The 69,153-nt window shown below is 37.6% G+C and overlaps 9 protein-coding genes across 11 annotated transcripts; 3 read left to right on the top strand and 6 right to left on the bottom strand.

Moving 5' to 3' along the window:
- Window positions 1-1,811: 1,811 nt before the first annotated feature.
- Window positions 1,812-3,230, bottom strand: LOC116198671 (FCS-Like Zinc finger 6-like). The gene is made up of 2 exons (XM_031528883.1): window positions 2,695-3,230; window positions 1,812-2,429 (listed from the first exon to the last, which is right to left on the bottom strand). Exons 1-2 carry the CDS (start codon window positions 3,072-3,074, stop codon window positions 2,324-2,326), a joined length of 486 nt encoding a protein of 161 aa, XP_031384743.1. The 5' UTR covers window positions 3,075-3,230; the 3' UTR covers window positions 1,812-2,323.
- Window positions 3,231-12,339: 9,109 nt separating this feature from the next.
- Window positions 12,340-15,623, bottom strand: LOC116201930 (3-hydroxyacyl-[acyl-carrier-protein] dehydratase FabZ-like). The gene is made up of 4 exons (XM_031533394.1): window positions 15,307-15,623; window positions 14,647-14,707; window positions 14,419-14,563; window positions 12,340-12,757 (listed from the first exon to the last, which is right to left on the bottom strand). The coding sequence occupies exons 1-4, from the start codon at window positions 15,500-15,502 to the stop codon at window positions 12,506-12,508; spliced, it is 654 nt and encodes a 217-aa protein (XP_031389254.1). The 5' UTR covers window positions 15,503-15,623; the 3' UTR covers window positions 12,340-12,505.
- A 9,720-nt stretch (window positions 15,624-25,343) lies between these two features.
- LOC116199232 (protein UPSTREAM OF FLC) lies at window positions 25,344-29,157 on the top strand. Its single transcript, XM_031529527.1, has 7 exons — window positions 25,344-25,793; window positions 25,935-26,004; window positions 26,128-26,240; window positions 26,357-26,477; window positions 26,587-26,892; window positions 26,977-27,300; window positions 28,740-29,157. Exons 1-7 carry the CDS (start codon window positions 25,550-25,552, stop codon window positions 28,864-28,866), a joined length of 1,305 nt encoding a protein of 434 aa, XP_031385387.1. The 5' UTR covers window positions 25,344-25,549; the 3' UTR covers window positions 28,867-29,157.
- A 4,209-nt stretch (window positions 29,158-33,366) lies between these two features.
- Window positions 33,367-34,505, top strand: LOC116201381 (protein DOWNSTREAM OF FLC-like). The gene is made up of 2 exons (XM_031532601.1): window positions 33,367-33,573; window positions 33,876-34,505. The coding sequence occupies exons 1-2, from the start codon at window positions 33,432-33,434 to the stop codon at window positions 34,202-34,204; spliced, it is 471 nt and encodes a 156-aa protein (XP_031388461.1). The 5' UTR covers window positions 33,367-33,431; the 3' UTR covers window positions 34,205-34,505.
- A 169-nt stretch (window positions 34,506-34,674) lies between these two features.
- LOC116201380 (acyl-coenzyme A oxidase 2, peroxisomal) lies at window positions 34,675-38,657 on the bottom strand. Its single transcript, XM_031532600.1, has 7 exons — window positions 38,074-38,657; window positions 37,070-37,185; window positions 36,018-36,898; window positions 35,730-35,909; window positions 35,495-35,661; window positions 35,266-35,389; window positions 34,675-35,183 (listed from the first exon to the last, which is right to left on the bottom strand). Exons 1-7 carry the CDS (start codon window positions 38,640-38,642, stop codon window positions 35,028-35,030), a joined length of 2,193 nt encoding a protein of 730 aa, XP_031388460.1. The 5' UTR covers window positions 38,643-38,657; the 3' UTR covers window positions 34,675-35,027.
- A 3,150-nt stretch (window positions 38,658-41,807) lies between these two features.
- LOC116200674 lies at window positions 41,808-44,218 on the top strand. 2 transcript variants are annotated; one of them, XM_031531516.1, is made up of 4 exons: window positions 41,808-43,029; window positions 43,146-43,199; window positions 43,481-43,723; window positions 43,821-44,218. In XM_031531516.1, exons 1-4 carry the CDS (start codon window positions 42,336-42,338, stop codon window positions 43,886-43,888), a joined length of 1,059 nt encoding a protein of 352 aa, XP_031387376.1. In that variant the 5' UTR covers window positions 41,808-42,335; the 3' UTR covers window positions 43,889-44,218. The 2 variants fall into 2 exon arrangements, with proteins under 2 accessions (XP_031387376.1, XP_031387377.1); XM_031531517.1 differs by having other exon boundaries at window positions 41,810-43,029; window positions 43,481-43,665.
- Window positions 44,219-44,236: 18 nt separating this feature from the next.
- Window positions 44,237-48,213, bottom strand: LOC116200673 (inactive TPR repeat-containing thioredoxin TTL3-like). The gene is made up of 7 exons (XM_031531515.1): window positions 46,634-48,213; window positions 46,346-46,541; window positions 46,072-46,244; window positions 45,442-45,775; window positions 45,091-45,298; window positions 44,893-44,993; window positions 44,237-44,794 (listed from the first exon to the last, which is right to left on the bottom strand). Exons 1-7 carry the CDS (start codon window positions 47,620-47,622, stop codon window positions 44,642-44,644), a joined length of 2,154 nt encoding a protein of 717 aa, XP_031387375.1. The 5' UTR covers window positions 47,623-48,213; the 3' UTR covers window positions 44,237-44,641.
- A 175-nt stretch (window positions 48,214-48,388) lies between these two features.
- Window positions 48,389-51,481, bottom strand: LOC116200675 (protein SCO1 homolog 2, mitochondrial). Of its 2 annotated transcripts, XM_031531519.1 has the most exons (8): window positions 51,323-51,481; window positions 51,093-51,225; window positions 50,081-50,213; window positions 49,869-49,947; window positions 49,582-49,782; window positions 49,410-49,499; window positions 49,105-49,237; window positions 48,389-48,708 (listed from the first exon to the last, which is right to left on the bottom strand). In XM_031531519.1, exons 2-8 carry the CDS (start codon window positions 51,161-51,163, stop codon window positions 48,597-48,599), a joined length of 819 nt encoding a protein of 272 aa, XP_031387379.1. In that variant the 5' UTR covers window positions 51,164-51,225; window positions 51,323-51,481; the 3' UTR covers window positions 48,389-48,596. The 2 variants fall into 2 exon arrangements, with proteins under 2 accessions (XP_031387379.1, XP_031387378.1); XM_031531518.1 differs by having other exon boundaries at window positions 51,093-51,459.
- Window positions 51,482-52,393: 912 nt separating this feature from the next.
- LOC116199028 (succinate dehydrogenase [ubiquinone] iron-sulfur subunit 3, mitochondrial) lies at window positions 52,394-54,048 on the bottom strand. The gene is made up of 4 exons (XM_031529316.1): window positions 53,697-54,048; window positions 53,367-53,605; window positions 52,919-53,128; window positions 52,394-52,820 (listed from the first exon to the last, which is right to left on the bottom strand). Exons 1-4 carry the CDS (start codon window positions 53,964-53,966, stop codon window positions 52,628-52,630), a joined length of 912 nt encoding a protein of 303 aa, XP_031385176.1. The 5' UTR covers window positions 53,967-54,048; the 3' UTR covers window positions 52,394-52,627.
- Between the last annotated feature and the right edge of the window lie 15,105 nt (window positions 54,049-69,153).

Below are 69,153 nucleotides of genomic sequence, written 5' to 3'. Positions count from 1 at the left end.
AATTAGCGTTTCCCCTTAAAACACAAGCTGGGGTTTCATTATAGAATTTGCCACAATCCGAAGTTTAATAGAACTTTTGCCATTTGTTTTGTAGGAAAAATTTTGCCAATTATGACAAAAAAAAAAGAAGAAAAGGAAACATATGATGTAAGGATATTTGTTATACATCCTATTACAACAATTGATTGTCTGAAAGTGAGAGGAAACCCTAATTTCACCGCAAGGATTCTGGCTCATCCTTTTCCTCACTGGTGGTTTAAATGCAGTCCAGTTTCTTTTTCTTTTTCTTTTTTTCTTTTTTAAGAAATACAGTCTTGTTTGAAAAGCTATTGAAACATGTAGTGGAAATTAATTTCATTCAATATTCCTGTTTTTAAAATAAAATAAAAAAAGTGCCTAATCTTTTTTCAAGTAATTCAAACGGGGAATCTGGACCTAGCACACTGGAGGAATCATTTTCTTCTACATTTCTCCCTATCTTTCAATGATTTTGCTTTATCACGTAGCATGAAAAAACGCTAACGATCAGGTTGAAGCAAATGGATAAATGAGTGTTAATTTCAATTCCCAAGAATATTAGACCTCGAGATGATTCGAAAAGGAAGAAACTCCCTCACATTAGATGAACTATTTTTATTGGTATAATCCTCTAAGCATGTGGTTTTGCTGGCAGTGATTTTGCCAATATTAAACTTAGGAATCTAATTTGTTATTCTCATTTACAAATTACTAGGAGAAAGGATCACCTTAAATGTATATTTTTTTAATATAAATATAATTTACAAATTTTACTACTTTCTGTTTATAATTATTATTAATTTTAAATGATTCACGGGATTGAATTTCCCTATAATTATGCTTCTTTCCGCGGAAGAAAGCTCAATAGTATAATTCATGGTGTCTCTGAGACGACATGAGCAATTAAAACAATACATAGGCACATAAATTTATCTACTTCTCGAGATTCAGATATAACTCGATACCCAAAAAAATTTCCGTACATAGTACTGTATACAAACATACAAGCGGGAGCAGGACTATATTATTTGCGCCCGGCCGGGTGCGCTCCCATCACAAATGTTCCAAAAGCCTCTCCTTAATTGGTAAAAGAAGACATATAATTGGATTCTCAAGGAGAAGTAAGCCAAGGCCAAAAACACACAGAATCTATGGTGAATTAATTATTAGGGTTAGTGGGGATTCAATGGCGTCAAGGTGTGAGGGATGTAAACTACGAATTGAGTGGAGGGACCACTGCGTTTTGGGACTTGCAAATGTCGTTTTCCAAAGTCTTGGAAGAAATAGAAAATTAAAAGCAGTGGTGATGACGGAGTTCTCCAAAATCACTAGAAATAATAATTGTTTTTCCACAGTAATGCTACTAATTACGTGGATTGATGGAAATATCTGCATCACTTTTTTCCAATTTATATATATATATATATACACATACTTTTTTATATGTAGGCTTTCACATTGATTTCTTAAATGGAGTAATTTAATTTAATTAGAAATTAATTGTTAAATGAATGTAATTATCGAACATGATGTCGGACATGGAGCAATCAAAATAAACAATTTGATCAACTAGATATTTGATGATTGATTCAAAGTCATCTATGGGAAAAAAAAAATCTTTTATTATATATGTCATTGATCTACGGAATTGACGTACTTGAACATACTCTGTCTTGAAGCACAAGTTAAAAATATGTGAAGCACGAATTTTTTTTTTTATTAGACGAAACTGATTTGAAAATTCTTTTGCCACGAAACTTAGAGGATATATAATATATATTGAAGATAAATAAAACCATCAAAAAACTTTTGGGTAATAATTCATTAATTTTTAGGAGACTGGAGTCTGGTTAATTCCATCTCCTACTAATAATTGTACACAAGCAGTAGCTTAGCTAGGCACATTCCTATTCAGAGAGTTCAAGATATGTACAATAATTGCCAGCTTCTTACAGAGCCATAGCCCCTCTTATGGCTTTCTAATTACCAATTTGATTTCATACATTAATTATAACTCCATCCGGACTTGCCGTACCACTTCGACACATCGGTCCCTACAGAAGTGTCTGACTGATACATTTGTATTACCTTCCATAAACAAATGCCCGAGCAGGAATGGAACAGGGACACTCTCTATTTGTCCCGAGAAGTCCGTAGTCGTCTGAAATAGGACCCCAATAATGACAGGGGGAATTATTGATCCCCAGATTAATCAATAACCTAAATCGCCCTTAAGTCGGTGAAATAATTCCAGCCATCTAGACATGCCTCGGTCTCGAATTTCATAAGCTCCTAAGATATGTTGTCATTTGGAAACTGAAGCAACTGTGCTGGAAGTGCGCTTTTCTTTTCTCTCGTCTTGCTTCATTCGCTGCTCCCTGCACTCTAGACTACAAAATGCTGTGTCTCCCCTGCACAATTAAATTTAAGTTCATTCATATATATTAATTATTGACCAAGTAATAATATCACAAACGCAAACAATATAAATTAACTAACTACAATGTAATTATGTGATGAAAATGAAAAATTACACATCTAACTCGACATCCGGACGACATGTCACTACTATTCATATTGGTCCGACCATAAGATGTACGAGCTTCCTAGCAAGTATTCAGTCGCGTGGCATGAAACGCTCGATTATTAGTGCTTTACTGGTATGCATATGTGTACCTGTACATATATATGTCCCGGCCCGGAACCAACTGGCGCTGGCAGAGCCCGCAAATCCGCAAGAACTGAGCTGTCTCCATGTACTCCGTCGTTGTCCCGTAGGGGTTTCTCCTAGGCGAGACCATGGCAGGGGCAGCCAAATGGTTTTGGTCGTAGTCGTACCAACGGTTCCCAGTAGTACTGTTACCCGCAGTCGTAATGGCTGGGATGAAGTTGCGATGATCGTGAGTCGACGCTGCAACGTGTTCCCCCGGATTAGATGCCCCGGAGACGTGGAGAAGGCCGTCCTCAGACGATTCTTGGGGGCCGATATCCACGGTGATCCCTGTCATGCTCGCCGTTCTCCTCATCGGAGGGCGAGGGCGCTTCCCGAGCAACATGGCTGATGGTTTGATTATATATGTGATTGTTGGGTCTCAGTTTCTTACTTCTACTTAATGAAGATTTAGACACAAAATCAGACTTTGGGACTTTTGGGGGGAGGGGGAGGGGAGAGAAGGGAAGTGAAGTGATGATAAATGGTGGAAGAGAGCGAATCTGGGCCGTTGCTTGCGGCACCACATTTATACTGCTGATCCAATAATTATTTTTAAAATTTTTTTTTTCCATACGTGCTGATCTTATTCTACTGAGGTGAATCAAGTGGAATATGGAAAGAAAAAAAAAAAAAAGGGACGTACACCGAGTTCTATGAAAGATTGTAGGTCTCAGTCTCAGTAGGATCTTTCTTCGTCGTTGTTTCTTTTTCTTTTTCTCTTTGCTTTTTCTTTTTTCTCAAAAATAATTAAGTTTATAAGTTATGTACACATCGATGCCCTTTAGATAATTTTCTTTTTCCAGTTCCCACTTTCTGTAAACAAGCAATCGACCCCTCACGTAATTCTTCTGAATCTTGATTAGTGTTTAAGATCCTCTGCATTCGATTATCTAATAATTAAATCACTTAACAGAGGCAGATTATCTTTCGATGCATTTCAAAACATCCATTATGGAACTCCTTTTTTTTAACTTATAAAACAAAAATCCATAATCCCCTCCGGAACCAAACATGGATCTTTCGATTCATTCGGCTATCACGCTCAATTACTTCAATCATTCTTTTTCATTTTTTTAATGTAATGAGCCTATCCACTCTTTTATATGTTTATATTCAAAGAAAAAACCATCAAAACCTATCTCTATTAATATTTTCTTCTCTCAATATTATAAAAAAATGTCACTGATAGAGATGGACTTACAATAAGCAGACTAACAATTGCTCAATCACAACCAAGCAATTAAGTCAGTGACTCTACTGACTCCCGATTTAATTAGCACGCCAATCAGAAAAGTTATTTGATTCCCCGGGAGATTGCTGGTACCGATCGAAGTCGATCAAAGTGAACAGAGCAAAGCTCAATGTCTGTGAAGAGGCACCGAATTTTAATGGCAAAGCAAATTACCTATTCTTCCTTGGGAGAATTATTCCTGGGGAGAATTGTTCTTATTTAGTAAAATGGGTTTCATTGTAATTATTCTTCTCTCTTAGATTAAGTGAACGGAGGCTTTTGGTTCATAACACGTGATAAACAACAGTTAAAACTCGGATATTAACAAAAACTAGATGAAAACTTGCACGTTACATGGTCAATAATTGTAATTTGTTCTTAATAATAAGTAATATAAAAAAGTTATAAAGTAATATAGAAAGTTGTCCACTAAAATTGGAAATAATTATACTATAATATTGATAGTGATCGTTATTCATGTCGATATAATTCAGTTTGTGCTTGTGGATATTGCACGTTGGACCTGATTTCGTCGATTTCTTATCATATACCTTAGGAGCTTAAATATTCAAATTCGTATATCATTAACATTATATATATTTAAAATCTCAAATTCTTAACATATATATGTCTAGGATATCACCACTATTATATATACGCTACCAAAATAAAAATTTCCAAAGCAATACAATATGCAGGAAAACCTATATTAGTGAAATAATCATCAGCTTAATGCATTCAACATCTATATCTTTCAGTATTTCATATCATATCACATTATAAATGAGGAAATTATTTGTGAAATAGTTTATGTATCCTTTGAATACTCAATATCAAAGAATTTAATAATGCACCAACGGGAGTTGGTTCAAGCAGTTCGGCGCTTGTTCCACTTAAGTAAGGTCTCGAGTTCGAGTTCTTGTGAATGCAGAAAATTTATACTGTGAGAGCTTTACCACTTAATAGACCGATCCGACTTGACTGGATTAGTTGGGACTCAATTGGGCTTCTGGATACCAAAGTTCACACAAAAGAAAAAGAAATTAATAATGCAAAAATACTACCCAACGGTAATTATTTTCTACAAAATATAAAAGAATATATCTCTTCATCTTAATAAAATAATTGATATCGTATTAAATGTCGAAATATCTATAAAATATTTTAAAATTTGAAAGTTTTAATAACACAAGAGGAAAATATATAAAATCAAGAAATTGTCTTTTCTGTTATAATCCTTCTTATGAAAATTGAATGTAAATTAATAATGAGTCCTACAGACATAATATTGGTATAGCAAATTAAAAATTAGAAAACAGAACAATAATGAGTTCTATGAATTCTTGAGATTTGTGATTCATATAACTCACAACATATCATTGCGTCGGAAATACTAAAATAAGAAAAAAAAATCTTCTACCAGAAGAAAGTTATAAGATAAAGAAAAACATAATTAAAATTTTCATAACCACATAAGTCTCAAAGCATTATGAGATGATGTAAAATTTTATAGCTAGGAGTATTCCTCTTCATATTTGATAAACAAAAATAGATTGGATGCCACAGTAGTTGTGATGAAATTAAAAGAAGAAACACAAATATATAGTATACCAAAGAAAAGATTCTAAATTTAATAAAACAAAATATAATATTTAGAATTCTATAATAATACATATAATTGGAATAAGAATATGTTGATACAGTACTATATATTTTTATTAGAATTTTTAAGCATTTATGTAGAATTTAAAATACTTAAAAATTATATACCAAATATAATAATTCCCTATAATGTAAGATTAAAATAATTAAAAAAAATATCAAATGTAAAAATTTACCATGATTAAGTTTTACTAAGAAATTTGATATATTTTCCTTAATATAATATCTGCATAATTAATATGATAATATGGTTTGTGAGAGGCCCCGTAAAATGATAACGTAGCTTCGTGCAATGTTTCAATTTAGTGAGGTAGCAGCGCAAGAGATTAGCGAAAGAGTCTGTTATTATATGTATAGCTTATGATAACATCGTCCTCTAAATCGCAAACAGTGAAACAACACAATCTCGAGCATTATTATCAATATATGATATGTTACATAAGCTCTAAGAGCAAGCATTGAAAGGAAATGTGTACAACTTATTATCCTAGGCCATTGGCCCACACGTTGTTGCTGTTCGATCTTTAGACTTTTTTTTTTTTCCGGTAGAACGATCATTAGAGATTTGATCAAATTCAAAAAGGACAAATTTCACTTACACTTTTTACAATTTAGTAAAGTGACGTATACATCCCCTGTTTTTTTAAAAATATGACAATAACCCCTTAATTTTTATGAAATGGCAACTTACGTGTACATGGCAACTTATATGGAGATATGGCTTTTATATTATTTTTAAAATATAAATAACTAAATAAATAAAACCTAGAAAAGGAAACCATCGGAAGAGAGGAAGGGCCGACGATGGCTCGCCAGAGCTGACCGTCCTCCTAAGCAGATTTTTTTCTAGATACTTTGTCCGGTTACATGCTCCTTTGTTGGGTCAAAATTAAAAATACTAGACAAAAGGGATAAATTGAAAAAATGCTGAAATTAAAGAGAAAATTAAAAACTTGAGACTGAGAAAATATTTCCCAACTCGCAATCTATTTTTATATGAAATTTTTTCTAACTTTTCTAGATGAAAATCAGGAACAAAAATTCTAAAAATAATTTGTCCGACCATAATAATCATATCATTTGATTTAACGGGTTAATCAAATTAGTAATTACCTTATCTAGGTAGGTGGGGTTTAAAAGCATTGGAAAAATGTGAAATTTAAAAATAAAAATAGGAAAATTTTGAAATTCACAAAAGGAAAAAAAAATGGGAAAGAAAAAACACTGGCGAGTGGGCAAGGGTCCTCACTTGCCCGCTGGTCTCGCTATCCAGCTTCCATATCTTGTTTGACGTGATGAATTACCCTTCAACATGGAGCTTCTTATCAACAACTTTTTTTTTCCCCAATAAAGCGAAGAAAACTTCATGTGGATTCGAGTTACCTGAGAAATGCTCACGACATCTGATCTATTTTGAGATTCTCGTCTCCACTTTTGACGCAAAAAGATAAAAGCGTACAATTCGAATTCTATGAATCTTGCATTGCATGGCAAATAAGATTCAACAGTCTAGGGTGCGTTTGGAAATAGAGTTTGATTTTGATTTTGATTTTGATTCTGGAAAAAGACAAATGAGATTATATTATAAATTTGACTTGGAAAACGTGTGTTTTTGTTGTGTAGTGGGTAGAGTTAAAATCAAAATCACGATTCTAAAATTAAATTCTGTTCCTAAACGAAGCCCTAATCTCTCGTGAATTGAAATCTAATGGCATTTTTTTTGTCGAATTTCGAGGATTTTTCTTTAGTGCATGATTGCTAGGCATGGATAGAAATTAATGGAATGGAATCGATCGTATAAAATGCGATTGTTTCCTACCATAAATTTATTTAGGAGAGCAAATTAAGCAAACGGAGACATGGAAGAATCGGATGAATCTATAGAGAAACACAGTACAAGGAAAGGTAAATTTGTGAGTGGGAAATGCGAGGGAACCACCAACGTCATTTCACTTTTCCTCGGTGTTTCGTCCTTTTCATTAAAATAAAATTGCTTTTTTCCCAATTCTCAGGGCATTAATTAGCCCTGCTGACACCAATTTAATTTTTGTTTCCCAAAATGTTAAGTAAATTCCATTAAATGTCCACAAATAAAACCGAATACCAAAGAAATCGTCTAATCGGATATTACAAGAGCGAAATAAAACGGATCATTCTTGGGCAAACGACAAAGAGAAATAGTGAAAAAACACATCAATGAAGATACGTTCAATTGTCATATGCGATCTTGAAACCGTAAAATCGGCTCACGACCTGCTAACTTCATTTCATCATGGACCTCAGTCGATACTGGGAATCGAAAACAAAGGTTGCTCCTTGTCCTGAATCCGGGATAAAATTCCACTCTGTTGTAAGACAGAGTATAGTAGCATAGTGTCTCGGGTCGATATCCGTGTGGAAGATCCCACCACAAATTGCAGCCACTAGTTCAAACTGACATTTAATTTAAATTACTAATTATATATCATCATGGGTAAATAATTCACGCATTTTTAGGTGTGCGTGCTAATTATTTTTTCTCACCAAAAGGTAAATCGAATCTGACTCTTCCTGCGCTATTATTGTCACACTTTTTTCTGTAAGTATTTGCCATCACATATTAAACTACGAAAAAGATCTTAACTTTCTCCAACCGATTCACCCATCATATTGTCTATTACTTTTTGTTGGCATGAATCCCAAAGTCTGTAATTTCGCCTAGTTATTACTATTAAAATCAATGCAAGAGATATCTGACTCATAAAATTATTACTTGGGACAAATTAATATTATTTTGAATGACAATAGGAATATACTGTCTCAGCACAAAATCGATAATCCTCGGACACCAATCGTATGGTACCGTTTGCTCCACGTACACCTTATTGAGTCTCGAGCTTCCTCGAATAGCAACAATGACTCGGTCGAGATCGAGGTCGACGGATAGAGCCTGTTGTATGCATGAGATGAGTTGTTCTCGATGTAAGCTTTGTGTCGATTTCCGGGGCCCGAATTAGTGTGTCTTACATCAATTGTTTCTTAGTGGGCAAAAAAATAATGTCAAGCAACAAACATGTAATTTTCTTTTAACTATTGGTCTTATTAAGAGGGTCCTAAAATAATATGATATAATATATAGTAAATTATACTGGTGATTCAAAAAGTTTTAATAATGTATCATGTTGATCTAAATGTTTCAAAGTTGTAATATGATAGTACAAACCGTCATCTCGCCATTGACGCCATCAAGCCGACGCTGATGGTGCAAAACCGATTTTTGTGGAACGTTACATGATGGTGCAAAATGTTTTGAAGTTGTAACTTAATAGTACAAAATGTTTTACGTAAGTTACATGATAATGTAAAATTTATAATCTTATAAAGGACGGCTTGACGGCGTCAATGGCAAGATGACGGTTTGTACTATTATATTACAATTTTAAAACATTTTATACTATCAAGTAGCAAAAAAAACTTTTTAAATCAACCTGATACATTATTAAAATTTTTTGGATCATTAGTGTAATTAATCCTATAATATAATAACCAATCAAAGTAGGCAATTGCGTCACTAACAATTCGAGCAAAAAAAAGAAATTGCGTCACTAACAGGGGGGCCACCCTCAACATCATGGCATACTTCTCATTTCCAGGTGGTAACCCCTTCCCCACTCCCAGTCCCTTTCACCATTTGTTCTTTATTTTAAAAAAAATTCTTTTCTTTTATTTTATTTACAATTTCTTTTCAATTAATTTTTGTAATGATTCTTAATTGGAGCTTGGTGTTTCAATCTTATGACTTGGTATTCGTAGATCCTTACCAATGCATAAATGAAAATAAGCATCATCATAACACTCCAACCTATATGCAATGGGTGATATTATCACGATTGGCTGGAAAAATAATCACTGTGAATTTTTTTTTTTAACTATTAGATCAGATTATGTAAGATCTAAACTCTACGCATGTCCAAATTCTTTCTACTTAAATATCCACTTCTCAATTTTTAACTTTCGATATTTTTTACAATGCATCTTCTCGACGACGCACAATTGCGCCTGTGGACGAGTCAAATCTGGTTCAACATTAAATCGAACCCAATTGACCAGTTCAATACATCAAATAACAAGTTTATATTTTTCAGGAAAAAAAAAGAAGCTATTTAGCTCCATCGTCCTCTTATTGAACTTTCGCCTTCAAAAAACACAGAACACCCTGCAAAATTGCAAATCAAATAAGAAAAATTCAACATTCAATCGATTCCGCTTGGGATTGCCTCCGCCTTTAATGGATTCAACATTCAACATTCAATTGATTCAAGCCGCTGCCAACCCGCGCCTGTCCTCCCTGCGGCCACGCCTCCCATCTCCGGCTCTCCGATGCCTTCCCATCAAGCTGTCACCGACCCGCCTCTCTCCTTCCGCTGCCACTCCTCCCATCAACTAAAAATTAAAAATCTAGCCTTAAATAAAATCCTAAAAAGCCTTTCGGCCACCGATTCAATTCAGCCTCCTAATTGATTAATCAATTAAAACCCCCGAACACAATCTGAAGTCAACTCAACCAATTTAGCCTTTTAGCCATTCAATTGCAACTTCAATTCCATTCGGCTAAACTAACAGAGTCTAATACCCCGATTGGGGTCGTCGGCGCCCTCTGTTGCCTCGATTCCGTTCAAATTAACGGAAACTTTGATAACGTGCTAGAATTGTTATCAAATCTAAAGTTTGTGCATTTTTAGGTTAAGAAAAAAAATTCGTGCAAGAAATATTAAAATGTGAATATTTTTTTTTTGGTTATTAACCCTAGAGAAAAAGATAAAGGGCTCAAACTTTATTTAGCTGTCAAGTCCCCCAAATTAGGAATATTTATAAAAATGTCCACCCCACCTTTTGAGGATTGAATATCTTAGCACCCCACAAGTCCTCACAAATTCGAAACACAACGTATGCAAAAGGTACTAGCAAAGGAAAAAGACGAACGACCCCACAGTTATATTGAATTCGCATCATATTTTTCTTCTCATTTGGGAGGAAATGGAATGTGATTTCATGGTGGATGATCCTTTGAAGATGCAAAAGTTTTGTCTAAAGTGTGTCGAAGCTCATCAAAAAGTTGATTTAACTCAATAGCGGGAAGTGGCACGGGAGGTTCGGTGAGGAAGATGGTGCCTGCATCACATCCGGTCTCCTGAGGCCGCAAATCCAATTTATGTCCCGTCACTGCGGTCCGTAGGGAGCACGATAGTCTCTTTTAGGGTCTCCAGAAGCATATCTAGAGATCCCCATCTTTTGCTGCTATTTCCATTCAAGCGATGATCTGCAATATTTCATTGTACCATTCGCGTGTTACGGCGTTCAAGGAACTTCTTCCAGAGGCCCTAAACATAAATCGACCCCGAGATTATTACTTGTGTATATACCTCGAATTCGAATCCTTCAAAATACTAATTTTTATAAACAAACCAACCAAACATCTCAAACCTATGTCTTTTAAGAGCATAGTGAAACCCCACATATCACGCTCTGCTGTCAAAGGAAAATGAAATGCCATGCCCAGCAGAGTCACGAATCAACACACCGGGCAAGACCCGAAACACTATGTGAGAGAGACTGGCAAGCCAGATAAGCAGATAGCAATCGATTTTAACCGTACAATCAAGAATCGGAAAGAAAAAAGATGGCACCAAAGGCAACGTGTATGGTTGTAGGCAAAGAGATGCCCATTTATATAATCCCTTCTTCCTTTATTGATATTGTGTGTGTGTGTGTGTGTGTGTGTGTATAATAATTGATGTCCCCTACCAACTTATAAGACCAATATGGACAAAAGGCTCTATGATGGGTTCATAAAGAGGCAGGGGCCTCCCCCTCACTCACTGCTATTTGATTCCATTCTCCACTCCTCATTGACAAGAAGAAAGATGGGCAGATATTAAAAGTGTAGATGTCCACTCACCGGATCTTTCATTGGCCTGCGATTAGAGCAAACAGATACAATCGCGAACCACCAATCGTCTTCCTCCACGTACCACTCCCGAGATTCCGAATCCCATACTGTGTGCGGTAATTCTTGCCCGGACTGTATATTCACCTCAAATTGATATCAGCCGTTCAATGGTGCGGGTCCCACGGCATTTACCAAAACGGCTGTGATAGCGTGGTAGAAAGCCAAAATGATGCGTGTATGTGCATCGGAGGAGGGCCCACGATGATGTCGACAAGGCACGCGCGGTACTTTAAATATGAAGGATGAACCATAATCCAAGGCTTTTGCAAAGCACTGCTTTGACAAGGGTTAGAGCATTGCGCAATTTGTGCAGTTTATAGGTCAGCACAACAGCTTGGGCATAGCAATTCTGCTTTTTCGAGGTTCGATTTCATCTCTATTATTGCTCCTATGAATAAACAACTGTCATGCTATATAAAGAAATGGATGGAGTCAGTAAAACTTAAAAAGGATATGTTTAAAACAATAATGGCTGACGAATTATAAGGATTCCTGAAACTCTCCTGTCATCGAGAAAATTTATTCTTCCTAAGACCCCGTTACAGCCCCTAACTTGGAAACCGACTCCAACACAGCCCCCCAAGTCTGTCATCATTGGCTAGCCTTATGCTCTTTCCGCCTAATTCATATTTCGCTTGATCACCTCAAATGTTTATCCTTCGTATGTTTCAGCAATTTATGACGGAAGAAAAGATGAAACGAGACCAAGGATAGGCGCATTATGCGTATGTGAGAACAAACCATGTTGATGTTAGAACAGCTATTATTTCCGGTCATTTGAGAAAAAATCCATCCCCTCAGTCACATAATCACCATACAAACAAGCCTAGGTTCCCTCTGAACTAAGCAATCAAAACTGAAGTCTGTGGATAAACAAGAATGTACCTGCAAATCAATCACTTCCCATGGCCATCAAGAACTCACCTTCACAAACTACTTCTCCACCAACATACGCCTTCCCTTCCATCTTAGCGATTCCGAAACGCTTCTGAAGCTTCACAAGCGTCATCCTCATGACCAAGGTATCTCCAGCAATCACGGGCTTCCTGAACCTGACCTTGTCGATTCCTGCAAAGAAGAAGTTCTCCCGAGAACCTCCCACTTCAGGCTGCAGCATGACTATTCCACCTACCTGAGCCATTGCCTGGAATAAAAAAAACTTCCCTAGTTAGTGCCAGCTAAATAAGTTCAAAACTTCAGACAGAAGTCTCAGAAAGGAAGGAAAAAAAATGGAAGAATGTAAACAATCTTCCTATTTAACAATTATGATCCTAAGCAAGGAGATGCGCATGAATCTTCATTGAAACTTATTTCTCCTCAAACTTCAGACCCCTCAAACTTCAGGTCTGCAACATGTGCTCCAGTATCAAGAGCGTGATAAACATGCTCAGGGCAGATTTTATGCTACAGTATTTAGCACGCGGTCAGAGGAAGGGCCCAAACCATCCCGTAAGGGTCTCTGTCGGTATACCCAGAACATCAAGCCCTTTAATCATGATACAATAACTCATAGTGCAAATTCTTAACCCGGGAATTAAGTGAGGGATCAGTCAAAATCTTCAGGATTATTTATTATACAAGCAATCTTAGGAGATGGTTATACTTTTAAAATGTTGGATTTTACTTCAAATTTACGATACTCCCGTCTTGCCAATATGGTAACATTCAGTTTTGTTTCATAACTCGTATTATTTCCTAGTCATTGCCTCCTTCAGATTTATAAAGAAGTCAATTCTTGAAAATAGCTTTTCTCGTGGAGAGATGACCCTTCCACTTAGTACCATCAAATCAATAAGGTCTTGTGCTCAAGGTTCCTTCCACCTTTCCATCAGGGACCTGTCTCCTAGCCTGAGGAATGATTTGGAGGCCTTAACCTTCGGGAGCCTACCCATGGAAAATCTTAATGGATGAATAAACACCCATCGTAATTTGATTTTCTTTATCGGCTTTCAACTTCTCCACTTCCTTTCTAGGTTTAAATTGTGAGAAAGATTATTCTAGTAGCACTCAAACATCTTATATGCCCCTCTCACTCATATTTTGGTGAAAAGAGTACTTTCAACCCATTCATAATTTCTTGTCTACTCCTCCTTCTCTCCTCTATTTACAGGGTTACTTTGAATTTGCACCAACCATTAATGTCATACTTAGAAACAGGCCATTAACATCAATCTCGCGGAAACTTCTCCCTGATAGGCTTTAAAAGTATCAACATACTGGAAATCTACTCCTTAAAACTGCCTAAATGTCAGTTATTCATGTTTGACTTGCTGCAGAGACTAAATCAAGGAAACTCTGAGTCTTGCATAAGCCAAGATGAGCTTAGATTCATTAGAAGCATCTGATCATCAGAAGTTCATCATTGATCCTGGCCAGAACATGCATTGATGTTTATGCTTATCTATTCTTTTATTTAACAAGGTTATTTAGCCGTACCTATTGACAAAACAGGAAGTGGCCTCAGGACGCACATAGTTGTATACTTACATTCTCACATCTCACAATGAATATAACATGGGAAATTAGCTAAGTCATTCAACTTAATTTTCATAACATGTCATGGAAGAACAGATCCAAATTGATCGCTGCAGACCATGAAATTGGAGATGCTGCCCCTATGGCTGCTGTAATTCAATACATCAGAAGAATGGGAAAAGCTAACAAAAGTTAAAGTGGCAAATGCCCTATGCAATCTTAACTTTGATTCAAGGACTATAGAAACTCCTAGAAAGAAAATCCATCTATCGAATAACAAGTCAAGGGCAGTAATCACGGATCAAAAGTTATCTTCACAAGCATCCTTACCTCAACCATGAGAACACCAGGCATTATGGGCCTCTCAGGAAAATGCCCAGGAAAGAAGTTGTCATTAATAGTGACATTCTTTATTGCAACCGCAGAGACACCAGGTTTGTACTCGATTACTCTATCAACTAGGAGAAACGGAAACCTAGAAAAACACAATCCAAAAATAATCACAACCCATCAAACAAAAGAATGGATTGATGTGCCTTTAGCATTCAAATCACGCACCTATGAGGCAAAATCTCGCGTATCTGATTGATATCCATCACTGTGGGGAATGCCGGATATTCTGCAAGAAATGATTCAGATGAATGCTTCATTTTTTTTTATTTACCCACTCATCACGATAAAACAAGGTATTCCACTATCAGGAATGCAGAGTAGCAAGCAATAAAGTGATTGCACGATACATACGATTACTTAGGAAGACAAATGATATTAACCAGTGTTACTTATCATAAGTATTGTTACTAAATGTTCCTGCAATCATCAATCGACTGTCGCCGCCGGAAGTTCCAATAAAATTCCTCTATAATTCCCTCAAGTTTTCCCGCAATTCATCTCTTTCCACTACTCAATACTCATCATTTTGACTTCCTCATCTACTCATCATTCTAAACTCATCACCCAATCATTCCATTTTCCGGTCGAACAACCAGAAAAGCACAAAGCAGGAAGTGTGCCAACAGGCAAAACGAACTCGATTAATATGCCACTAAAAGATAACATAGGTAATGCAAAATATAGGCAATGCCCGACAAATTTCCTGCCTTTCCTATGCGCATAGGGCCGGCCGAACGAGCATTTTCAAGACAACCTATGAACCCCATTAACGAATACCAATCACATTCTGACAAGTGGGTAATTCAGAAAGAGAGCTCAGCTTACTCTTCTCAATCGGGATGTCGGAGCTGTCTCCGTCGCCACTGGAGGAGCATCTGATCCTGAGATTTGAAGGGCGGTGTGATTTCAACGAGAGGGGATGAGATCGCGAGAGGGGGAGAGAGAGGGGAGAGAGATGAGGCCCCTTTGACTGGCTGATAGGCTGAGGGAAGAAGATGGAGCTCGGAGCAGAGGCTGCCATGGCTGAGCTGACACTGATCCACACTCACTCGCCACTTTCCAGTTCGCAGAAGAAGAAGAAAAAGCGAGCTTGCGGAGAATTCAAAGACGCCAATTCGCCGTTCCCTTCCCCCCCTCCCATTCTTTCCCAGGGGGGTGAAAGTGAAACAGTAAATGGCCCAATGTATTTGGGCCTTGGCCCAGACAAAAACTGGAGTTGGGCTTTCAAGCCCAAGAGATGCAACCATTCCCTTCCCTTCTCCCACTGTTGCAAAGAGGAGTGCTAGAGAAGAAAGACTCATCGAGCTTGAGCCTTTTAAAAATAGGAAGATCGTCGAAGAGACAGGAGCTGGGATTTCCATGGAGCACGATGAAAGGCACACGAGCACAAAACTAGGACTATTGCAACTTAATTAAATAAGTCGTGGTTTGTTTACAACTTAATTAAATAAGTGTTTAAAAGTTAATTATAATTTAATTACATGGGAAAATGAATAAGAGAGAAAGAGAAAGATGACCGATAATGATATTATCTACTTAATGATGAAGTCAAAATCCACTTAACGAGTCAGTAAAAAATTTTGACTCAATAAAATAAGTCATTTTTCACTTGTTGATACTCTCTATCCCTCACAAAAATTTTCTCGCCCTTATCATTCATACTCTCTTCCTATACATTTTTTTCTTTAACTAATTAAGTACTTAAATTTTAAGTATTTAATTTATCAAACACCACCTTAAAAAATTGGGATTTTGAAATGGAAGAGTGAGAAGCAGGAATTTTCCTGCTTGAACTTTCCAATTTTTTTTTTCAAATTTTGAATGTATCCCAACACAAATACTTCAATGGAAGAGAAAAAAGAGATTTTTACCTCATATATTTTATGGTTTCACCTTATTTTCAAATCTATCATATACTTTTAAAATTATCAAAAATATCTCATGGTTTACATTTTTTTTTTCCAAATCTATCACGGCGTTATATTTCCGTTAATAAAACATAAGTAAATTTCAAATCAATCCCATGATTTTAATTTTTTTTCTCAAATATATTCCGAGTAAAGGGTCACAGTGACAAGACCGTTAAATGTTGACGGAAAATATAATGGCGGAATAAATTTAGAAAGAAAAAAATATAAACCATGGGATAATTTTAAAAGCTAGCATATGATAAATTTGAAAAAAAAAAAGTGAAATCATAGGATATATAATGTAATTTGTCCAAAAAAAAGGGGTCTTTCCTGACACACTATATTGGGTCGCAAAAGACAACTTTTGTTAACTTATGGCAATGCATTTTGATGTGTCAGCAAATACAATCTTTGACAATAAAATATGTGTCGGCACATGCTAAGTATGAGAAGTTATTGAGTGATCCTATCTCGCCATATACCGTGAGGAAGTACCAATTAAATTACATGAAACTATGTCATAATTATTCTTCATTAAAAAATCACATTTTTTCTCACCACGTTATTTAAAATAAGACCATCTAAAATATTCTCGCTAAATGTTGGCTGACACCATTATTTTGTATTGTCTAAGCTAATTTTCACAGACCAATTTTTCCCGATACAATGTTGATGCAATCGGCATATAAGGCAAACTTTCCCCACCAAGGGCGGAGCCACAGTGTCCCCCCCGCCACACAACACCACCCGCCCCCCCCGGGGGGAAATTTGTGGCTTCCCCAATATTTTGCTCATAAATTATATTATCTTTTTTAAGTTTTGCCCCATAAATTATGATTTTTTTAGGATTTTGTCCCTACTGTAAAAACATATATGCATTATAGATGTCTTTTATTCTCATTGAAAGAAAATCACGACTTCGCCCATGTTCGCCATGCATATTTTTCTGTATCGGGGCAAATCATAACCTCGACATGGATTGCTAGAATTACCACTACCAGTGAGATTGGTATGGCATGCTCGGTGGATGGTCACTTGTCCCCTCGATCCCACAGACAGACGTAAATCACTTTAGTCCGCACATCCTCACTCGAGATTGGAATTTTTAATAACAAATTGGTTACGCATACTAAACGTTACTCCTTTTACAAAAATGTTGCACTTTGGCTTGGTTTGGCAGTGTTAGAGCTGATGAGGAAGTACGGACGCATAACTGCGCGCTAAAGAAGAAAATGCGGAACCTCATAAGCAGTAGAACTGTTTGTGGAAGATCATAAAATACTATTGCAGGTTAACTTGCGAAATACCTCTTATACAAACACGTGAACTCTCACCAATATTTCAATTATTAAAACTCAACTTAAACACAAAGTCGAAAGAAATTAATTATTTAACCAATAGATATTAATTTGTTAAGTTCATAATTCTTGTTTCCACTTCCAAGCATTTTTCGATAAATTACTAATATAATTTATACTTACTGAATCTTTTTAAAAAATATAATAGTTAAAAATAGCACTGTTAAAATAAATTATTAAAAGTATTAGCTATATGGAAGAAATTTTTCATTTCTTTAAGCATTGATTAATTAGTTATTCATATATTTATTTTCTTGGAAGTTATTAAGATTTTTTCTAAGAACAATGAGGGACGCTCTTGATGTTTTATTCAAAAGCTTGCCTCTCTCTTTAATAATGTACGTATATGCACCCGTGCTATGCCCGGAGTTGTATAGATTATCTTTTTCTCTCTCTGTTTTCTTTCTTGTACTTTTAGAAATTTAATGTGTTATTTTTATGTTATAAGTTTAACCACTTCCAATGTTTCATTAGATCTTGTTAAGATATTTTCATACATAGGAAAACCAAATGGACGTAATTGATTAATTAGATTGTGTCTTAAGGAAAGGAAAGAGGAATACGCGAGACAGATAAGAATGAGAGAGCGAGGAGAAGAAAAATGAAAATTGTGGGACGAGAGGTGGCACTTGGCAGTGGGTGATTATTACTCCACGTACTTTGGGTATTATATTTTCCTTTTAATTTTATTAATAAATTAAAAATTTTGCAGTGGTATATTTGTATTTGGTTTCTTAAAATAATCTGAAAGGTATTCTTTTTTTTTGGATGAATCTGAAAGGTATTCTTATAGATTCATATTAGAGGAGTTTCCCTTTATTATACAGATAGATAGATATATAGAAGATATATGATTTGAAATTTAACAGCTCAGTCCCGAGTATCATTTGTTTTGGCATCAAAATTTTTTTCCTTCTTTCATAGTGAGCAAGAAAAACTATCTATATCTAATTTAAAATATGGGTCAGTTAACTTATGGAGAAGTTTCATAAAACTAAAAAAATCATGCTAAAAAATATAAAATTGCTAAAAACATGTTTACCTAATAAAAAATTGGATGAATTTTCTTCAAATTTTCTTCACCAATTCCAATCTAAACATTACTTAGAAAAATTACTATTTTTTAGTTGTCCTACTTCTCCCCTATTCAAGGGAAGAGTAACAAAAACAGATTTTCCTTTTTAAGTTAACCTTGCGTTTATAATTATCCAGGAAAAAGTAATAATAATTGTTTTGGATAAGTAAAAGTAAAAATTATAAGTAATTTTGGGAAAAATGCAAAGGAAAATAGTAGAGTAAGAATAAGGAAATAGATAGCATTTATATAATTAAGAAAAAAACTATGACTATATTTATTATTTATTAAGTTTTTTATCAATTTATTTTTTTGAATTAATAATAGATGTTATTACAATTAAAAAATCTATTTGATATTTTCTCAACTCTCATGAAAAATTGTCAACTTGAAACTTGTAAACACCTATTGGATTACTATTTCGGAGAAGCAAATTTCGGGAAGAAGAAGAGGAGAAAAATCATTAGGTCTTGATTTTTTTGCCAAAAAAGTAGGCCCTGATTTTATGTTTTCTTCAGATTAATTTTACGCGCTTTGATACTATTTCCGCATGCCTGCTTCTATGAGAACGTCAATGAACGCGTTTTACCTTGGTCATGAACGTATATATGTATGTATATACATATATACGTACATGTACGAGTTGATCTGCCACTGCCATGGAGGGGGTGGGTAAGTTCGTGCTGGAGCAACGGCCCACACTGCAGGGCAGAGGGAAAGGGAAGTTGCACTATTTTGTTTTGTTAATATGTGGAGATGACGTCACGGCTTTCTGCCGCTGCAGGACCGGCAAATCTGACGTGGGTCGCCCGGCGAATCTGACGTTGGTCGCCCGTCCCGTTGGATGCAGACATAGATTATTTACCTACACATCAGACAAAAAACTACGGCGTCCCAACCCATATGCCTGTGGACCCCGCGTCCCACGTAGGGTCTTAATAATCTCATCTCCTCTTTGAATTTTTCTAATTCACTACATCATTCATACGATGAAAAAGGGTACGTATAATAGTATCATATAGCAACTAGTGCTCTTATCCGCACATTGTACGGACCTTTTTTTTTCATATATTTTAATTAATATTTCGGTAAATATACTTTAGACATATAATAACATGACGACTTGTAGTATTCGTAATTGATATTTGATAAATTACATTTACGAATTGAATACTAATGATGATGAGCATCGAGCATGGAATATATCAAAACATTTACATTCTTTTATTTTAAATAAAATAACTATAATATATTTTTATATAACTAAAAGGTATTGAGCCTTTGGCCTACCAACCATGTCCATGGCCCATTGTATCCCTCCACTGCTCAATGTCTCACTTAAAATCTCGCACTCTCGGAGCTTTGTTACCTGAATTAAATGGAAAATAATAACAAATAATTAAATTGACATTTAAATACAATTTTTATTTTTACTAAAATTATAGATACTTCTTGGCTCAAAATGCCAGGGATTCGGGTACGCAATCGCTGATGACGACGTTAGGGTCACTTGCCTCTACGTGATCGTCTCCATCGTCTCTTGCCACTCGAAATCTCACACTCTCGGAGCTCTAATACCTGAAATAAATGGAAAATAAGAACTAATAATTAAATTAAACACTTAAATACAATTTTATTTTTGACTAAAAATTATAGAAACTTCTCAATTCAAAATGACAGGAAACTCGATATGTCCTTGCCGACATCCACTGCCGGCAAGGTTAACAGAGGAATTGAATATGGCAAACTGTTTTGATCAAACAGAGAGTTAGTACCTCTAGAGACTTCACTAAAAGATTCCCGAGTGGAAGAGTCTGCGGCAGCCTGAGGCTCTAGCACTAGTGAGTAGGTTGCATGTTGAACCATATTCGTCCCATTTCCACCATCAGCGACCTCGAGTCCATGAGCTCCTCCTCCTCATCATTTCCATCACTACAGCCACCTTAGATAGCTAGGCAATTACCATCGTCATTCTCCTCAGCTATACCACTTGTTTATCTGCGAAAACCTCGTGCATATTGCCTTTGGCTGCGACTATCATCACTCCTCTAACTTCCACAACTTTCTCCTACCGTTCAGGATTGTAATATACCTAGGAAGAAGAAAACATAGACTCACTTTCCCCCACAGATTGCCTTCAGGAATATACATTGGAAGAAGAAAATAGAGACACATTATATTCTTGCTCATCAATGGAATTGACGTTGCCCGTTATTCAACTTCGGTCCCCATAATTTTGATCTTCTTCTCGTCCTTTGAAAACAAATGGAAATGATATAAATGAGAACGAATATTGTAGACTAAATATTTTGATTACACATTGTAGACAAATTTATTAGGGAAATATTAATTAGTTTAAGAAAAGTATAAATGTAGAGTAATTAATTTCCATATGGAAAATAGAGAGAAAACAAATCAATCTTTATTGCAATAGAAATATTTTCATATAGGTGCGTTTGAAAGAACATGCGATGAGGAGTCAAGAAATGAGACAAAAAACTGACATGACAAACTATTATTGAGTGAATGTAGGTCTCTCATCGCTCTAGTCCGATGAGTCAACTTTAATATAATAAAAATAGGGGAAAATATTGTTTTGGTCATGTACATTAAATCACTTTTCTGTTTTAATCATATTTCTATTTTTTTATATTTTAGTCATTTACCTTTTACTACTTTTCTATTGTCATCATTTCGTTACTTAAGCTGTTAATATTGTTAACATAGAATACGACTGCATGCCCCACGTTAGACATCCTAACAGGGGGATTTCTATATTCAATTTAAAGCGAAAATCTTGAAAGAAAATTAATTAAAATGAAAGAAAGAAAAAAATCAAAATAAATAAATAAGCCAACTGAAGCCATCACCCCCTCTACCAATCTTCTTCAGCAGCTCGACCAAAAAATATATATTTCAACAACAGACCTCCGTAGAGGAGCACAAGTCAACAACAATTGACGACCCAAATCAGGCTTCGAATTGTCATCTTGGTCACAAAGGGTTAATTTAATTTCTTGAAACTTGTTTGATCAATCGTGTATTCTTCACGAGTTTGATGAAATTAGGGTTTGAGTTTGTTTCATTGCCTGAAATCCTTTCATAGTGAGCTTCAAATTCACGAGTTTGATAAATTAGGGTTTGAGTTGTTTACTCGCTTGAAAGTCCTTTGATAGTGAGCTTCAATTCAGAAGGACTTGATGAATGACCGAAAGAAAAGCCAATCAGGGAACAAATGAAAGGCCCAGTTATTCCAGCAACCAAAAGCAATATCATGATCATGGTGTTCGCTGCACCCAACCTCATGAGAAAATGACGGCCATGCCGCTAGAGTTATTTTCAACTTGGCTTACATTTTATGTTTTTTTATATTTTTTTTCCTGATTTTCTTTTTATTTAATGAGGATGAGACATTCATGTGTGGCAATGTTTGATGTAGGCATCCAATCGTGTTCCATGTCAGCAATATTAACTGCGTAAGTAACAGAAGGATGACAATAGAAAAGTAGATAAAAGTAAAGGATGAAAATAAAAAAAAATAAAAAAGAGAGACTAAAATAGAAAAGTGATATAAGGGAGAGAATCAAAACAATACTTTTCCTTATAAGTAGCTTAAGAAAGGTATAAATATAGAGTAATTAATTTCCATATGAAAAGTAGAGAAAAAATAACTTGATCTTTATTGCAATAGAGATATTTCCATATAGATGCATATAAAGGGATATGTGAATGAGCAGCCAAGAAATGAGAGAAAAAGCTAGTGTGACAAGCTATTATCGAGCTAATGGAGACCTATCATCGCTCGAGCTCGAAGAGCTAACTTTAATATAATATAAATAGATTAGCATATCATTCAATTAATAATAGGTTAAACATTGTAAATGTTTTCGATGGGGAAAAGTGTCTGTCGTTTTAATTTCGTGTCAAATCTATCACACTGTTAATATTTCATTCAAATTAGATTAATTCCATCCAAATTAGACAACACCAATGACAAGGCGTGTAATTCCACTATTAAAAATTATAAAACTAATCAATTTTTTTTTCCTTTAACAAACTTGCATAGTCTCTTCTCTCTCTCTCTCTAGCTCTAGGATAATTCGCCAGGCCGAATTGGTGAGGTTTGTTCTTTTTGCTCATACCTCCAATTAACGAGCTCCTAGTGTTTACAAAAATTCAAGTAACGGGTGTCAGGAAAGGAAAAAAAAAAGATTCAAAACACGTAAGGCAGGAGAAAGAGGTGTATTATAGTATCGCATATCATCGACAGTAAATAAAGGCAGGATAGATTCTAATGGACATGTACCCTTTAATTAGTTATTAGCATTATGATTTTTACTTATTTTCAAAATTACCTTTCTCCTCTCATCTCACCCCTTCACACGTCCAACCAATTTCAGCAGGCACCTTGTCGATGAGGTAGTGACCAACGGTGAGGCCCTACTGCCCCATATCCTATTCCTTGCATTCTTTTTTCTTTTTGTTACTAATTTTTAATTTTTAAATAATTTTTATTTAAAATATTATTTTTTTACCGAAAATTAATGTTTTTTTTATTTATTTATGAAAACTTAACTATACAGCTAAAACTGACACTATTATAGATGGCCGAGGACAAGTTCAAGTGGAAAAAAAAAACAAAAGAAGAAGGTTTAAGACGAACATTAAAACGCTCTAAATATAGATGCACTAAAAATATTTTTTCCCAAATTGAAGTTTCTATTTTTGTCATCTTTTTAATTATGAGAAATGGTTTGGTGCAATGACATTAGCTTTGATCCGGATGCAAGGGTTCCCGAAGAATGAACTCTACGCACCCATACATATATTCCTCAGCCCCCATCTATCACCTTCTCATTAGTCATTAATGGCTCTCATATTCTGTAGTCAAGAAAAAGAACAAAAAAAAAAGAGTATGAGAAATTAAATAAAATAAAAAATCATATATAAAAGCAAAATTATGAAGTTTTCATTTGGTTTGAAAATATAATTATTACTCCACTTTACTTTACTAGACGATGACAAAATAGTTAAAAAAAATTATATAATTATAATAATTATTAAGAAAAAATATGTGCGAAAAATTTATTACAAAATTAAAGAAAAAGATAAATAATAAATAATTGAGAGAATTTTGTATTATAAAAATAGTTATAATAATGTTAAGAAAACGTAAGTGAGAAAAATTATTATTAAATTAAAAAAAAGATAAAAAGTAGTGATTATATTATTGAATTGAGAATTATTATATATGTATATATATATTGATGTGAAAATGAATAGCTAATTTATTATTAAAAAATTAATTAAAAAATTAGAAAAAAATTAGAAAAATTATTATTCAGTGAAGAAAAAGGTAGAAAGTAGAAACAATAATAATTGTAGTGGTGAATTTTGTGTATATGGTCTGGAGAGTGGAAAACCCTTCTTCACGTGGACGGGGAATGGGTAAGGGATGCGATAAAGTTGGGCAGTGTCTTTACTTCAAAAGGACAGAGAGGAAGAAAGGAAAGACCTTTGGGTGAAAAGAGCTGGAAGGAGAGAGAGAGAGAGAGAGAGAGAGAGAGAGGGAGCTTTCAGTAGTCACGTCCATGCCCGACAGAATGAGACAGCTCTCAATCCAATCTTAATTGCGTCTGCAGGGCCCCTTTTGCCTATCACTGCTAAATAACTGTTCAAACCCTATAAACTGCCACTCACAGTCTGCTGCCCTCTCGCTCCTCTCGATGTACTTTACAATGGCTTCTCATGCTATACGTATAGGCTCCCAGCTTTTTCTAGAAAATGCACGGACATGGGCTATACCTAGTAACAGTTATTACTGTATGCTCGATTATTACTCGTTGTTAATGAGAAAATATTATGTAAGCATTATATAATCACGTGAATGTGTACTAAATTTCTCTCAATTAATGATACATATAAAATATGCAGTTATGATTCATAAATTTTCTCAATGCACTTTTAAATGCGTCAGTTGTTGATCGTTTCTAATTAATATAATTATATATGAGAGAGAGAGAATTTTGGTACAATAATACTCGTTTTCGACCTGAACATATAAAATATAGGTTTTGTTTGGTGATGGAGTTAAAGGATATTTCGCTTAACTTTTCACTAAATTCAATAAAATAATAATAATTTTTTAAAAATATTTTTTTCTTTAATTTAATAATAAATTTTATCACATACTTTTTTTTAATTATTATTATGATTGATTTTTTATATTAAATTTTCTTAACTATTCATTATTTTTTCATCAATTCAACAACAAAATTATTACTTTTTTTATCTTCAATTTAATAATAAATTCTCGTATTTTTTTTCTCGATTATTATTGTAATTAATTTTTTAATAATAAATTTATCCAATTACTTTTATCTTCGTCCCGTATAGTTAAATAGAATCATACTTTACTCCGTTACCAAATGTCACATAAGTATTTTTCTATCGATATGATTATTATCAGTGTAACTTTCCGTCTTTATTTATCTCTGATCCTTCCCCAATCACTACAATATCTAATTAAGAACCTCCTTTGTTAATAGAGACAATGGTGAACGTTGCAATCTTAGCTAGCTAGGCTTCCCAAGGACCTCCCGTCTTTCCTCGCAGACAGCCCCTACTCCCTCTATTTGCTTTCTTGGGTGAAAAACGATCTCTAAATTAGACTCACTTAAATGGTATAGAGAGAGAGAGAGAGGGATCAATTGGATGAAATATATATGGAGAACAACAAATCGATGAGCAGCTCCAGCAGCAGTACTCATCAATCTCATGCAGATCATCAGTGTAAATCATCAGGAAGAGCCAGTGAAACCAGCATGAAGAGGTCGGCGACAATGGCGGCGACGACGGCGAAGATGAAGAAAGTCCAGGTCGTGTACTACCTCACCCGAAACGGCCTGCTCGAACATCCCCACTTCATGGAAGTCTCTCATTTCCCCAATCTCCCTCTTCGTCTCAAAGGTTAAAGTCTCTCCTATATTTTCTGGATAAGTCTTCGACATGCATACCTACGTGCCTACTTAATGAAGCTTAGGTCCCTTATTAATTAATATTAATATTGTTGACTAATTCTTGCACATGTTTTTACTTTCGTCCGTATAGATGTGATGGACCGGTTGACGGCTCTCAGAGGAAAGGGCATGCCTTCCATGTATTCCTGGTCTTGCAAGAGGTCCTTTCTAATTAATCGCGCATAATTAATCCACCCTTAATTAATAAAGTAGTCATCGTGATTTGTGTTCATTGTAATTAACTTGGACCTGTCGTCGATTATTGCTCACAACTATATGTAAAGGAGCTACAAGAATGGGTATGTTTGGAACGACCTATCGGAGAATGATGTTATACGTCCGGCGGATGGAGCCGAGTATGTCCTCAAAGGGTCAGAAATCGTCGAGAGTTGCTCCGGTGAGAGAAGTACCGGAAATTACATGAATGTATTACATAGCTAAATCTCTGCACCCTTGGGTTATTTGTTCGATAGTTTTCGTTGCGTGACGGGTTTTATTTTTCGTGTTACGCAGGGAGATTTCAACGCGTTGATTTAATGGACAGGCAGATTGATAATCCGGAACCACATCGACATTCGAAGAGATCAGTGGTGGCTCCGAGCGAGCACAACGAAGTAGTGTACTACTCCAGCAGGTATCACGTCGAGATTATGCTCAGTAATTCGTGTTAGGACTTTAAACAGAATTTTTACGCCTAAGACATTTATTCTTGCCACCAATTGTTCACAAGTTTCGCCACGCAGGGACGAAGAGCAAGAGTACGGTGGGCAAGAAGAGTACGAAGAGGAAGAGAAGACGAGCTACACGAGCTCCACCACGCCACATTCCCGATGCTCAAGGGGTGTCTCGACCGATGAGCTCGAAGAACCCGAACGCGAACATGAATCTGAGACCCAAATGAAGCGCCCCTCTCATGAGCCCCCGTCCCCTCCATCTGCTACACCTACACCCTCCCCTACATTGGTCTCGGATGAAAAACAGGCACAAAGCGCCAACTCATCCAGACGTTTTGCGGACAAAGACATTGTCGACCACCAAGATGTTCCTAGGTCTGTCGATAATACGTAGTATAAGCTCGATTAGTAATATGTACCAGTCATATATTGAAACTCATGAATTAATTTTCCTGCTAGGTGTGCCCTCGGAAAGAACTCGGTCCTGCTCCAATTGATTTCGTGTGGAAGCTTAGCGAAAACAATCCCAAAGAGTACTTGCAACAACTACCGTAGCTACGACCTGCATAAGGAAATAACGTGCAGAAACGCAGAGAAGGCAGTGGCTGCGGAGGATGAGGCAGCGATGATTATTTACATGTCTGAGAATCCAAGGTTCGGGAACCCGCAATCGCAGGAGAAAGAATACTTCAGCGGGAGCATTGTCGAATCAATCAGAGATGATCATGGCCGAAGCACGACCGAATCAGTATTGAAGAAGTCAAATTCTTACAACGCGGAAAGGTTAGTGCACGAGATAATGGAAATTTCATGGATTAGGCTTAACATTTCCTACGGTCGTTCATAGCGATGCACGCCGAGTTGCGAAACCAAAGATAGATTCGTTGATTTTTTCGTCAAATGAAAAAAATGGCAAAAAAGGGTGGAAAATTCTATAATACTATCATTATTATATTATATGGTACAATCAATTAAATTGATTGCACCACATGAACTTTTCCAAAAGCGACGTATTGATCGAAGTACTTTTGGAAAGAATGGACAACAGCATCAATTATCCTATATTTTCCTAAGCTTCCCCGAAGGAACTTGATTTGTTATGCAACGAAGGCTAATTTTAATGAGAGACCTTTCTATGTTGACCTCGGTTCGCCTGTGATTATAGTTACATTATATGTCAGAGTTTCTGACTTTATTATGTTTATAATGATCTATTTTACAAATTCCATTTTGAAAGAGGTTGTTCCCTAAATTTTGAATATTAAGCACATCCTTCATTATGACAACGGTTAAGTCCATTGCGAAAGATGGAAAGGCTTATTGTATAATCACATTAGAATAATTATATTATATATATCAAAATAAATTATATCAATTGGTCATAAAAATTGTCATTATCAAGTAATAGTAAATTGTATATTTAAGTAAATCACTATGGAATAAATTTATTGTCTTGGTAATAAGTTATTTATAAATATATTACGTTACTTGTATTATGAAGATGCTTACTTAAGTTTTTAGTAAGTTACATTGATTTGAATATTTTCGTTCAAACTTAGTTAGTGGGCTGTATCGTGGAATTCATTTTGTTGACTGGACCACAATATTTTTTATGATGTTGGGTAAAAAAGTCATTTTTCCTTTGACCTAGTATTCTCTGTTCAAAAGATTAGGTTCTAAAGTGAGGATATAGTATAGTGATACTGTTAGGTTATGGAGCCTGAAGTATTGTGAATTCGGGTCGAGATCGGCGATCCATTGGGGATGTAATTAGGGTTTGTTCCCTTTAATACAGCAGTTTATATCTCTTGTAATCCTAACTCAAAAAATAGTGGATATACTTGGCTTGGCGGCGCCACCAGACGTAGTCAGAATTACTGACGAACTGAGTAATCAATTCCATGCGTCACTTTTACTTTTTCGTTCATATTGTCTTCTACTATCGTACATCAGACGCAACAGATACGTCCATTGCCTATTGATCAAAAGATTTTAAATTTAATAATCAGTTAGACTATTTGTATATTTTTATTATATATTTAAAATTTTTATTTTAATGTATTATGTTCGTAAAAATTCCTTATAATCGGAAAAAAAATTAATTTCTCTGTTTTAGAAAACCTCCTTTCCTTCTGTTCAAGGGAAAAGATTTGTTTTCTTATCTTAAATTTATTATTGGTGGCATTGAATTAATTTTTTTTCTGGTTTTGTCCGCATGTCAGGAGCTCACAGGCTCGGATAGAAGAGAAGGCAGTGGTTGAAGACAAGAGGGAAAAGTCAACTGCAAAAGGCAAATGCATCCCAAGAATGATATCATCATCCTCCAAAATTACCAAAAAGATCAGATGAAAAATTGATAATGAAAAGGGCCTTTTTACCCTCCACTGGGGCCCCACCTTGTTTATTTACTTGGGTTAGCTGAGTGAGGCACGCTAATGTTTATTTAGATCTACTCCCTCCCACCTCCCATATTGCATTTCAACAGTCCTTATCCATCAAACAGACAGTCCTCTTAATCATGCAGTTGAGAAAATGTTCTCTGGATTTGGTTCAAAAGTAGTCATAATCGTTAATTATTACTAATGAACTTTTGGAAAAATTCTCATCTTGATTCGGTTCAAAGAAATCATAGTCATCGATTACTTATTGTAGGTTCACAAGAATGAACTGCTCTATTCACTGATGTAATCAAATTGAATTCATTAAAATTATCACTGCCTGGTGAGATATGTTTTAACTCCTTGTGAAATTGAATTGGCAATCAAACTAAACCTTTTGAGACGAGTTGGAGTGAATTTTGGCATTTTTTTTCTCAGGTCAATACTCTTCTCGATTAATATTGCCAATTAATTACAAATTGAAATAATTAATCAGTGGAGACTGATGTTTTAGTGGGTGGTGTTAATTTTTTTTTTTGTTAAAAATAAAAGAGGTATATGAATTTAGTAAATGGAAAAGAAAATAAGAAATAAAGCCGTACAAAAAAAATATTGGCGAGAATTGAATTTATAATCCCTTGTTTATAGATGATAGCATGCATGTTTACTGTAATTCCTTTCTATATGATCTTAACTTTTAAGTTTTCCCTTTTATGTACATAATTTTGGCAATTCTGTTGCTGGGAATGTTTTGGATTTCTCTGCCGACATGATCTGCCTCTTAATTGGTACATTGCACCCTTGATTTTCTTTTTCTTTTTTTTTCTTTCGGTGGATTTTAGAACTCTTTTTTGGTGGATTTTACAACCTTTTTTTTTTTCCCTGTGGATACCTTTGATTTTCTTAATTCCTCGAACAAATTGCTAACCAAGGGGGCAAATTGAAAGCGAGAAATGATTAGAAAAGGCACATTACCCTGGAGGCCAAGCTCGCCGGCCTAAGGCTGAGCTCCTTTCAAGGGGACCAAACCCTACATGGGCTTGGGATCTAACCAACAAGAATGATATCGGTGACAAGAGCCACGCCGACTAGGTCTCGCGGAATAAAGCCAAGCCAAGACAAGCCAAGCTGACCAGCCCGCGCCAGAGCTTGGCCTTATCTGACGAGCATCGAGCTCCACCTGTGGGTTCGGCTTAGGTCTCACTCGAATGGTGACCCTCGAGGCAGCACTTAATTATTGAAAAAGAAGAACAATCACAAATCTTAATCGAGTGAGCGATACAAGATATCGAGAAATTATGTTTGTTGAAGCGAGATTTTATTCCATCCCAATACTATAAGGTCATGTTTAGTAAATCGGAATGGTATAAAACATAATAAAATTATTTCCATAGAATAAAATAAAATAATATTAAAAATGAAAAATTACACCACATAACACATAGTTTTTCCGTGTTTCACACTTTAGTACCAAAAAAATAATAATTTCATGATATATCACAAAAAAAAAAGTTTTTCTCACTCCACAGCATGCCGTCGATATTTCATAAAAAATTGGATGAAATGCTGATATGGCGACTTTTTCGAGGGTACTTTTGGCAACTTGAGGGACCTGAAATAATTTAAATAAAATAAAAAATAATATAAAACTATTAAAAAACAAAACAAAAAAAGGGAAAAGGCTAGCTCGGGAATTGGGTCGGGGGCTCCCTCACCGACCACTCGGCGTAGAATTTTTTTATGTTTCACATTGCAGCACAAAAAAAGAAAAAATAGGAATTTAACATTTTGTAGATATATTAAAATGAAATTAAATATATGATGTAGGTATAAAGTTTAGTTAAAATGGTGGAATGAGCAATTACGTAAACTATTTTTGAAGGAATGTTCATTCAACCAAGTTGAAGCAAAATTATTGACATAATTGAATGCCCATTCCAATTTAAACAAGTGGTTTCAAATAAGGAAAATGAGTGAAAGGATATGGGGTGATCATTCCATTCAATTCAACCTCATTCATGCATGCCAAACGTGTAGGAGGAATTCGAGTTCACTGCTATCTTTTATTATGCTACTTCCTTTCCCCATAGTATATATAGACTTTGTAAATAAACGATCATACTATTATACTCAATGAAATAATATTGGCTCATAAAATAAATAAAGAACATCGAGGTATTATTGCACTCTTTTTACAGGGTTCCTAAGTTATACAATTGGCCGTGAATGAATTTGTGTAATTGATCTCATCTTGGAGATTGATTTTCCATATTGTACAGGGAAATTCCTTTTCCTAGGAAACTTTTTGAAGGAAAAGCCTCTGAATGCCTCTAACTTGTAAAATACCCCAGTTATTTTGTATAATTACAAAATTTGCCAGCTGCGAGTAATTCGGCATACCCAATTCGGGAGTAGCAGCATCTCTCTATTGTATATATCCACGTAACACGACAATGAACTTCCATCAACCGGGATGCCAGAGCCTAATGCTGATAACTTGACCAGAAGTATTGCGTCAATCTAACAACGGAAAAGGAAGGATCAGAGAAGGAACTACGGAAGCGCTTGGCCGTCCTTATTAATTTTCATGCTATCTTTTCCGATGCTAAAAGTTTATCATTTGTCCTAGCCACAGTGCGATTCGGCCCACCTTTACAACGAATCAGTCGACATGTAAATTGCGCAACCTGCGCACTTGCTTGTACTCCTCTGCTATCAACTTAGATCAAGTAATTCATATTTCAGGGGACCGACTTCCTTGCGTTGTGATTTACGAGGCTGGCTTTGGATCGACGCCTACACTAGCATATGCACGTTGCACATGCTCTTTCGGTAAGTAGCAACTCAGTCTGGGATCACACACAATATTTTATTGCTATTATGATCTAAGTCGTCACGAAACGTCAAAACATTGATACAAACGACTATAGTTTTTTTTTTATCCTTTGACTTTTTCAAGTGTAATTAAAGTCCCACTGTTTCATACTAACGTGCTTAATTCAAGTAGTTCAGAGTGTGTTCTTTTAAATAAGGTTTTGGATTCGAATGTTATAAATAAAGAATCGTAAAAAGAGTTTTATCTCTTAGTGAACTAACCCTGCTTGAATTGAATTAATCAAGTTTACTGCATTTTCAAATACTAAGATATACATCGAAAAAAATCTCACTTTTTTTTGGTAATTAATTATGTAATGTTCAAGTCGGCCTCTATTTCTTTTTACTTAGTATTCATGCGTGCGTTTACATTTCTTCTATGCTCTTTTCTTTTAATGGGTAATAGGGGTCGGAAGCGACCAGCATAACAATCTCATAAAGCATAATCATAAGGGCTCGAATCTCGCTGCGAAATGTCCAATTTAAGCCATAACTATACCAGAATCCGATGCTTAGTCTCCAAAGAGACTTGAACCCCCCTAACCTAATGCTTAGAACGCTAGCACATTATCAATCGATCAGTTACAGCTCATTCGTACATCTCTTCTCTACTCAATCCTCTAAGTTATGGTACATCTCTTATCTACTCAACCATGCAAAACCTATATGTTTATTTATACAATCAAATTTAACTTAACTTAACTGTATTTTATTTTTTTCTTAATTTAACAAGACAATCATTACTTTTTTATCTTTTTCTTTAAATCCTCTCTCATACTTTTTCTTATATATTATTATAATTAATTTTTTAATATTAAATTCTCTAAACTGTTTAAGACTTTTTTTCAATTTCAATATTTTTTCCTCATTATAATCATTACTTTTTTATTTTCTTCTTTAAATTCTCTCACATATTTTTTATAACTACTTTTATTTTCATTTCCTTAAATCAAATTAAATCAATTTTAACTTTGTTACCAAACGCAATGTAAAGCTTTTAAAAAAAGGTTCGGGGCAGTGCCAATCGCTCTCAGTTTAGAAATGAGGTTCTGAAATCAATTAAAATACTCGACCGCGAAGTTCTCGATAATCCAAGTATGACATATAGCACCAATAAGAGTTAGTTTAAGCGGTTCGATGCTAATTTCCCTTAAGCAATGTCTCGAAAATGAGTCTTGTAGATGGAGAAAATTTTTTATTGGGAGAGTTTTATTCCGTAATGGGCCAATTTGACTCGAACTGAAATAAGCCCATTAAGTTTCCGGATACGAGGGTACACATAAAAAAAGAAGTACTACGTGTAGCAAATGCACATGGAAGTGAATCTTAATCAAAAGAAGTCTAATAGCTTATTGTTGGATTCATGCGCAAGTGAAGGGAATGACCAAATGGATCCAACCCTTCCCTCATTAAATGAGCATTGAAAGAGATGGCGGCCGGAACCGGAAGAAGCGCCGTTAGTCTTCCCTACTTGTGCACGTGAGCACCAGCTTGCAATGTGTATTATTTTAACTCTCCCTTAAATCTCTCAATCCAATTTCATTTTCATTTTTGCCTATTTATTATGTTAGAGATCCTAAGGGTAGAGGCCTTTAGTCCTCCTCTTGCTCTTGGCTCTGTTAAAATATTTCCTCCTTAATTTGCACTAAGCATAATAAGATCATGGCGAGGTTCTTGATGTTGGTGGCCTTTTGCATGCTACCGGCTGTGGTTAGCGCGGGTCACCCCTTCTGGCTCGAGGGTTGGGTCCACTGCGACACGTGCCAATTTGGGTTTGAGACCCCTCTCTCCACGTTCATCGAGGGTACATACTTGAATTTTTGCTTCACTGCCTCGGCCAAATAATGTAAGGTGCTGCCATGCTATATGGTGCTTTCATTCTGTAAGGTGCTGCCTTCCACACGATTAATGTTTCGATAATATGATGCATGTGAAATAAGATCATTTCGGAGTCGGTTGATGACCTTCGAGCAATTCAATCACTCTTCCTCTTCCGCACATTAACCGAAAGAGCCTGAGCCTGTTACCAGATTTTGGAACACATATAAACTATAAATTAACGTTTCAATCCCAGAGAACTAAATTCAAGCTTTGCCCTTCCGTCAGGTGCTACGGTAATTGTAGAGTGCAAGGACAGCATGGACATGCAGGTCACGTATGAAGCTGAAGCTGTGACAGGCCCCGATGGACGATGGGAAATGGAGGTCGATGAGGACCACCACGATGAGCTCTGCACAGTCCGATTGTTCAGGAGCCCACTGGTTGGCTGCAGAGTGCCCGACCCTGGCCACAACAGTGCCTCTCTGATCCTCACCCGTTATAACGGAGTGGTTTCGAACCGCCACTGTGCCAACTCCATGGGGTTCTTCAAGGACACGCCGCTTCACGGTTGCGCAGCTCTACGTTCCCTCTACCAGCTCAGCTACGAGGCATAGATTGATCCCTATTATCCAACAGAGAAGAAGAAGAAGATAATGAAAAGAAGTAGAACGACCGCCTTGTTCATTCTACTTCTCTAGCTATGAGCTATGCTCTTTACATGTACTAAATATAACCCAGGTTTACCGATTTCGCGTTTCTAAAACTTCAATTGACACCGATGTATTTATCGAATAAAATCTGTTTTTTCAAGGCCAAACAGAGAATTCAAGGCAGGAAGTTGTCAATGACTGTAAACTGAATATCGACAATCCCCGACAATATGTAAATTAACATGACCTCAAGTTCCTGCAATGTCCGTAGAAACTCCACGAGACCCGAGCTCACTCCGTACGATATCGCTTGCCAACAGGAACTCCATTGCAGTTTCCTATTCTTTTTCATTCTTTTATTTTATATTTTTCCTTTTGGACAGAAACTCCATTAGAGTATCACAACGGCCATTTCTGCATCAACATTTGCTCAGTTCACAATGGCAAAAGGATCGGTATGAGACTGATAAGTAGTACAATATTACAGAGTACCATAATGCTGTCTTCCCTTTTGAATGAATTTGCTACTGAACAAAACAAATGAATTCTGGTGCCTGCTGTGGTACATTTGACACCGATCGACCTTAAAGGCCTTTAAATTGTCCTATGGGATTATTACAACAACAAAATGAAGCATAAGGCGGAAGTTGGCCCTTGTCAAGTCCTTCACCTCATTGTTTTCCCACAGGAAGGGCTTTTCACCACACTTCAGATATCGCCCATTCATATCTGTAGAACTGGCAATTCGTGCACTCATGTTCAAAGTCTTGATGGATTTGGGCAGTCATCAGAACCCAACATACTGTGTGTACTGAGAGTAAGCTTCCGAGTGCATAGCTATGGGGGCCCGTATGACATGATCCGGAAGATTGAATGCATCCACAAGCTCCCTGGCCACATTCCTCACTTGGAAACTGAGGTACTCACTCAGTTTGTGAATTGCCTGAAAGCAGAAAGAGCAAGCGGCACTGTTAAATCAGAATAAAGTTGGTCACACAAGTAACTAGGTTCACATCTGTGTATACCTTAGCTTTGTTTGGTGCCACATAATCGACGATCCGGTATGTTCCGATGTCCTTCCAGATTCGGTCTAATGCATAAAGGTCACATGCTAGTTTCAGAGCTGCTCGCGAGCTTGGATCAGGACACCTACACAAGAACAAACTGGTAAAGACACAAAATTCTTGAAAAAAGAAATGGAGATTTCTGAATTCCAAGTTGGAGGATTTCTGAATTCCAGTTTAGAGCAATTACCTCTCAACTGCTTCAATGAACTTGGCAAGAATGACAGATTCTATGTGGGACTCCCCAAGGGTCAGAAGGTGATTCAGGCATCTGTTCCATGCGCCAAAGCTCCCCAGAGTCTTAGTGTGCTTCCGCAGTCTCACGGCAACACTTTGCAGCAACCGGGAAGTTCGATACTGCACCATTAAAATTCCATTAATAAATGTTATGATTGAGTCCTGAAGAAAAACAGTCAGCTCCTTACCCTAAATGCATCGAGTTGGAATTTAGGGTCCCGCAGGTGATCTTTGCCTTCCCATCTTGCAGTCACCGGATTGGGCTGAGACAAGTACGTGTTCATGGACTCTCTCAAGTAGTTCCATGTAACTGCAAGCGTCCCACCTTGAAACTTCTCCTTGTACTGCTTTAAGAGATCAGCTGCCACCTGAACCCAATAACAAACTTGAGATTCAACAATAGAACAAGAAGGTAAGGTTTCAGAATTGGGTTCCGATATGTGAAATCAAAGACAGAGTAGAACTATGTCAAATACCTGCTGCAAAAGAACTGTATTGTCCCCTTCGAAAGTCTGAAAGATATCATGGTCGTTCCTCAAGCTCCCAAACCGGTTGACGGCAGCATAGCCGTGGCCCCCACAGGCTTCTCTACAGACACTCAGCGACTTCGCTGTGTAAGAAGTCACGTAAGCCTTCAGGCCTGCTGAGAGAGCATGGACATCTGAAACCAGCTGCTCATCGTGAGTTTTCTTCATCTCTGAGTACTTCTCTATTAAATGCAAGGTAGCAAAGTGGAAGGCATAAGTGGAGGCAAGCATAGGCATCAGCTTGTGCTGTTGGGACTGGTAATCGAGGATACTAACTTCAGGCTGCTTTGGGGGCCCAAACTGCTGGCGGAGAAGGGAATATCGAGTTGCGATAGTGACTGCAATTTTCAAGACCCCAACAGAGGAGTATGCCAGACCAACCCTCCCGCCAACGAGCTCACCAAGCATAGCAGCAAATCTCTTATTTATTGACGGGAGGCTGCTCGTGTACTTCCCATCCCGAGAGACATCCCCAAATCGGTTCAGAAGATTCTCTCGGGGAATTCTAACAGAGCAAAATCGCAAGGCCCCATTATCGACACCATTGAGACCAATCTTATACCCGCAGTCATGGATCTCAACTCCAGGGAGGGTCTGGTGGGTTTTCATGTCCCTTATGGGGACGATGAAGGCATGAACCCCCATATCAGAGGTTCCTTGGGCATCATGGGTAGGGAGAATGAGCCTCGCAAAGACCGTGGCAAACTTGCCATGGACCGCTGCATTGCCTATCCACCATTTGATGGCTCCATCATTTGGAGTATCGATTATAAACTCATCGGTGATTGGATCAAATTTTGCAACAGTCTGGAGGCCTTGCACATTGGAGCCTGTCAAAGTATCGTACCGACAGCATTAGGTAGAAGGAAGCAGTAATCCGAATATAAAGAAAGTATAGACTAAAAGGTTAATATGCACCATCTTGGACATAATAATGCATGAAAAGTACAGTAGTAATCGTGAAAGGATTAAAATTGATGTGCTTATCACTGTGCTATTACCATGGTGGAGTTCCGTCATGGCGAAACAACCAGGATACTCTACGCTATCAATACCATCAAAGTACTTATCCCTGTGTCTTTTAGTTCCCAAGTTTATTACAGAGCCACCCCAAAGACTGCAAATAGAAGTGCCAGGGGTCAATGTGAGAGGCAAGATGAAAGCTGTTCAATAATAAATAACTAATAGGAGTGGGACTTGGAGGATGGAAAAACAGAGTAAAAGTTAACAGGTCCACAACAGAGTTGCTGATTTATGCAACATTTCATGATAAAGGACATTATCACTCGAGACTTGATAAATGTTTTATTTACTGTTCTGCTGCTTGATGCTTATCATTTTTTCCCGGTCTCTATATGTCTAATCTCATTTGTGCAGATCTATATGCTGTAAAGTCCATGAAACTAAACAACAGATACATCATGTTCTCATTTGTATTCAAATTCGGCTTTAAGTAGCATTAACATAGACATACGACTCTCTGAATAAAATCCAACCCGAACTATTACAAATCAATATGAGTTCTTAACAAAAATCATCAGTCATACGCCGTTCACCAATTAGGCAGAGTCTTGAACAACCCAATTCTTTTCTGTAATTCTAATTCGACAACTATCCCAATCCAATCATGCCAGTGTTCTTTATAGCCCCTCCCACCTCCGAAAGTCGGGCCCCTACAATCGACTTCGACAAGAATATGACCAAGACCCGCAACCAAAACATCGCACTGCTTTGGCCGCTTTTGGGCTAACCGGGAAAAGCCAAAAGAGCAGTTCTGAGCTAATATGGCACATCAAACTACATCATCACATACAATGCTATCTGAAATGACATGAACCTAACAACATACCCACCGTCTCTTCTCATCAACAGTGATCCTATAGATTTCTTGGCTTACAGGGAAAGTAATCAGCAACTCTAGAAGAACACAACCATCATCAAGCAGGAAACACGCGGAGAGCAATCGAATTGAGATCCGAATCAAATAGCTCAAATATCCTCTCACCTGTACTGCACGCCCATCTTGATCGCGAGCGAGATGTCCACACTACCAACGGCCTCCATGATGGCATAGTACTTCCCCGGGTCGTCGAACACGAGGCGGAACGGCCTGATACCGGCCTCCCTGACGAGGCCGAGCAGCTGCCGCATGCAGAGCTCGCGGTGGTCGTCCTTGGAGATCTCCACGGGGTTCAGCAGGTCCGGCCTCGAGTTGAAGTACTCATACACCTTCTCCTGCGACTCGCGGTGCTTCCCCCTCATGTACAGCGATAGCTTCTCCGTGTCGACCTCGATCTTCGCCGCGGCACAGGTCAGCAGCCGGAGCTGCGGCGGTATGCAGGGTCGGCCGAGGTCGGCGGGGGAGAGGTGAGCGGAAAGCCGTTGGATCCGCCGGGCGGAGGCGTCGGATTCTCCTGCGTCGGCCTTCCGATGGGGGTCCATTTCCGGTGAGGAGGAGATTCGGTTGGTGATGGCAGTGGGAGCTGAAGGAGGAGACGGTTGAGTGTCAGAGAATAGAAGGGAGAGATTTATCCGGCGTTTGCATTTTATAAGGCACGATGGTGACGTGTCCATACTCCACGTGTCGATGTGGGATTGGAAGAGGGGGAGGCGCGGTGGGCTGGCTTTGGCGCGCTTTCCAACGTCATTAGGATCAAGTTTGATTCCATGCGGTGTTTGGCTTTGGATGGGAATTTGGATCAGATCGGTGAGTCTGAATATGAATATGTTATTCAAAACCAAACAAAACGGAAGCAAAATTAAATTCCTTATCCAGACCGAAGACCAGTCGCCGACAGCCCAATCGTTATGGATGTCTCTTTGGGTGCTTTGTGCGAGTCTGCTGGAGTGGTCGGATCAATAATTTTTATAGATTAGACTCACGTCATAAAACGTTGATCGAATGATTATAAAGATTCGGGTTGAAACTGAAGATGATTGGGATATTTTTCGATGTTCTATATTCAACCTTTCTCGAGTAGAAGTTTGAGACAAATTCAAAGCAAACGACAGTTGAAAGTCGTTAAGGGCAACAGTTGCTCCCCATGAAACTCTTCAACTACCGGATGATAAGATCTTCTGAGGTCTTCTTTGGGCTTTGACATGAGATAAAATAATGGCCATTGATAGTCGGGACATTCCTCCCTATGAATACTCGTACTAATACATGTCGATTCATGCTGATTTGGCAGGGCCAAACCTCTAATGCGCGGTTGATTTGTAATTAACTATACTTGATCGAAATAGTTGAATAACTTGGCACTTGATCAGTACTTGTTTAACTTGAGTAAATATAGAATTAAGACGAGGATTAAAAGTGAAAAAGACTTTTAACTCTTCGAAAAACTTTACAGAGAAGCCGCACTATTTCGTTGCAATGCAACTTTCGAATGTCAATGGAGACTTTGGTCATCTTTGGTCATCCTCAAATGACTCGCACCATGTGGATAACTACATTTTTTTTCCTCGAATTACAGACCGACGCCGGAATGCATTATGGAAAAAGATTTAAAATCTGTAATCATTCAAAAATCCTATTCGTAAGAATATTTTCCCAGTATTTTATGGATAAAATATGATAAAAGACAATATTATTAAGATGATAAAGACGTTGTTAAGCTTTGACGTCAAAGTGAAATATAGTACTTAATTTTTTTTTCTTTCATTTTATGCCTATTGGTGTTCCAAAAGTGCCTTTTTGAAGTCCTGGAGAGGAAGATGCCTCTTGGGTTGACGTATTGTGCGACTTGTTAGATATATTGGGTCATACGGGATTTCCTCGTTCTCTCCCTCGATCGAGATATCCTCTGTTTTGCCCAAGAAAGATTGAATTATCAAAAATTTGGAGCATGATGTGTAATTATATCTATTTTGAAGGGTATTAAAATGAATATTATCAATTAAAATAACTTATGGTGAGCTTTGTTGGACGCTTCGTTTAGAAAAAATCCAATTGGTAATATATTTATAATTATTAATACTTATATCATAGATCATAAAAGATTTTTTTTGTCATTGAATAAGAGAATAATCTCAAACTTTTAATCAAGCGAATAATATGATAAATACGCCTTTTGTATTTACAGATCAGTCTCAAATAATTTGTCATAATCTTACGTTAAAAATTTAAAGATTTGTATATGTTGAAACTAATAATAAGGAAAAAAATTTACCATGATAATTTGTTATGGTGATAAAAGTACAAAAAAGAGTGTGAATTGTCGCACTTTCAAAGAGGTCATAACGTACCTTATCTAGACGATATTGTGCATAAATTTAAAAAACAATTAAATACGAAAACATTATATGTTAAAGTACTATTTGGGTGCTGTTATAGTGCAACACGCCCTTTTTTATCTTATAGGTTTAGTCACCATGACAAATTGTCATGATAAACAGATCCAGATAATAATTAATGCTAGAAGTTGAAAAAAAAAATATACCAACAGTTAAGAGTTAGCATTTGCGACTAAGAATATAGACATTGTGTTTGGTTATTACCTTATATAAGATTGCTGGTAATAAGATCTAGACTACCATTCAAATGGATTACTATGGTTTAAATTGTGAGCAATCCAACATTTTCATATTTGGTAGATTTCCAACAATTACCGATAATTCAAATTAATCACCACTCATCTTCTAATGTTTGGTTTCACGACAAATTATCGGAGATTAGATAAAAATTTCCAAAAACCAGCCTTCCCGCAATCTCCCTATCCCCTTTCTTCATCTTCCTCCAAAAAACTTTTGAAAAGAAAAATCTCAAGAGCTCCATCACAAACCCCCTGATTTAAGATGGAGAAGGAAACCTCAAAAGGTACGTGTCAATTTGTTTGACTAAAGAAGAAACAAGAACAACAACTATCGTTAATATCGTCTCGTTCCTCTCATGGCAAAGGTAATAAAACATAGAACGTTCAAAGTAATTTCATAATGATAGTGTTCGATTTCCTCCGATTAATTACACGCTGGCCTATTTACACCCATCTTGCTCAATATACTCATCCAAATATGAGCAAGAGAAGAAAATAATGATCTTTAATTTCCATAATCGCACCGCAATATTCACAACCCTCATGCAAAAAATAAAAAATGTAGTCGACATATTGCACACTTTATTAACTTAACTTCCACATGTGACACAGTTTCATAGGTAGACTTCACACGGTTTGTGGAGCTCCGTTAAACATAGAATGCCGATTCATACTCAAGTGAGAGGAGCACCCATATAAAATTATGAGTTTAACGGAGGAAAAAATGAAAGCTTTTTTTTTTTTCATTCACCGAAATTTTTTTTTAAAATATATATATATATATCAGGAATGTGGTTTTAAATAGCTTAGAATTATATATATATATATACATATATATGAATTTCTATCATTTATTTAATTGGACTTTCGGATACTAAAGTTCACAAAAAAAAGAATAAGGAAAGAAAAATAAAGGGGTAGGAGAATTTCATAAAAAATAATCATATTCGAAACCTTTTGATCACAACTCAGAATAACCTCATTGCACGAAACTTTATTTTCCTTTTCTGCTTTTAGTCATTAGAATTTATTTCTGTTTTTTTTTACCGCGTCAGTCGTTAGAAATTAGACGACAAGAAATTACATGAAAAGAATAAAAAAGAAAAGGAAAGATTAAATTAAATTAAAATTCATCATCTCCGCGCGCCTTCCCGGTTTACAGGAGGAGCGGGTTAGGCCCATTTCCTTCCTTCTAATCCCTCCGCTCCCAATTCCCGCCTCCTCCCCGAATTCACAAAAAAACACAAAACCAAACCATCCACTCTCTCTCTCTGTGTCGTGTCTTTCCCTCGCTCGCGGCTGCAATCAAAAAGCGCCCAATTCCTTTCCCTTTACAAACTGCAATCAGTTCGCCTCTCTTCCCTCTCAATCCCTTTCAAAAATGTCTGCAATATCCCCCCATACCCAAACTCATCTCCTTTGAAGATCTCCACTAAACCCAATCCCCACCCTCTTGCAATCCCTCCATCCTCGCAGCCCCTACAGCCTCCCTTTCGCCCCAAGATCGGTTTTTTTTTTAATCTCGGGTCGTCAGCGTTCCAAGCTCTCGCGTCTCGGTTGCGGGGGCATTCGTCAATTTTTCGAAAGGGAGTTTCGGGTGAGGAGTTGGGTTTTTCTTGTTTCTGTAGTTTGGTGAGTTAGGGTTCGTTTCTCTGGGCGCATATTTGAGTTCTTGGCTGTTTGGATTTCGGGATCTTTGCCGGGGAGCTCGATCCTTTCTTTTTTTTTTCTGATGTCTGGGGACAGTTACAGCTCCAAGGGCCGGAATGTGCTCGGTGACGTGACGAATCGGCCCCTGAAGAGGGGTTCTTCTGTCATTCTCGATGATGCCGACTCGAAGTCGCGAGATGTTAAGGGTATGAGTAGGGCTGTAGAGGACGGGGACTCCGAGTTCGCGAATCGTGTTTGCTCCGGAGTTGAGAACTTGCTCAGGGAGAAGCTTATGGGCAAAGACAGAGAAGTTGGAGTTGAAAAGATTGTTTCTTTCTTGAAGGGAAGGGGGGATCTCGATGTCTCTTCTACGAGGTGTAGGGCTCAGATGACCCAGGATGATCCGCCCCCTAGCGTTTCTGAGCCTACTCACAGTCCCGAAGGCCTTGACACCAGCATGCTTGATAATGTTGTACCAGTGGGTGATGATGAGTGCAGGGAGGAGAGGGTCACTCCAGTGGCGAGTCTGGTGACAGAAAATCTGGTTCCAGGAGGATCTGTTGCTGATGCTTCCAGGGAGGCTGATAAGGATCTCAGAGCCGGGAAGCTCGCTTCAAACAAATTTGGGTCCACAGAGTGGTCGAGGCTGCCTGTCAACTCACAGGGTGGGTCCTTCGAATTGGAAAGATGCAAACTTCTCAAGGATTCTGATGCCCGTAATGTTTGCCAGGGCAATGACCCGCTTAGCGGTTGTTCCTGTTCTTTCTGCTTGAAAGGTACATATCGGTGCCAAATACGATTAAAACTACACGGTCAATTGTTCTTGCTACTGCAGAATTTAATTAGTTTGAGCTTTGAGTTGAAATGGACGCTTCTGTTGTATTTGTCTCAGCTGCTTATATTTGGTCGGACCTTCATTACCAGGACATCAAGGGTCGAATAGCCGGTACAGTTCTTGTTTTCATATAAAGGCGAAACTTAATTTAGTATTGTTTGGTGCCTTTTGACCATGATTGCTTGCCATATATCTCTTGGGAACAGAGTTAATGTGCTTTGTTCAAGCTGTATATTATCTAGGCATACTATGTACAGCTTATGTTAAAAGTTCACTTTATTGAACCGAATTGTTCTGCTGGAGGTTTTGGTCAGCTAGAAGAGTGTCATGGTAAGCTGACTTGCGATATTTATAAACACCGACATTGTAAAAATCTTGGATTTATGCTTCAGCCCTGAGGAAGAGTCAGAAAGAAGCGAGCGCTTTGGTCCACAAATTTGGAAAGGGGAAGGATATTGACGCCATTGTTTCCCGTAACACAAGCAAGCCTTCAGAGTTGGAGTCCAATCTCTTTAACCAGTGGAAGTCACTCTTCCTCCACATGGAGGGTGTTCTCTCTCACGAAGGCAATCAGCTTGTCAGTAAAAAAACACAGTTCTTCCCTTGGTTCATCTTTACTTTTTGCCTTCTCTCTGGTAGGCTTTTGTCGTGCACGATTATTACATGATTTGGTTCCATTTTCCTCTATTTCTTGTCCTCGTTTGACACAAGCTCTTGTTTCGATCTTGGCAGCAAACCAACTACATTGCCCTGAAAGACTTGAGAGAGAACTGCAAAATGGACCTCGAGGCGATCAATAGGATGCCCTTGAACAAAGATTAGCGGGCTTCATGATTCTCCTGGTGATAATAAGAGCATTTGACTTTAGTTTTCTCTTTTCCTTTTCTTCTGTTTTCTTGGTCCCATCAGGGGCTTCTGTAATTGCAAGCATTAATAGGGAAAGTCGTAGAGAGCCGTTGTTGCCTCTGTACTTCAACTGTTGTTCATATGATTTCTTGTACTGTTGAATTCGTTTGCCATGCTTTTAACCTAGATAATTACATATTAGATCCTTTGACTCAAATTAGTTTCATGGATATCTGCTCGTGTTCCCTTTCTTCAAGAGAATTGTAATGGCAAGTTTTAAGAAAGTGATGAATCAGGTTCCATTGGAGTCTCCCAATGATGTTTTTTTGCTCGTTTTGGTTCTGTAACAATTGGTGGTTCAGTTGAAGATCCAGGCTACTTTCAAGAACTGCAATGAAGGAAGATCTGACGATCAAATTGTTACATCTATACAGATTGAATTCAGGATAGATTGTGAATCTATCAACATTCAATCATCAATGGGACTTTCTTTTTAGCTTCCTGTTTCTCTAAAGCTAAATGGACTTTTTGCCTATTTGATCTGATACCTGTACTTTCCTTTCGAGGTGCTTTGAAGCAGAGAAAATCAGCTGTACCATTCTGCCTCCTGTGCCTCTGCATTTCACCACTTTCCCTTTACACGGCCTGCCTATGTTACTTGTGTCTGGGTGCTGGGATTTGAATCCACTTGTTTACGGTCTTCACTATCAACTTGTTAAGTCATCGATCACACTCTCTAACGTTTCTGGGTCATCCCCATGAATTTCTCGGATCATCGAGCCATTCTTGTAGAAAATGAAGCTTGGCAACAACTCCGGTCCCTTGAATTTTAGTATTGGGGAATTATCTTCAACCTCAACCTGAAAAAGAAATGAAGATTTTGGCCGTTTCAGTAGTTGTAGGTGCGAGTGACACAGAAACCTGCAATTGAAGAGAATTTCAATTCAAGGTTATGGACCTTGAGGAAGTTCACTGAAGGGTGTCTCCTGCACAACTGCTCCATAATCTGCAGCATTTGCCTTTCCCCGGGCTTGTTGTAGAAGTACGCGATGGAAATTGCTGTCAATAAGAAAAACAGAATGAAGTTCATCTTTCCAATTAGAAGAGTAACTGAATGGTGAAAATGTTACGACAAAGCTTGCTATTATTACTATACCTCGTGACGCCGTGTATTGCCTAAACTCTTCTATGCTTGAAATTGCGATTAGATTCGTTCTTTCTTGGTTTGTGTCTGCAGAGGCCCCCCCTTGCTGCCTCTTGAGTTGTTCCTTTGCTTCCAAGAAAGCACTGGCCACCTCTTCATCATCTGGTGTTTCTATGATCAACACTTCGTAATCTTGCACCGAAGCCTCCCATCTTCCCAACTATCACATAGACAGGTAAAAAGAGAACACAAATTGAAAACCTTTTTTCTTGTTCAGACAGCCGAGCTAGAGAAGACAATGGAACAATCTTCCTGAGTATGTTACATTCATTCTGCAAGATGCAATAAATCCGCGAAGTTTACCTTGGCATTGCAATCCGCCCTTCTTAGCCGAGCTTTGCTATATGATGGACGGACATCAAGGGCTGCAGTGCAATCTTCGATGGCTTTCTCAAACTGGCCTAGTTTCGATCGACAAGCGGCTCTGTTGCACAACAAGACAGAGTTGTAATGGTCATGCTCCAGTCCCTCGCTGTAAGCTATACAGGCCTCGCTGAACCTCCCTGCCTTGAATAATTCATTGCCCTTTGACCGAGCTGCTGCTACTGCCCGTGCACGCTTCATCACTATGGCTGCTACCCTGTTGTTTGGGTCGAGCCGAGTCGCTTGTTGAGCCACGTCAAGTGCATTATCGAATCTGCTGATTGGTAGAGAAGTTAGCAACTTCGGTATTATCTGGGCCCTTGAATCACAGAAGCATCTTCAAATGATCATACAAATATCCAGAAACCGAAAGCCCTTATATACCGATTTTCTGAACAATGGCTTGTGTTTATGGGAATGTAGATTTCAGAAAATGTACTGGAATTCAATAGATACTAGTCTTATCTCTTCATTTTTCAACGAGACAAAGATAGAAAAACAGAAACTGGAAAAGCTTTACAGAACAGAGAGAACACTTTCAAGAAACTTACTACGAGGAAGAAAACTGACCTGCCTGCAGCAATGTCAACTTGAGCCCGAACTGTTAACATGTTGGCACTCCCGATAGGACCGAGGAATTTTGTGCAAGCATCAACCTCGAAGTTTGGACCCTTTGATACTGTTTCGTCGGCTTCCTGGTGCCTGTGAAGCTTCAGGAATGCCTCGGCTTGCAATGCAAATATCTTTTTGGATTTACCCAACAAGATTTGGCGGGTCAGAACATGATCTAAGGCAAAACGGGAAATTGATTTCTAGATACTACCAATTTGAATAGTTAACTAACCTGTGGAGCTGAATCTCCACCGCTGGATATTGCTCGGCTGCTCTCCCTGATCAGGCTGTTCCAATCTCGGAGCTTCTGAGCTTCGGTGCACTTCTGAAGAAGGGCTTGGAGTGTCTTTGCTTTAGCAATGTCCTGAGGGTCGGCTTCCGGTCCAGCATGCTTGTAGTGATAGATCGCCTTCTCAGCCTCCCCAAGTCTAAATTCCCGACCAAAAGTATAACTGTTGATTATCATTCCATGCTCTAGTAAATCATAGAGTGATATAATGAAACGTTCAACTTCTTTTACCTGACATATAAGGTTGCGATACGATTATGCGCCCGTTGATAACGAGGCTCGATTCGAATGGCTTCTCTGCACTCAAAGACAGCCTCAAGAATCCTTCCTAAAGCTGTTAAAGCTGCACTTTTGTTTCTTCTGTAAGAGGCTTTGTTTGGGTCGATCGAGATAGCAGCATCATAGAGAGCCAGAGCCTCCACGAACCTCCCGTTCTTGTAGTCCTCGTTTCCCATGATCTTCAACGTCTCAGGGTCCATTCTTGTTGAGATCGCACGGCACAAAGAAGAAGGTGCTGCCTGACTTGATTTGCTATTGCCATAGCCGTAGTCGTTATTGTCTTTGTTACAGGTCCCGCTTTTTGTATGCCCTCTGTTAGGTTGCGAGTAATGGCTATATTCGTCGGCGGGTTGCGGCTGATGACCACAGACATTATTGCCACCAGGGTTTGTGTTCCCCACACCAGGTTGCCTCAAGTTTCCTAAGTTCCCAAAGAGCATGACATTGCTCGAGGATGCCCTTACAAGGGTGCTACTCCCTTTCACCTTCTGGTGGTCGTTGATCATGCTCTCGAGCTCACCGGATATCCCGATTGCCTCCTTTGGGACTTGTTTGCCTTGGTTTACATAACCATTGGAGGACTTCCTTCCCCCCACCCCAGCACCACCGCCAGGCACCACCGCATCAGCAGTAAACCTGCTTTGGTTCTGATGGTGAGTAATTGAGGCCTTCTGGTGGCTTACAGAGGAAGGCCTTGTGGTTGGCCTCGGGGCAACAACTTCCAACCCCTTAGAAGTTGATTCAAGGAATGCGGTCTCGTCGGAGCCCCCCCGGCGCCTTCTCGAGTTGGGCGTGCTTGGGGACTTTGTAACATTGTTGTTATGGTTCGGGGTGGACAGTACACTGGCTGATGTGCTCCTCCCAAGCCAGAACGAGTTCCGCCCAAACACCGCATTCAGTATGCCGCACCCTGCTTTTCTCTCCGGCGAAATGTCACCCATTTTCGGTACTAGCCCCTCACAAGAAACGGTCGAATTCCTGAACCGACGAAGAGCAATTCACAGGGTCCAACAAAGCAACTGATGCTTCACGATCAAGGGTGTAGTACCATATGTAGGACAACATCATTCCATCACTTCAAACATTCGATCGTCAATACCGGGTACTGAACGCGATAGCTTGACACGGGAAGGGCATAAGCCCCAGGAGATGTGTTTCTAGTTCAAGTGCACAGCCTCCTGGGGAAAGCAATGTGTGGATTTGGATTCTTTCTTCTCTCAAACTAGCTCTGTTACCTGCTTTTTCTTGGAGAAGAGAAGAGAAGAAGCATTCCAGAGGGGAGGAGAGAGAAGGGAGGGAGGGAAAATTTTTCTGCAGGAAAAGAGGAAATCAATTCAGAGAATTTTTTTTTTGGAGAAAATAAGAAAATTGGAAGACAGATTTTGTTTCGATTCAATGTTCTTTTTTTTTTTGGGGTCAATTTTTTGTGAGATGGAAGAAAGAGATGGGAGCCTATTGACTCGGTCCTGTGATGCATAAGGATCTCTAGATTTTTAGGAAAAAAGGTCCTGAATTTGAGCTTTACGAAAAAATGACCTGTTTAACCGAACAAAATCGAGCAATCGCACTGTGCAAAATTTTCTGAAGGCGCTGTTGTGCAAAAAAACTATAGACAAGTTTCGACAAATTAAATGGATTGGCGAAATCAAACTGACCCATCAAGATATTGGTGTAAAAACTCGATAAAACAAGAAGAGATGAAGCAGGGCAGATCAAAATTGTCAATCATGCAACATTTTGTAGAGATTACTAACTGAAAAAGAACATCCGCAACTTCCCGATCAATGCTCTACCATTTCTAAAACACAGATAATTCGATTCTATCTTTCAGTGGCCAAAGACTATTGGACTCACTACAACGAATTGTTGCCCAATGTACAAAAATTCCCCATGAATCATCAAATACTTGAGGCCTTCACGGCGACGGGTTCCTCTTTAGCTCCTTCACAATGGCTTCTGATAGTTCATCAGCCCCATACTCTATTCCGAAGCACCGTACAACCTCCATGTTAGGGTTAAGCAAATACCTAGTAAAATTAGGGTGCATGTTAGCTGATCTTCGATTCAACATTAATGTAGAGAGAGAACGACTGAACCGATATAGAAGTTCAAAGGTACATGGTTGGGGCTATGAATTGAGGGGTCAGTACATGATTTAAGGTGTTGAAGAAAGCTTCTGAAATATTATGAGGATGCATGAGAATCCTCTACCAAGCCAGTCGAGAGAGGAGGTAACTGCAATCTTCCTCAATCTCGTGGACTGGGTCCACGATCCCTCCTCTTACACAGAGTGGGAATGAAACTAGCCATAAGGACCAATGCGAGATCCTTTCTGTATGAGATGGACCCGATTCACACAATAATGTTTTCCAAATCGATCACCTGTGGATTAATAACTGTGAGATATCTAGCTCAGGACTTACATGTTGTGAGAGGACTCGACAAGATAATCATCTCCTTCCTCTTCCACCTTCCTGAAATAAACGCGATATTCCTGTGCCATCTGCCGAACTGCAGCGACAGGACCAGTTAGACCCACTATCCTCGAATCAAACTCTGCAATCCTTCAACAAATAGAGAGGAAGAATGATGTTAGAAGAAACACTTGCCTTCAGGGACTTGTCTCTCTCACAGGAATTCTTCTCATTAGACAAATTTTCCTCGCTTCTCATTCATCTAAATGAAAAGAATATATCAAAGATGCATAGAAAGGTAAAAAAACCCTGACCTCTAAGATATGCCCGGAGATGAGAAGGAGTGTCTCGTTGAGGATCAATCGTGACAAACACCGGTAAAATTTTGACCTTCTGTTTTGACTCTTGGTTCAGATAAGTTGCACGATATCAGCTATTCATTCCAAAATTTATTTATAAAACAAATATAGTTGTAGAAGCGCATACCTAACACATCTATAGCCTTGGCCATAATCTTGAGTTGTTCAGGCCCCACATCAGGGGATGAAGTATAACCAAAGTGCAGAAGAACCCAGTTCCCGAGAAAGTTCTTTCCAGTGACAATCTGTTCCTCTGTGTCAATTAAGGTGAATGGGCCACCAATCATTGGTCCTAGTTGGGCATTCGCTTGACAGCTACTATCTTGGCCTAAATGAGAGTTGTTCATCAATTTGCAGAATCATATCAGATTGTTAATCAATGAACTTAATTGGACAGTATGAGAATAGCATTACCTTTCAATACTGCTCTCTTCTCGTCATTATAATGAAGTAACATTGCAAACCCAGCCAAGCCTCCAACAAACAGAGTCGGCTGGAGCAAATAACAAATGCTGTAATCAATATATTGATCGGGGACTGCTATACTTGAACCAAATTTCAAACCCTTTGTGCTGATTAAAGTTGCGAAGAGAAAGCACAGAGAGACAAGATAGCAGATAACATACAATAACGTAGTTATGCCATGATGGAGATGACTCGTCTTTCACAGCGGTTATTCGATTAGTAATTGGCTCTTTGTGACCGCATCTTGATGAGCTCGAATAGTTGCAGGACTGAACTCTCCCATTTCGACCGACCCTACAAAGAAATGTATCCAGTATAGGAAGTATATTTTGACATTTGAATGAGAAATTGATGGATTATACGCAGACAACGAAGTTAACACGGTAAATTTATTGGATAACTGATTTCTCCTCAAAATACATCCATAAACCCAGGTATGATGAAGCCACTTTTAAGAGAAAAAACCAACACAGTATTAGCACTGGTGCCTTGAGCAGCTTGAATACAAATAACTAAGGATCTATACGCTACAAAGAGACTCGGTTTCCTTCCAAGGGGAGATTGGCAAGGAAACAAACAACACGAATTGGTAAGTCGGTATGTATCCCTTGTTTTCTCCCCAAAAAAAAATGATTACTGCTAAGCCGAATCTTTTTAGCGACACACCTCTCAGGATCATCATCTTAACCCTGATCACGACGGTCCGAAGGAGCATATTTGGGATAGCTCGAACATACAGGAATGCTATACGATAGAGCTTCACTAAGAATATCAGAAGAACTACTACGAGGCAAAGAGCCCAGCCAATGTGCAGACTACGAACCTGAGCCCGACCGGTATTTCGGCATAACTGAGGAAAGAGATGATTTTACTCCAAAACAACTATCAGGTGGAAGTTGCAATAGCATAAATCCACCGCAATGTCAAGAGTAAGCTCGAATCCCGCAAAACCATTCAATGAATGCATACTTCCAAATCCCTCCACACCAAAACCCATTTTCAACCATTTTCATCTTTGCAAGAAGAGAATCCCAAAGAATCCAATTTCAAGAACTGCACAGTCCAGCTCTCCCCCAACCACCGTTGTTGAGTTGAGAGCCCGGGAGACCGAACAACAAATCAAGAAACTTGCACCATGAATTGGGAGAGCCCTTGATTGAGCTGCTAACCCACCTATGAAGAAGACACGAGGCATCTCCGGCGCGGTGTTTGGAGGAAAGCAGAAGAATCCGTCGAAGGGACATAGATTGTTCAAGAAGAGAACCCCCCCGGAAGTTTTGTGTTTTTTCTTCTATTGCTGCTCTCTCTGCGTCATGCGGATCAATTTCAGTTCAATTCGAGGTAGAAGTAGGTGCAGGTGTAGGTGCTGAAGAAGAAGAAGAAGAAGAAGCAGCGGCGCAGACCTCCGACGCCATTTTTGTGTGCCCAGTTCGTTTCTTGCACCTAAAGACGCGGTGCTGACGTACTTCCCCCCCAGCAGCGGGAGCGGAGCAGAGGAGGGGAGAAATATTGCAGACTTCTGCCGAAAGAAATCTCCGCAGCCGAGCCGATTAGCCGAAGCCCGGAGTGACAAAAAGCCCTGTCGGAAATGGATCCAAGTTAAAGCCCAGAATCGATACGTTCCCTACCGCTTGATTGCTTAGGTCGGGAACGGGAAGATTCGATTTTGGCGTACGGTAACACGAGGTGTGATCGTTAATTGTCCGGTTGAGAGATGTCCGCAAGTCTAATATAATAAAATATAAACTCTAATATCTAATAAAGGGGCACGAATAGAATGCGATTATTAATTTATTCAAGCATTACAATTTACAATGTTAATCGTTAGCACGATACAGTGTGATTATTAATTTGTTCAAGCATAACAATATCAACCGTGCTCTTAAATCGATGTGATTATTAATTTGTTCAAGCATAACAATATCAACCGTGCTCTTAAATCGATTTGGTACGATACGATATGATCTCCCCATCTTCCATTTTTGCGTAATTCGATTGTTATGATAACTTCCCCAAGATTCGGTTTTGGCTGATCTCCCGAGCATCCATTAGTTCTGTTTCAACATTTACTGACGATATTTTTTTCCCCTTAATTGCAAATCATAATAACTAACAAAAATAAACACGTAGACGAACACCACCCTTAAATTACAATTATTAGTCGAAGACTTGATTACTTGACGAAAATATACGTCCCTACACTACCCGCTCTTTATGATCAATTTACTTATTTAAGTCTACTCAAATTTGAACAACTTAATTGGCCCATGTTAACCTTATTGAGAAACCGTAGGAAACCAACCTCACAATCGCTAAAGGCCTGCCTTACTACTTAATAATCTATAAATAAATAAATAAATAAAAACACAACATATATAGGATTTCTTTTTAATATATAATTACTTTTTAATGTATTATCTTTTTTTTTTTTTGCATAAACTCTAATATATGAAAACCCAATTGAACCCGACTAATCCAGTTGAACCGAATCAACCTACTTAAGGGTAAAACTCTCCCAATTCACAAGGACTTGTGGCGGGGACTCACAGGCAGACACCTACACCGTCTGCTCTGTATGTCCATTATACGACCTTTGCCAATCCAGCAGTACATTGATCCCACAAGCTTAACACATTTAGCATATTTACATTGGACATATGAAATATTGATGTAAGCTTAACAGTGCAGATGCTATTGTATCCATGTACTCAACTATATTGGCTTTCGAGCTTTTCCACTGGCTTGGAGACCAAATGTCTTGTCTTCATCTTGTTGATCGCGTTCGCCGGGTCCAGGCTCTTCGGGCATGTTCTCGTGCAGTTCTGTATGGTCCTGCATCGATACAGTCTCTTCTGATCTTCAGTCAGGGCCTGAAGTCTTTCATTAGTAAACTCATCTCGACTGCAAAAGAAGCAAGATCAATGCATGTTCTCCTCACCCTGCTTGGATATTTGCAAGCCTAATGATTCAACCATAAATATCGATGGCTTGCTCATCACCTATCGGAAATCCACCGGTAAGCATGTAGCAGTGCTGCCGGTCCAAGATATTCCTCTGGATTCCACCAGTAGGGAGGGCATGAGCTGCTACAGCAAGCACACAGGATGCACTCATACAGCCCATCGAGTCGCTTTCTCTCTGCCGGCGTCTGTCTGTACTCCCGGCCATCTTTGGGCTGGTGTTGTGTCTTAAGCCATGGCTCGATGGACCTGCATATTCCCGCCATGACAAGTCACGATAGCTCCACTACCCAAAAATCATTTACCATAATGTGGATGTATGAGCCGGGGCATGCATGATTTGATCCACTAGAGCACCATTGAACTTGTGACTTTGGGTCCACGCTATAAGTCGATTCAGTCAGGAAACTGACCAGATGCAACAAATATTTCCCCGTATGGTAGCTAATCATCGGCCTAGTCGGAATTAATCTTGTCTTATGCTTACTTGTATTGCTGATAGAAATTGGTGAGATCGACGACCAGGTCCTTGATAACGAACATGTGGGGAAGGGGAGTGATGGTAGTGGGCTTGGAAGTGTCCGCATCGATGGGCTTGAGGCAGGCCACGGTATTGGTCCCATCGATGTTCATAGCACAGGACCCGCATATCCCTTCCCGACACGACCTCCGGTAGCTTAGGCTCGAATCCTCCTCGGCCTTTATCTTCTGCAGTGCATCCAAGACCTGCCCAGAAAGCAATTACAAGTCAAAAAACCACTACATCGGAATTTAAACAGCTTCGAACAATAAGCACATATGTATATATAATTCACACCATGGGACCACAGTCGGTGAGGTCGACAAAGAAAGACTGGAGGAAGGGCTTCTTGTAGGGATCATCGGGGGCCCACCGGTAAATCTGGAACTCCTTGAGCACTCTCTGCTTGCTCCTGTCCACCGTCCTGGCCGTCTCCACCGCCTCCTGCGCGTGCTCTTGGCCCACGGGGTGGCCCTCCAGCACGGGGAAATGGCTGCTCTTCGTGTCCTTCCTGCCGAGCAACCGAGCCATCTTGTCGTAGCTCTGCCGGACCCACCTCTTTGACATCCTCTCAGACTCTCCGGCCCTGCCCTTCCCCTGCTTTTGGAACTGTGGAGTTCTAGAGATCAAGACAGCATTCTGGGTTGAGAACTCTTTGCATGCATTGCTAAGCCCTCATGCGTGCGTAGACGATGCTTGCTGTGCTTCGGACACGTGGCTTCTTGAGAGAATACGTGTAAGGGACATTGAATGTGTGTCATTGCAAGGAAGGTTGGGTAGCTATACAATCCAAGATTTTCTTGTTTTAATTTTTCATAAATTTACGGGGTCGAACCTCTAAGTACTACAAAATAAATTAGAAAAAATTTAGATCGGGACCCCAAAAAAAAAGGCTCCATAATGAGATGCTTAATATTTTAATTCATATAAATCCTTAGAACATGAAAAGTACAATTTTACCGACAGGTCACAAATCAATCGGATCCTATCCAAAACTCATGAAATTTATTTGGGTTGATGACGATCCCTTAAAAGTTGATCCGGTTTAGTACAGAATCGCCCAAAAAAAAAGAGGAAACAAGGTCATCAGCGGTGATGGCTAGTGGCCACCATCACCGCTCAGATCTCCCCCACTCTCTACTAAACTAAGAGAGCGTGCACTTCATTTTAGATTCTTTCTTTTTTGGGTAGAAAATTTTGACACTGTTTGCTCAACGCTGTTAATAAACTTTTTCTTCGGTGTAGGGGTGATATAAACTTTGCAAAAGGTTATGGGATTCTGAGGTGAGGAAAATGAGGATTTGTGAGTTGCAGGGGTAGGTAGAAGAGAAAGGAACGATGAGGGTTTTAAGGTTCTCATTTTACGTGGGATCTGCCTAAGATCTGGGAGTAGAGTTAGCTAATTTGGCTGTGGCGTGAGCCTATTTCGTTTATTTTTATTCGACAGTTGAATTTTTTTTAATAAACGAAAATATCGATTTACTTTATGAATAGCTATATGCTAATATACATATATAATAATAATAATAATAATAATAATAATAATAATAATAATAACAACATATATAAATATAAAAGTGAGAAGTTTACAAAAGTGCTTTGCGATTTTGTAAAATGCTTATTTTGTATTTTAAATATATTTGGACAAATTTTATTTGTTTTTCACCTTTATTACAACCAACATGCATGTTCATTTACCAATGTGAGTTGGTTCAAGTGGTTCGACTCTTGTTCTCCTTAATAAAGGTAATGGGTTCGAGTTCTTGTAAATATAGAAAATTCACGCCGTGAGAGCTTTACCTCTTAACGGGTCGACCCGGCTAAACTGGATTTGTCAAGGTCCAATTCGGCTTCCGTATACCAGTTCACACCGAAAAAATGCATGTTCATGTGGTATCTCTTTATAACTATATTTTTTATGGCTCTTACTAATTCAATAGTATAATTTTATTCTATGAAGCTCAATAAGTGTTTCTTCATATTTCAAAGTTCTGAATTCACCATTGAATGTTTTTGTCGATTTATTTAATTATTATTTTTTTTCAAAATTAAGTGTCTATGAGAAGTTTTTTTTTGCTAAATAGTGTTTATGAGAAGTTATTTGTAAAAAGATATGACCCTTGAATTATAGGAGATAGGTCTCTTAAATTTTAGAAAGTCATGTACTTTAATTGTAAGGATGTGCTTATTCATTTTGTGATTGAATGTGTCTATTTATTGAGAAGACGCGATGGTAATATTTCACTAATATGAATAGCCATTTTCTCATATTTTTAAAATATTTACAAAAATATTATCTTGTCTTCCAATAATTCTCTTTCTATCTCCTATCCCCCAAAGTCTTTACAAAATATTCCAAGATTCAAAACATAATTTCTGTTGCAAAATTTTTCAAGAACAATTGAGTGACTTTTGGGTTTTTGGCATTTTTATTTGAGCGCACGTTAAAAGATCCCGAGTGGTTCATTGTATCTTGAGAGTTCGACGTCATCACGTTATTGCAATGAGGTAGCGGCGGAGATATACTTTGAAGTCGGTGCCTTCTATAGCGTGACTTGAATCGGTTCTACATACAATTCTTTTTCTCCTTTTTCAATAATTGTCGATTGTGTGTGTTTTTGTGTATAAAGTTTCCAACATAGGGAGCCATTCCCTGTTAATTCCTTTATACATTGGTGTTATTTTTGAATAACAAAATAATTAACTCTTCTCCTAACAACCCAATAAGTTTTTACCATAGGATCATATTGCCAATTGTACCAATATATTCTTACTACTTAATTTTGTTTTAACATCATTTAAAGCTTTCTCGGGTATATTGCATGCAACAACATCGCATCTATTTATGTAAACTTTTCGCTACAATAAATCTTGATACTTTTAACAGGTTTTTCGAAGGATTTTTTTATTAGCAATGTCAATAGACTATCAACATATATTTTGTTGGAGATATAAGCAAAGGTTTTCGAGGAGAATGTGTTTCCATTAGGAACATTAAAAGTATATATATATATATATATATAAATCTATAGAGACTTCATTGATAAACTTTAAGATAATATTGTTTAAAAATATCTTCAACTAGAAATTTTGTGCAAAAACTTCCCTAAAATAAACTATTAATCTTAAATTAATTAAAAAAAAATATTTACTTAAAGTAAAAATTATCATAAAAATTACAATAAATGGTAGAACATGCAACTTCGTGCCATGGAAAGGCGTTGGGCTTAAAAGATACTGGCAACTTTAGTACCTCCTTGCAAGCGAATGAATTGGGTGGTCACAAGTTATTTCCGACAAGGGTTTTTCCTACAAACTATTTTGTGCTGAAAATACAAGAGTTACAAAGTTGTAAATAACTTGATTAACTTCAAATGATATGATTAGGTCTAATCCCGACTTGATAGATTGAACATTCATTTCATAAATTTGAATAATTTTGTTAAGTTGTGATGATCTTTCCGTGCAATTTCATTAATTTCTATTCTAATATTACGCCGCTATCATGATAAATATCTTTTTGTCGAAATATATATGAATACTGACAACTTCTATCAATAACTATATTTGAAGGAAAATTTTCAAATATTTATACAATTCTTTACATAAAGTCTGAAGGACACATATAAAGATTAGGTTTAACCTCTATTCATGTGTATTAAATTAATTGCAATATTTTTTTATGTTTAATTGCATATTATATAAATAAAAATTTATCACGTGCGACGCGCATGAATATCTACTAGTATATCTAAATTGCATCCTCATAAGAAATAAGGCTAGAAAGGTAAATTTATACATAGTAAATGTCATAAAGGTAAATGTCTAAATAAACAATTGTAAATGTATATATAATTAGGATTGAATTAGTAAATGCATATAAATCATTAAATACTTAATAATTTTATTATACAAGCACATTCTTGATTTAAAAAATGTATTCTCAAAATTTATTAAAAAAGACAATTTCTTAAAATAACATATATCTATAAAAATTGACATAATTAATAACTAAAAGAAAAATTTACTGATATGCAATAAGCATGTTTAAATATTGAACACTTATGAAAAAGTAAAAGATGAATCTATTTAAAAACTTTTAAAGTAAGAATTTCTAAGGCCCAGTTTGGATTCCAAGAAATTTGATTTTAACTTTAACTTTAACTTTAACTCAACACACTACACAACAAAAATACACATTTTCCAACTCAAATTTATAATTACATCTCATTTGTCCTTTTCCACAATCAAAATCAAAATCAAAGTAACTTTAACTCTGAATCCAAACGGCCCCTAAGAACTTATGACAATCTATGATTTGGACTTCCATTTTCACAAAATACATGGAAGTCATTTATCACAATTTTTTAAAATTTGATATTTAAGAAAATGTAATAGTTTTCTACATAATATCATTTTCTTCATCCATACTTGGTATATAATTCATTTTCAACTGTCTTTAATTTATTATTTTATGCACTAATATTAGGATGCTTTCAATTTAGGAATATTTATAACTTAATGAACATTTCAATTGTAATTTCAAAATTTTTAATTTTTTTAAAAAACTCTAACTAATAACCTATGCATCACACGGTAAAAAAGTTAGTATATATTATATATAAGTAAAATGGACTCCTCTAGCAATAAATGGCCTATCAACAATGAAATAATAATATTAAAATAATTTATTAAAAAGTTAAGAGAGATTATTCAATTATGTTAAAATTGTTATATGAAAATTATCTTCTTGATTTATTAGAAAAGTCTACTTCAGAAAATAAGTGACAAATAAGTACACTACAATAAGAATTTATTTGAATGCTAACCTAATTTCTATTATAAAAATATTATTATAAAGTATAATTTTATTAATAATTACAAAAAAAATTAAATACTTGAAATAATTAACGATGTAATAAAGCTTTATATTAAGAAATTGTATCATCAAGTATTGTGTGAGCATTTAAATAGTCTGTCTAATACAATCGATTAAAGGAACATATAGAATGCATACTAATTGAGTTTGTTGCGAAATATTTATTGAGTCATTAAGAATTAGCTTGTTTTGTGCGCACCCGAATTTCGTCTTATCAGGGCAGGCATGTGCGCGCCTAAATGCAACGCGGCTTGGGAGTGTCCACCTTCCCAGGGACGCGCGACGGACGCAAGTAAGAAGGAGTCGCCACTTGCCATTTTACGACCCGAAGGTCGAGGGCCGGCAAGTTACCCGGGTCTAGGAGTACGGGGTACACCTAAGATGCTAAGGCAATGGTCTGTACAGAATAGAAAATTCCGAATTCGGGGGTTCTATTACGTGTGGGCCTATATCCCACACGCCCTTTCGGTACTCTAGCTTGTCTAGGCTTGCCATTTTAATTTAATTACCGCTTTATTAAGTTCCGCTCATCTTATGCGTTTTGACACCGTAAATTTGAAGAAACTCTCTGACCGTCCACTCTCCGACCGGGATTTTACATGAATATATGTATAATGTAAAACCTTACATTGTTCTCTCAAATAAATAAAAGATAAATTACAATGATTGAATCCCAGTCGGTTCGCGTTCGGCCGTTATTTCACTCATGCTCACCGTATGATTTTGGAAAAGACCGGAAATTAAATTAAATGCGCACTCGGTGTATGGGGGCATTGGACCCCGTGATCGAAGGTTATGGGCATTGGACCCAGTGAATCGTATCCTAAAGGATCGGGCTCGACCCGCATAACAAATAAGTGTAAAAATGTAACAAGTAAGCGCAAATAAACAAACAATGAGATTTTGTTATTGTCGAATTTACGTGAGTTAATCAATTATTATCCGGGGTATCTTGGCATACAAATCCTATCCTAAAACAAACAAATAGGATGATGGATAGGGTATGTAGCATTTGGCATTATTTTAACGGACCCGACAGATGTGAGGTCCATAGTCAAGTCTCGAATGTGTGGGTTGTTTTTAGATTATTCTGTATCGTGACAATATGGCTTTTACAGATTAAAAATATTTTCACCTAAAACCCAAAACCTAACCCTCTACTTGACTATTTGCCCATGTTTGATTAAGCCGAGTTTGTGATTAATTTGTTTTCCCATGTTTCAACCCGCTCTAAACACAAACCTACACTAGGATTACTGCAGGATAGGAACCGGTAATCATGCCCTTGAATCGGTAAATATGTGTGTGCATGAAAATCAAGATTACGTTGTACGTATCTCGGTGCTTTTGAAATTGTGAATTTTGAAAAAGGCATGACTAACAGTTCTTGAACTGTCGACGCGATTACAAATTATTAATCAATTCGTGCAATCCAATTAAAGAAATCAAGTGATTTAATTTAGCCAAATTTAACGTCCTAATTATCTCGTATGTAGAATTTTAGGTTAATTAAAAACTTGCCGAATGCTTTAGTCTACGGATTTCGAGCCGTCGAAATAGTCATTAGTTGACCGCCCGATAAACTCTAATTTCCGACATGGTCACATAATTACAAAAATGAAAGATTTAAATGTGGCACATACATTGTCGGTGGGTGATCCAAGTAGAAAAGGGCCGGATATTTTACAAAATGTCCAGGGGACTGAATTGAACGATTTTAAAAGAGCAGGGACTGATTTGAAAATTATGAAAACATTAGGGACTGATTTGAAAATTCTAAAAATGGGGACTGATCTGAAAATTATAAAAAGTGGGGACTGTAAAAAAAATTTACTGAAAATATCCTAGGACTTATTTGAAATGAAATTGAAAATTGGGACTGATCTGAAAACAAAAAAATGGCCCCGGGACTAAACTGAAACAACTCGAAAAGTTCCTAGGGGTTCTTGAAAAATTCTGGGAATTCCAGGGCTGATTGGAAAATAGTAAAATGACTGGGACTTTATTGAAAATAATTTTTGAAATTCGGGGCAGATCTGAAAAGGGTGAAAAATGGTACCGGGACTAAACTGAAACAATTTGAAAAGTTCTTTGGGATTCTTGGAAAAATTCTGAAAAATCCAGGGACTGATTGGAAAATAATAAAAATGACCGGGGCTTGAATGAAAATAATTTTGAAATTCGGGGCAGATCTTAAAAAAATAAAATACGTCCCCTAGACTGAAATGTGACAAAATAGAAAGTTCATAAAATCGAGTTCGGGACAAATCCGATCACCCACGCGACCCAAGAATACTCATTTCACATTATATCCATCAAGCAAGCAATAATATTCAGGAAAGGAACCCTAATCATGCCACTAAGTCGAGAATTTACCTAATCCGGAAAGTTGAGGGGCTTCTCTGTAAATAAAAAAAAATTCGCCGGACAGTCGGGTCGGATCGGATCGGATCGTCCGCCCGAAGGAGAAACCGCTCGGAAGAGCGTTGGACCGAACTGGGATATTGGGCCGGAATGGGCCGAGCTTCTGGGCTGGACCTGCGAAGAAACGAACTGGGCCGAGGCCCGTTAGCCAAGGGCGGTCGGAATCGGGGGGCAGTGGCGGCGCGAGGCTGGGGGCGGCGGTTCTCGCCCCTGGACGCCGCAACGACGGCACGAGAGGGCTCGGGAGATGGCTTTGGGCACCGCCGATGCTTCGCTGTGGTCGATCGGGACCTCACCGGCGCTTAATCAGTCGGAATCAGGGGGGGGAGTTGCTGTTTTCCGGCGAAGTTCCGAGTTCTCCAATTTCAAAATTCGCCAAATTGAGAGCCAATTTTCTGTTTTTTCTCACTAGGTCGTGTTCCTCCTCAGCCGAATCCTCGTATTGTTTATTTTGATTTCAATTTCATCCGCTTTCCGTTGAGATTTCGGCCGATTTGGCGGAAATCGCGAAAATCACGATTTTGGGGGATCCTGGGCCGGCGGGGTCGCGGGCAGCCGGCGAGCGCTGCTCGGCCTGCCCGAATCATTTTTTTTTTTAAAAGTCCGGCGGTCACGGGCAGCCGGTCAACGCTGCCCGGCCTGCCCGTGACCTGCCCAAATTTTTTCTTTTCTTTTCTCTTTTTTTTATACATATATATATAATTTAATTTAAATTAAAAATTTTATTCTTTTTCTTTTAAGAAAATGTAATAAATTGAAAAAAAATGACGATTTTGCCCCTTGGAGCCGATGGACCGAAATGGGGTGCTAACATGTGTAATATTATTAATTGATATTGTATAAAACTTAAAATTTAGTCATTGAAGATATTATATTGTGTTAAAAAGCAAGTACGTGCGCAAAAAACTAGAATAATTACTATAATAAATGATATATAAACGGGTCAAACTACAACTCAAAGGATATAAGCTGCAAAGAAAATTTAATTGATCATGTAAAGAACTTATGAAAAATGATATGATCCTATCGAAGAATAATTTACGGTATAACACTATGAATATAAGCTCATAAATAAAACTTAAATATGTAGAAACAAAAGAGAGGATAGCTCGGTCATACATCCGTACGATTAGTCCACAACAGAATTAGCTTTGTGATACGAGAGATATTAAAAAAAAAAAACCACGCCAAGAATCCTACTGATGCGGTAGAAGAGGCGGCAAGTAGGTACTTGGAGAAAAATAAGTTCTGACTATCCTATGTCAAGGGAAACGGCATTCGGAGCAAAACTCACGCTTAGCTGTGATTTTTCGATTTTTAAAGCAAATTCCATCGTTTAGGGCTTCAAATAAACAATTTATGTTATTTAGGGCGTTTTTACAATTTAGGAAAGTTTATGTTTTTATTGCAATTTAAGCTTTTTAAGACCTATTTAAACTTTGTACAACCCTAGGTTGAAGACAGTGAATTTTGGATTCATCAATAAAGTTGTGAAGTTACCGTGCTCTTTCTCCCAATTTCGGATTTGTTTTGAATTTGATGCCTATTCCTGGTATTTATAGAATCAACAGGTGATAAAAGGTTGTTATTTGGTATTCGTGCGCGAATCAACAGAATGTAACCAGGTTCTGCTGCGTTACCTGCCTACCTCTTGGATCAACCCACTGCACCATAAAGATCACTTGTCCTCAATCACAGGATGAGATTGCTCCTTACTTTCTTCAGATTGCAGATATCCGGACATCACATTGAAAATAACATTATTCACATCAGGAGATCCCTCAGCGAGGTAAAGGTCATCGGGCTGCTGCTGCTAGCAACTGGCCAAGCATAAAACATCGGAGAGGGGTAACCTTCCTTTCTAATAATAACGACCCTAAGGTGCCATAGATGATACCTAATTATCCCCATTCCTTGCACTGCAAGGATCAACTCCTCGTTCTGTATACCGAGTGGCTGTAGACAATAATGTGGAGGAAGAAAAATACATTCATAAAAGGGAAACCACCACGTGATCGTTCCGAGGTTCACATTGAACCTTTTGGACCACAACCAACTCCTGTGGTCCTCCAAGACCCAAATCCAAATTGATAAGGATTTGCTAGAAGCATGAGCAAGGCATAGGTGGCCATCCATCTCGACCACAAACATATCCATATGATTATCAATACGTCGACACGCACCTCCAGGATGAGGCATGAACAAAAGCTGTTCCGAGTCCACCTTGAACACAATAATGCAGAACGCACAAGGTGTATACCAGTAAGCCATCCAATAAAGGATATCGTCCAGGTTCAGAGCAGATATTTTGCCTCTAGAATGATACGGGGAGGTGCTGATGTCCCGTGATGAAGTTCCACGAAGATTGCGGATGGAATAAACGTAGTGATTGGGAGGAGTACTCTCGGAAGGAACCAATATTTCTTCGTCAGTGAATTGTAGTAAAACCCCCACATCCCCATCATAGCCTCCACAGCCATTTGCTCGTGCATGACAGGGTTCCAAATGTAGAATAGTGCTGGACCAAACATGGGGTCGAAAACTAACAAACCATTACAAGAAGCACGAAGCAACGGAGTATGCCGAGTGCTCGAACCAACACCTGTAGCTGAAGACGGTGTAAACCTAAGCATCATCTTCTTTCATTGGGTCGGGTGATCAGGCAACCTGTAAAGATAAAGGAAACCGAGCTCCCGCCCTTCCTTATCGCGACTCCATGAATGATACATGATCCCTGAGGTAGCTGATCCTCTGTAATTGTTGCGATGCACCTGGATAAAGTGCGATGTAACTGTTAGTAGTGAATGTCATCTCTTACACACTGCTCGGCACCGGAGAATCTGATCGATGGAGAGTCTGGACAGGATGGCAACAACAACATCAGCAGGTACAGCCTCGAAGAGATCCCTCCCACTGTCTGTGGAAGAGCCACCTAATTGACCGACGAGACCAAGCCATTCAAAGCACCGTGAAAGTATAGCCATTCAAAGCCAGCTCAATTCCAGCCAGAGATAAAACTCTATACAAATGCAAAAATAACAATTAAAAATAAATGAGGATTAAAAATAAGACCATCATCATCATCATCAATTGAAAATAAGGCCATGTAATGGATTTTCAGTTTACACCTTTGAGTATGAATGCTAACTCACGCACCCCTTCTCATCGATCAAACAAGCCTACTAGAAAACTTCACCAAACGGTACGTACCGTCGATGAACATTCACATCAACATGCCTATTGTAACTCTTAATTAACAGAACTTAATAGTTACGTGAACGACCCTTAAGGTCGTATCCTTTTTATTTAATTTCTTTTGGAGCCATAAAAGTAAAAGTAAATTTATAAGATATTCTTGGACCTCTCTCTAATAGCAATGCATGGAATGAAAATGAGTAAAGAAAAGGAAGTAACCGGTTTTTTTTTTGGTAAGGAAAAGGAAGTAACGGATTTTTTAAAGGGATATAAATACCCAAAGAAAATAAATATTACACCCATTAAGAAATGAATTGAGGAGGATCATTACGGTCTTGTAAATTGATTATTTTAATATATCTATACTAATATATAAAGTCACAGCTGGCTTCCAGTCTCACTTTCGATGTTCCAATTTTGCCCTTCTCGAAATTCCTCCAAAACTTCCATCACCCACTAGCCGCGACTTCCTTTAAGTCATTTCATTAAGACAATTATGTCCCATTCCTTGTACTCTTCATGATAACCGCCAGTTACACACTAACCGCCTCCCCATTTCGATGTCGAGCCACGTAGTCTTCATTCTTCTTCATGTTTACGAAATCTGAATTCCTCATGCTTTCGTTCTTCCAGCAAAAGCTTAATTCCTTTTTTTCTTCCACCCTTTTCTTGCTAATTTCGCTAGCACGCCATTCACATATCGAGAGCTTAGCGACTGCAAAGTGAGCGTTTCATCAATGTTTTCAAGCGCGGGCAGCCGGGCGAAGACTTTTGACTCCAATGTCCAGTGGTTCGTGCAATCAATATCATTCTCTCTACTCTCATCAACCCGTGGAGCTCATTCAAATGTTCCGTACACAAGCATGCTCTTTCTGAGTCAAGCAGAGGAGACTTCAATTCCTTCTCGCGAACCGAACGTTCCTTCAACAGGTGCACCTCTCATAATTGAGCAAACAGGTGCGCCTCTTTAAGTAACGTAAAGACTTCGATTATCTCTCCGAATTCTCTCTCTGCCTACTCTCATTTTCGAATATTCTAAGCAAAGTTTCAATTGACCACAGACTTAGAAAAAGCCTGAGCATGCATGGTGGCATTCTGGGATCGAAACAGTATTTTATAAAAGTAATTGCTCCCTCTATTTTATAACTTCCTCTTAACTATTGAATTTATTTTAATTTGTAAAGAATGACTAACAAAAACTATAGAATCACTTATTTTGTCCTATTAGGCATCATTTAACTTATTCTAATGAATCAAGATATGATATTTGATATTTATTAGGCATTTTACAAATAAATACATGAAAATATTATATAGTTACAGCTTTTACTATTTGTTTTTTACTTATTAACTAATTTACTACAGTATATATTTTACTCAAGTTTTAGTGAATTAAAAAATGAAAAGAAAGAAATTTCATTTCATTAGGAAACTTATAGATAAATATATATAAAATAGAAAAGAATGCATTGTATAATTACAATTTTTTTTTGTTTTCTTGTAGTTTAATAGTTAATATATTGAACTTTTTTCTTTGAAAAATAGGATTTGATCCTTATAGTTTACAAATACAATGCAATTCAAATCTCAATAAAGTACTTTATTTTGGGCAGTCAAACAGTAAAATTTCTCCTATAAACATTATCTCCAAAATAATGATAATAATATATGTGTGTGTGTGTGTATTGTAAATTTAGGGAAATGTTAGTTATTAGATATTTAGCACTATGACGTATCTGTTAACTATATGATAGTGAATTAGAATAATTGAATCGCTTATTAAACACTGACATTTTTAGTTAACATTTCGTAATATTTTATCCTTTACAATGGTTAAAATTAATTATACTATTTTTCACTTTGTTTACTCATAAAAAGATTTTGATATTGAATGTTTCACTTTTATGAAATAAATGAAAATGATCATATAAATGAGTATTTGAATTTTGTTATGATTTTAATTAAATGATTATAATCCTTAGTTTTAGAAATTTGAAATCATTTATTTCAATTTAAATTTTTTGAATCCACTAAGAATTGACTAATAATCAATAAATTTATTGAAATAGTTCTGTTTCTCTTGGTTGCCGAAAATGTCAATTCTCCATTCTTATACATTTTTCTGGATGATGATTGATCATCTATATATATATATATATATATATATATATATACACATACTAGGGTACAAGTAACCCCGCGATGCCGGCGGGCGAAAATATATTTTACATTAATTTTTTATTAATCACAATAATTTATTATTATTCAATTAATATAGAGTATAATTGAACCTAATAATAGAATTAAATTTATCTGTAACAATCATGAACTCTCTACTGATAATAAATGGTCTAGATTTTCTAATGTATTTAATTAGATAACTATGATTGCAATATGATATATAAGTTTGAAGTTGTACACTAATTTCAAGTGAACAAATTTTACTTATTGGAATTCAAAATTCAATTAAAGTATCTTGTGGTCACAATTAAGTCCATGCTTAAGTAAAAATTAGTTTCGATGATGAGTAGGTTAACGTAACCTTGCGTTTCACTAAAAAGATAATGATGTTTGTGATGCTATGAATAAAAAAAGACTTAACTTGGTGATAAATTAATTGGAATAGGCTTTTTACAATGTGGGTTAAATTTTTAAGTGATTTGATACTTGTTTCCCTCAAGCAATGTCTCAAGTGCAAGATCACAGGTTGATATCGCTTGAATTTAGATTAATCGGACATATTCGAATGGTAGGTGGTGCACATTGGAACGCCACAAACAAAAAAAAAGAAAAAAAGAAAAAGGACATAAAATGGTGATGAATTAATTGATGTAGGCATTTAACAACATGGTTTATTGTTTTAGTAACTCGGTACTTATTCCCTTTAACCAATATTAGACTCTAGTCTTTTGATAGGAGAAAATCAACGATTGTGGGCCGATATAACTCGAATTTAAATTTTGATGAATTGACCTGTTCAACTTGTGGATGGTAGGTGGTACACATGGGGAAGAATAGTACCCTTGAATTAAATAAATAATTTAAAATTAATAAATGTTCTTTTAAAGAAGGATGGGAGTGAGAGTGGGAAAATCCACTTTACTCTCCCCCTCCTTCTTATGGACCAGCTTTAAATGTTTTATAAATAAATATGCTTAGAGTTCATTTGGGAGTGTAGTAAGAGATTGTATAATCACTTTTTCTTATAGTTTTAAGCATATTTGATGTTTGGTGAGAAATTTTGAAACCATGATTTGGATCGAAATTGCGGTTGCAAACGTAATTTTCTCAGTAAGTTTATAGGTGCTTATGAAATCTATTTTTTTCTTATTATATTTCAAGTATTAATAATTGTATCTTTTAGTTTCAGTAGTTTTCAATTATTACCTCACAAACGCTTTTGTTTATTCTAAAATCAAATCTTATTATTCATCAATTATACTTCAGTACTTTTATTTCAACAACACCGCTCCAAAACCAAGCCTCCGTACTTCACTTCATCCGTGCTTTATTTGTGAGGTAAAAGCTAATGATAATTAGTTTAGCATTCATGCTGTGGAAGGACAACAATATATTGAACTAGCTACTATGTTACTAATATGTTTGATGTAAAAATACACGTCTTCTTAAACAAAGTTAAGTAAACATTACAATTTTTTTTCCATTAGTAAAACAATATAACTTAAATATATTAAAATATAAGAACACATTAATGTACATATTAGTAACATTACCTGTGTATGCACGGGTTTACTTCCTAGTATAGGATGAGTTGCTACTTAATTAATTTCCTCGGATTGCAGATATATGCAGACATCATCAAAGTGAAAATAGCATAACTCATATCAGGAGATCCTTCAGGGAAGTAAAGGTCAACTGGCTGCTGCTACAAACTGGCCAAGCATAAAACTTCCAAGAGGTGTACCCTTCCTCTCTAATTATAACGGCCCTACGGTGCCGTAGATGATATCTAATTATCCCCATTCTTTGCACTGCAAGGATCAACTCCTCGTTCTGTATATCAAGCGGCTGTAAACAATAATTCGAAGGAAGGAAAAGACGTTCATAGAAAGGAAACCACCACGTGATCTTTCTGAGGTTCACATCGAACCTTTCTGACCACAACCAACTCCTATGGTCCTCTAAGACCCAAATCCGAACCGATGAGGATTTGGTACAAGTGCGAGTAAAGCATAGGCGGCCATCCATCTCGGCCACAAACAGATCCATATGATTATCAATATGTTGACACGCATCTATGGGATGAGGCATGAACAAAAGCTGTTCCGTGTCCACCCTGAACGCAATAATGCAGAACGCACAAGGTGTATCCTGGTGGTTAGCCGTTCAATAAAGGCAATCGTCCACGTTCAAAGCAGGCATATCGCCTCTAGGAAGATACGGGGAGGTGCTGATGTCCTGTGATGAAGTTCCACGAAGATTGTGGATGGAATAAACGTAGTGATTGGGATGAGTACTACTCTCGGAGACACAGATGAACCAATATTTCATATCCTCCACGGTCATTTGCTCATGCGTGACAGGGTTCCAAATGTAGTGTATTTGTTGACCAAATATGGTGTCGAAAACTAACAAACCGTTACAAGAAGCACAAAGCAACGGAGTACATGGAGCGCTTGAATGGACGTCGTCCGGAGTTGATGACTGTGTAAACCTAAGCATCTCCTTCTTCCATTGGGTCGGCTGATCACGCAACCTGTAAAGATAAAGGACACCGAGGTCATGCCCTTCCTTATCGTGACTCCACGAATGGGACATGATCCCTGAGGTAGCTGATCCTTTGTAATTGTTGCGATGCAGTTGGATAAAGTGCAGCGTAGCTGTTAGTGGTGAATGCCATCTCTTGCACACTGCACAGCACCGGAGAATCTGATCGATGGAGAGTCTGGACAGGATGCCGATAACGACATCACCTGGTACAGCCTCGAAGAGATCCCTTCCACTGTCAGGGGAAGAGCCACTAATTGACGGCGGCAAAGGACTCCTCCAAAGCCAGTCAATGCACCGTGAAAGTATCGCCATTGAAGCCTTAATTCCAGCCAGCCAGAGGCAAAACTATATATATACAAACACAAAAATACAAGCTGGTCCACATGTGTAAAGAGTTGAGAAGGAAGAGAAAAACGAAGGATGGCTCCTTGACTTAATACTTAGAGCAGAGGAGATCTAAATTTAAAATTCAATTGGATGTGGTTAACGAGTTCGATCACGGATTTTCCTTTGGTATCCTATTCA

This window comes from Punica granatum, chromosome 3 (genome assembly GCF_007655135.1).
Source record: "Punica granatum isolate Tunisia-2019 chromosome 3, ASM765513v2, whole genome shotgun sequence".
Taxonomy (NCBI): Eukaryota; Viridiplantae; Streptophyta; class Magnoliopsida; order Myrtales; family Lythraceae; genus Punica; species Punica granatum.
Note: the sequence above shows the minus strand (reverse complement) of the source record. Positions and strands in the feature narration are given on the sequence as shown.

What these genes read in the sequence shown, in the direction of transcription:
- LOC116198671 (XM_031528883.1), bottom strand. Translation starts at nt 3,074, where the DNA reads ATGTTGCTCGGGAAGCGCCCTCGCCCTCCGATGAGGAGAACGGCGAGC. An exon ending in CGGGACATATATATGTACAG is followed by an intron (nt 2,430 to 2,694) that starts GTACACATATGC and finishes TTAATTGTGCAG; the next exon opens with GGGAGACACAGCATTTTGTA.
- LOC116201930 (XM_031533394.1), bottom strand. Translation starts at nt 15,502, where the DNA reads ATGGCAGCCTCTGCTCCGAGCTCCATCTTCTTCCCTCAGCCTATCAGC. An exon ending in CGACATCCCGATTGAGAAGA is followed by an intron (nt 14,708 to 15,306) that starts GTAAGCTGAGCT and finishes CATTTCTTGCAG; the next exon opens with AATATCCGGCATTCCCCACA. An exon ending in CGCGAGATTTTGCCTCATAG is followed by an intron (nt 14,564 to 14,646) that starts GTGCGTGATTTG and finishes GTGTTTTTCTAG; the next exon opens with GTTTCCGTTTCTCCTAGTTG.
- LOC116199232 (XM_031529527.1), top strand. Translation starts at nt 25,550, where the DNA reads ATGGAGAACAACAAATCGATGAGCAGCTCCAGCAGCAGTACTCATCAA. An exon ending in TATTCCTGGTCTTGCAAGAG is followed by an intron (nt 26,005 to 26,127) that starts GTCCTTTCTAAT and finishes CTATATGTAAAG; the next exon opens with GAGCTACAAGAATGGGTATG. An exon ending in AATTCTTACAACGCGGAAAG is followed by an intron (nt 27,301 to 28,739) that starts GTTAGTGCACGA and finishes TCCGCATGTCAG; the next exon opens with GAGCTCACAGGCTCGGATAG.
- LOC116201381 (XM_031532601.1), top strand. Translation starts at nt 33,432, where the DNA reads ATGGCGAGGTTCTTGATGTTGGTGGCCTTTTGCATGCTACCGGCTGTG. An exon ending in TCTCTCCACGTTCATCGAGG is followed by an intron (nt 33,574 to 33,875) that starts GTACATACTTGA and finishes CCCTTCCGTCAG; the next exon opens with GTGCTACGGTAATTGTAGAG.
- LOC116201380 (XM_031532600.1), bottom strand. Translation starts at nt 38,642, where the DNA reads ATGGACACGTCACCATCGTGCCTTATAAAATGCAAACGCCGGATAAAT. An exon ending in CATGACGGAACTCCACCATG is followed by an intron (nt 36,899 to 37,069) that starts GTAATAGCACAG and finishes ATACTTTGACAG; the next exon opens with GCTCCAATGTGCAAGGCCTC. An exon ending in ATACAGTTCTTTTGCAGCAG is followed by an intron (nt 35,910 to 36,017) that starts GTATTTGACATA and finishes TATTGGGTTCAG; the next exon opens with GTGGCAGCTGATCTCTTAAA.
- LOC116200674 (XM_031531516.1), top strand. Translation starts at nt 42,336, where the DNA reads ATGTCTGGGGACAGTTACAGCTCCAAGGGCCGGAATGTGCTCGGTGAC. An exon ending in CATCAAGGGTCGAATAGCCG is followed by an intron (nt 43,200 to 43,480) that starts GTACAGTTCTTG and finishes TTTATGCTTCAG; the next exon opens with CCCTGAGGAAGAGTCAGAAA. An exon ending in TACTTTTTGCCTTCTCTCTG is followed by an intron (nt 43,724 to 43,820) that starts GTAGGCTTTTGT and finishes CGATCTTGGCAG; the next exon opens with CAAACCAACTACATTGCCCT.
- LOC116200673 (XM_031531515.1), bottom strand. Translation starts at nt 47,622, where the DNA reads ATGGGTGACATTTCGCCGGAGAGAAAAGCAGGGTGCGGCATACTGAAT. An exon ending in GTTGACATTGCTGCAGGCAG is followed by an intron (nt 45,776 to 46,071) that starts GTCAGTTTTCTT and finishes ACCAATCAGCAG; the next exon opens with ATTCGATAATGCACTTGACG. An exon ending in GGGCGGATTGCAATGCCAAG is followed by an intron (nt 45,299 to 45,441) that starts GTAAACTTCGCG and finishes TCTATGTGATAG; the next exon opens with TTGGGAAGATGGGAGGCTTC.
- LOC116200675 (XM_031531519.1), bottom strand. Translation starts at nt 51,163, where the DNA reads ATGTCCCTTCGACGGATTCTTCTGCTTTCCTCCAAACACCGCGCCGGA. An exon ending in GCCTCGTGTCTTCTTCATAG is followed by an intron (nt 50,214 to 51,092) that starts GTGGGTTAGCAG and finishes ATTTCTTTGTAG; the next exon opens with GGTCGGTCGAAATGGGAGAG. An exon ending in CAAGGCTATAGATGTGTTAG is followed by an intron (nt 49,500 to 49,581) that starts GTATGCGCTTCT and finishes ATCTGAACCAAG; the next exon opens with AGTCAAAACAGAAGGTCAAA.
- LOC116199028 (XM_031529316.1), bottom strand. Translation starts at nt 53,966, where the DNA reads ATGTCAAAGAGGTGGGTCCGGCAGAGCTACGACAAGATGGCTCGGTTG. An exon ending in AATTTCTATCAGCAATACAA is followed by an intron (nt 53,129 to 53,366) that starts GTAAGCATAAGA and finishes GGGAATATGCAG; the next exon opens with GTCCATCGAGCCATGGCTTA. An exon ending in TACCGGTGGATTTCCGATAG is followed by an intron (nt 52,821 to 52,918) that starts GTGATGAGCAAG and finishes CTTCTTTTGCAG; the next exon opens with TCGAGATGAGTTTACTAATG.